At 34.2% G+C, this 72089-nt stretch overlaps 2 protein-coding genes across 2 annotated transcripts; one reads left to right on the top strand and one right to left on the bottom strand.

Annotated features, from left to right (window-relative positions):
* The first annotated feature begins 36476 nt into the window (after positions 1-36476).
* On the top strand, positions 36477-37817 carry LOC130676916 (uncharacterized protein F54H12.2-like). The gene has a single exon (XM_057483423.1). The coding sequence runs from the start codon at positions 36477-36479 to the stop codon at positions 37815-37817; it is 1341 nt and encodes a 446-aa protein (XP_057339406.1).
* Positions 37818-68696: 30879 nt separating this feature from the next.
* LOC130676915 (uncharacterized) lies at positions 68697-69212 on the bottom strand. The gene has a single exon (XM_057483422.1). The coding sequence runs from the start codon at positions 69210-69212 to the stop codon at positions 68697-68699; it is 516 nt and encodes a 171-aa protein (XP_057339405.1).
* Positions 69213-72089: the final 2877 nt, after the last annotated feature.

The raw sequence follows: 72089 nt of genomic DNA, 5'->3' as shown, positions 1-72089 counted from the left end.
TGGGGCTACCACCGGGTTTAGAGGCCGGGCCAGAGCTGATACCAACGATGCCAGTATCAAGAGTTCCTAGATAAAGGAAAAGAGAAACAAATTATTATAAAAAAATTTTTTTTTAGTTAACATACTACTTTATAACTTAGTAATCCAGCACTTACTTCTGGGGTACGACGGTTTAAAACCATCTGGAACCACGTGCTGTAACCCCGGTAATTGCGCCCAGTCATGTACATCTTCAAAATTTTTGCTTCGTTTTCAAATTTTTTTTCACTGGTTTCTGCATTGTAGTAATTCACATTCTGGAGTTTTTCGGTGAAGAAAGAAAGAATGAACACCAGACCGTGTCATTTAATCAAGGATCATATTTTCCGGTATGGAATCAGCAGAATGAATTAATAAACCAAACATCGCTAGGTGTCGGCGCAATGCAGATTTAAATAAATGCAACACGCACAGAACTATGCAGGACTCTAGCTTACTTCCCAAATTATATCATGAAGTAACAATATTATCCTATCGTATTTAAATACCCAAAGATTTACTTAAAAATATACAGGTGTGGGTAGATTTATACTTATATAAATGTTTTACATAATCTTAATACTTAATAATTAATCATGGGTCAACAATCATCTTTCATCTTTTAAACTTAAGTCACATGGGTAGCGATATAATTAAATTGGTTTTATATATATATTGTGACGTTACATTGCCGAGGAGATGGGGTTTGAGGTTGGAGTACGTGGGAGTCTGTGTACTAGAGAGAGATAACGTGAGTATGTGTGGTGAGTTGAGTGTAGTAGAGAATGAGTTGAGGATATGGGGTATAAATGTGTACGGTTAGTTAAGTGAGTGATAGAGTACGTGTACGGTATGGGGTATGTTTTGGAGTGTCTGTGTGATGGAGCGTGGATTTAACGGGGGAGGTCTAGCTGTGTCGCGGATAGTGGCCAAGATAACGTGCCTCCCGACCAGTGATGACGACTAGGTCTAGGCTTAGCCCTCGGGATTGACGTGGTGATCACGGAGGTGCTACTGAGATGTCGCCGCCCCTTCGTGGTGATACCCGGAGTTAGCTGGGGTACGTGTACGGTTATTAGGGGGTTGGCAGGCCTCGTTTGCGATGCTCGAGGAAGCCAACAATTCGCTAACTTCGGATATCACGGGAAGGCCCGTGAGTCCACGGCTTGTATGCTTGTGAAGAAAAGAATGGGTGGAGAAGCGAAAATGTGTGATTAAAAGAGATGGAGTGGAGTAAGTGAGTTAGAGTGGGAGATTATCGTGGGTCAGTTGTGTGACTACCGGTGAGTAAGTAAGTTGAGACTTGGCATCGCTCAGGTACGAGCTGACCCAGTAGTCGAGTTTGGAGTTTTAGAGTAAGCGGTAGTGAGTCGGAGAGTCGCCATAGGGGATCTCGACCGCCACCTTAGACTTTTCGTCGTTTTGGAGCCTGTAGCCCTGTGTATGGTGCTCTTGGAGCCGTCTGTCGCATTAATTAATCGTCGCAGATTACCGCATTATTGATTTATATTTTATTTTGTAGTGGATCTAGTAGTGTATTAAGTCTGTGATTCGTCGTCGTCGAGAGGTTCCCGATGTCTTGCCCAGGTATTTATTTGCGTGATATACCGAGAGTACTGGACCGCAGGTCTTTTGGACCCTCCGCGTCACTCTCGTGTTATCTTAATTGTATTTTATTTAGTTTTGTTTTGTTACCTTACGTCTTTTCTATTGGTTAATTAATCGGCTTCTTTCGCATTGAAAGAACCGCGACCCTCTCTGCACAACCTAGCATACTGAGCGCACCAGGACATGCCGCTACCACCGGTCATGTCTCTCATCGCCAAAGGGTATAGTTTCTAGGTTTTAATTTACGTGTACGTTTAGACCGGTTGCCGATACCGGGAAAATAAAAGTCGGCTGGCGCCCGTCAAGATCTAGAGGAGATGAGAGGGGTGATTAGTGGGTGAAGTGTAACGTAGCCCGATTTTGTGTAATTTAAGTCTTGAGTTTTTTTGAGTAAGAATTCTGAGTAATTATTGGGTTTTATTAAGTATAAAAAAATATTACGTTACAATATATATCATTAAAAAATTTTTTTTTTTAAGCATTATCGCGACCTTTTGAGAAAGAGGGGACATTTTTGTTTAGGAAGGAAAGAGAGTTTCGTAACCCTCTTCCTTTCGGGGGGATATGTTATGTTCAATAAATTTTTTTTTATTTAAATTAATTTATTTTGTAAACTCCTCTTTACAAAATCACGCGGAAACGCAGTGTCAGTTCTACCATCACTTATGTGTATAAAAGTAGCGCGACGTTTTTGCAATAACGATTGTCGAATAAATATACACTTGTCGTCATTTTCCAGTAATGACAACAATTTAATTACTCCCATCAAACATCAATCAAAGTTTTTAAATAGACTGAGCACCATGGCTCAGGGCCTTAGTTGTTGATCAAATTTTCAGATCTCGAGTCCTACGGTATCGTATAAACGGTGTCGTGGTTAGTGATCAGATCTTTAAATTTCGAGTCCTACGGTCCGCATAATCGGCGTCGATAGCCCGTAATCTTATTGCAAAATATCTGTCCTAGACAAGGCAATAAGTAGCCGTCCTTAATAAAAGGTACTAGGCCGATAGTTCCTATCGTGTAGCGGCATTATTTTATTAACAGCGGTTTATCTTATATTTAGATTCAGTTAAATTGTAAATTGTTTAAGGTACTTGACCGATATTTTCATATCGTGTAGTGGTATTATTTTGTTATTTATAATTATTATAAAAATCACACCGACTCGATCGCATTGTGACACAAAAATCCAGTGTAATTGAAGTCCGATCTCGGGCCGAGATAATCTGCGCAAAAAAAGCCATAAGGCTACATAAGGACACATTATTTAAAATTACGTAAAAATAATTAAAATTAATAATAACCAAATTAAATTGTTTTTATATCTTTTATAAGTGCAAATCATTGCAACAGTTACAGTGTATAAGTGCTGTAATTGAAAAAGTAAATAAAAAGACAAAAGTTCATAACTTAGTGAGTTCATTCGAAAATAGCGCATAAGATTCTATCCTACTACCCCAGCCGCATCCATTCAACCAACTCCTTCAGGAAGAGGCCGAATGAGCTGCAAAATCCTGGAGGGATACAACCTGCCGTACTAGAAGAAAGACTCATCTTAAGGTAAGTGAGAAACATTTAAAATATTTTCTCTCTATTGATCGATTTATAAATGCAACGTGACCAAGCTCGAAGGCGTTTGGGTTCGTACTCTTCGAAAAACCCACAATAAATAATAAATATAGGAACCGAAAATCTTCCTCGTATTCTTTACTGTTGTCCGCATCCTACAAATCGCTCATTAAATTTTTCTATCGCTACCAAAGGGAGAAGTCCCGGCTAATTAATTTAAATCTAAGTGGCGGACATAACACCTCAAATTAATATGGAAGTTGATCATATAGCCGATAGTGATGTAAATCAACCAAATAAAATTGGTAAGTGTTTTTATACTTTTTCGCAGTCTTAGGTAACTTTTGCATACAAATTACATAAAAAATCGTTCAATTTTAAATCATACGTTTTCTTTATTTCTCAAAAACTTCAGAGTATTTAACTGAATTATTTCTCATATAATACAAAATGATCTTTCAGAATTTTTTCTTTACAAATAGACTTTTACTTTTTATTCGTCATTCTAGCTTTTTCAATAGTATTCTATCATCCTTGAAAATCAGCAAAGAACATAAAAGTTTAAGTTCATGAACATTTTTAATTTGCATCTAAAAAATTGATAAAATGTTTTAGCGAATCTTGAAATTAGAAAGTCAAGTTTGTTATGTAATTTGTCAAGTTTTGGTCTTTATTTCCTCTTGCATTTAAAATTTTGGATGATTTTGCGAATTTTTAAGAATTTAACTGAAATTCTGATTATTTTATAGAAAAAGATAAGTCTTTTGCCAACAATACCGGTTTATTGAGTCAAAAAACGGATTCTAGTCTTAGTCGAACTTCACACTCAATTTCTGATTATGAAGATTATGGTAAATTATCACAACAGCAAAAAAAAGGACATAGTGACACCTCTACTTGCTAGTGCACTTGATCGTGCCAATGTAACTGACAGATATGCTACTTACATCATAGCTGCTACTTTGATTAATGCTGGACTTGACGTAAACGACTACGATATTAGTCATATGACGGTCCATCGAAAGCGTGAATCCGTGAGGAAAAATGTAGTGAAGAATTTACAAGACTATCAGGCACTTGATAACTGCGTTCTACACTGGGATGGAAAAATAATGCCTGATAATGAAGAACCTGGAAATGTCGATAGAGTGGCAATTGTGCTAACAGCATCGGGACAAGAAATATTTCTGGAAGCTCCCAAAATTTCTTCTGGAACTGGTAGAAACCAGACTTCAGTAATTGTTTCAAAATTGCGGGATTGGTTTGTCACTGATAAAGTTAAAGCGTTATGCTGTGATACTACAGCAACAAATACAGGTATTATTTACTTTAATTATTGTAGATCTTTCAAAAAAATTTCTTTTGACAATCGTTTTTACATTGTGAGGTGTCTTTAATTCTTGATTGTTGAATTTGCGATTTATCTATTTATAAAATTTAATTAAAAATTTATTATTTATTAGGAGTACACAATGGCGCATGCGTTTTAATAGAACAAGCATTAAAAAAAGAGCTTATTTATTTACCGTGTCGTCACGACATTCTTGAACTGGTTTTAAGATCCATATTTGAATCATATTGGCCCACATCATCTGGACCTAATGTCCTAATTTTCACCAGATTCAAAGATAATTGGAGCAAAATAGATCAACAAAAGTATGTTACGGGAATTCCAGACCAGGGAGTATTTGGAGTCATAAATGATACCAAAGAAGAAATACTGATTCTTCTTACGAATTATTCACAAGTAAAAATGAGTATACTTCATAATTAACCTTGATTGCGATTTAACAATAATAATGATAATAATAATGATAATAATAATGATAATAATAATAATAATAATGGCCGGCCTTCCATCTGCTAGCCTATTAATCGCACAACAACCTTTGCATTGGGCTAACTCCCCAATGTAAAGTATACTGAGTTCAAGACAATCCTAAACACAGAAGTGCTCCGCACAACCGGCCCTTCTTGGATGAGGGCTACCCACTAGCTGGGCGGAGCACCGAGATTCCGAACGATGACGACCTTAGTGAACAACAGACTGCATTCACGTGGACGGAGGAATTACGAGCCGATCTCCTGATGTGCTATAATATCAATGAACTGGAGCGGAGGGGCTATATGGCTAGGATGCATGCTCTCTGGAGCGATATTCACCCTAACCATAGCCATTTTTCACAACAACATCTGCGTGATTACGCCTCTCATCTCCGGCGAACACGACGATCACTGTTACCTAATAGACGAGTCTCTCACCGTCTGTCTTTTCCAGCACAGCGACATCAGGAGAGACGCCGTTCTTCCGAAGACGCCGACAATGATGATTTTGACACACGGCAAGTATGTATCTCTAAGCAGATACACTACCCAAAACACCTACTTGACACGGAAAACCACGACCTATCGTCTCGGATTCAGGAGGATTCTACTCTACTCAAATTCAATCAAGCTGTCTATGATGCTGCTTCCTCACTCTTACCTTCGGCAAGAAATAATATTTCTTCTCCTGAGGCCAAGATGAGAGGTTGCATTGGGCAGCTTTCATTAAAGATTGATGATCTCCGGAAACATGTCTCCCGCATTCAGTGTGTGATTGAGTACGTAAATGCTCGTAAAGCGTTTACGCCTAAAGTCCGCCGTATTGCGGCTGGACTACGATATCAGCATCACACACTGAATAAGGAGTATCTTCTTAACATCAAAGAAGGTTCCCTTAACAGGTTGCGGGCTTTGGTGACTGCTAAAAAGTCACTAGAGAAAAAACTGAAGCGGCTTACCGATAACTCTTTGTTTTGGTTAAGTCCTTCACGCTTTCTGACACCTAAGACATCTGTTTCTGGCGATCCCTCATCTATCGAGCGAGTAGAAGCTTTCTGGTCCGAGTTGTCTGGTGATCAACCGAACGTGAATCGTGACACTCCAGCTCTCAACGACTTCGAGGCATTTTGTCGACAACATCGAAACGACAATGCTGATAAAGAGAGCCCTGAAGTCAGAGTGGAAGAAGTTCGTTTGACTCTGAATAATGGTAAGAACTGAGCTGCTCTGGGTCCGGATGGCATTAACTTATTTTGGTGGAAAAAACTATCTTCTACCCATAGCCATCTGGCCCGGATATTTACAGCGTTTATCAGAAGCAACGAACCTATTCCATGCTGGCTTGTAGAAGGGTGAACCATGCTCAGCCCTAAGAAAGGTGATTTGATGGACCCGAACAACTACAGGCCGATCACCTGTTTGAATGCGGTTTATAAAATTTTCACCAAAATCTTAAATAATCGCATTCTACAGGAGATAGATACTGTATGGCAGCAGATATACAAACAATGTGGCAGTAAAAGAAGCCTGTCAGGTTGCAAAGAGAATCTGTTAGTAGATCGTTGTGTCATCCAAGACGCGATCTACTATCAGCGCAACCAGTCAATGGCCTGGATTGACTACCGTAAGGCATTTGACTCAACATCTCATGAGCTTATTCTCTTTTTGCTCAAATGCCTTAGGGTCGATCGCGATACAGTGGGATGCATACAGCGTACGATGCAACTTTGGCGAACACGGTTCCACATGTCATGTGGCAACGACAAACGTGTAACCAAAGTTGTACAGTACAAACGAGGTGTCTTCCAGGGAGATTTCCTGAGCCCTCTGCTGTTTTGCATCTCACTGCTGCCGATATCTGTTGCACTATGCCGTACCTGTGAATACTCAGTGGGCCCACCAACTGATCGGAAATATTCGATCACCCACTTACTCTACATGGATGATCTGAAGGTATATGCCCCTGATGAGAAACACCTTCAGACAGCCTTGAATATCGTAGGGGAGTATACACGGGATGTCGGCATGGCTTTTGGGCTGGACAAGTGCGCGGTCGTTAATCTGGTGAAGGGTAAGTGCTCTGATTTTCCGGAAAAAACAAAGTCTCTGCAACAAACATGCTTGCTATCCCAGTACTTTTCTACTCTTTCGGTGTCCTTAAATGGACCCGAAAACAGCTTAGAAATCTCGATATCAAGACACGCAAAGTCATGAACATCAATCGGAGCATGCACCTTAAGTCCTCAGTCACCAGATTATACCTTTCCCGGCACATCGGAGGGAGAGGTCTACAGAGCTTGGAGTGTCTACATGATCGTTTGGTTTTGGGTCTAACATACGAAGTTGTCTATTTCACAACAGATGAGAACGACTTCCTTATGCAAATTGTACATTGTCATGAGAATCGGCAGAAAGGAGCGTTCTTATATAAGGCAGCAAGGTACGTGGCAAAATCCCTCGGTCTCGGAAGAGTAAACCCTCTTATTGAACTCCCCAAAGAGGAATTCGAGAGTGTCGTCAGGAATGCTGAGCAGCAAAAACTGCTCAGTACACACATGGACAAGTCCATGCACAGCGTGTTCTTTAAGCACGTGCGTGATCATGGCTTGTCCAACCAGCTGACGTTTTCCTTCCTTAAGTCAGCTGGCCTGATGTCGGAGACCAAAGGATATATTTTTGCCTGCCAAGATGGTGTAATCAATACCCTCGAATACCGTGCAAAAATACTCCAGATGCAGCTACCCGACACTTTGTGTAGGGTGTGTAAGCAACATCCTGAGACGCTTATGCATCTCTTGTCAGCATGTCCTGTGCCGGCAAGAAATGCATACATTCAGCGTCATAATGCTGCTCTGCGAGTACTTGATTACCATCTAAGACATACGCACGGTATCGATAAAACACCAGTGCTGCCTTATTCGCCAGAAGATATTCCGCAAGTTGTTGAGAATGACCGTTGCCGTATTTATTGGAACGTGCCATTCGCAGCAACTCGGAAAATAGATCACAACAAACATGATATTGTGCTCTTCGATAAAACCACTCGTGACATTTATGTCATCGAGTTCTCAGCACCTGCTGACTATAACATCACGGTTAAAGAGGAGCACAAACATGAAATATATCAGGATCTTCTGTTCGAAATTGGCAAACTTTACCCAGGCTACCGTGTCAAGCTTGTCGTCCTCATTGTTGGCGTCCTAGGAGGGACGAAACAGTCGTTTGCGTCTGCACTGGCTAGAATACCAACTTGTTCAGCGCAAGTTGAGTTTCTGGCATCGCGGATGCAAAATGCTGTTATTCCTGGGTCCCTCCGTTTATTTAGGCAACGAAACTTGGCCTGCTGCGCATGCTGACTATCTTGTTGATAGAGCACTGCTGCAGTAACGATTTGGCGCGCAGGTGAGACCCTCGGTAGAGTCGGACTACCGGGGATAACCCCCTGAGCATTTAACAAATAAAAGAAATAATCATAATGTTATGAATTCATGCTAAATAGATATCACATCCAAGAGGTGATTACAAAGAGCTCTTTAAATTGGCTTTCATTTTTTTGGGAGCTATACCATCTAATGAAATAATGTTCAAACAACCTGGAGCGGTACATCACGCAAGGTGGATGGCAATGGCGATTTATAATTTGAAAATATTTTTATTAAGAAATCAATTTAAACTTACGAATACCGAAATGAAAGGAGTATCAGGTCTGTATTTTTGTGGTCAAATTTTATGTAATAATATGGTTTTTAGCAACATCGGCTATAACAGCACCAAAAAATGATTTGAAGCTGATGCAAGATTTGCTTTCCTATAGTTAAATAAACCCAATTGTTAAAAAAAATACATCTGAAAAAATGGCTAAGCATTTGTGGTACCTCTCAGAGGAATTAGCTGCTCTATCATTATTTGATATGAGTGTGTCGCTAGAAATAAATAAAAATTGTTACAGCTCTAAAATCAAATGAAGGCACACTTATAAATAAGAAGCGTTTTCGAATGAAAGAAAAAAATTTGAAAACATTATTAAAAAAAGATATGAGCGACTTCGTATCTAAAAAATCTTTGGTTTTATTTAAACGGTTCGGCTTGTGTACTGATTTCCTTGATGTAGACATAACTTTATGGCCAACTCATGAAAGCTTTCAAAAGAATCTTCAATTTTTGAATTTATTAAAAGTCGTGAATGACGTTACTAAAAAAAATATTGCGTTAATTTCCTAATACAATCAACGTTTAACTAAAGATAAGGAGCAATTTCAAGGTTTGTTACAAACTGTAAAAAATCGACAGAATTATCCAAATTGTAGGAAAAAAAATTTACTGTGGATTTTACAGCTAAGAAGGTCACTAAAAATGATTTAATAGATCTTGTATTTCACTGTTATTATTGTTTAATTTATTAATAAGCCAATAAATCTATTATAATTAGTTAAAATGGATTATAAATACATAATATAAATAGTTTTATTAGAAACTTGTACTATATTTTTTATAAAAGTAAATGTTTTTCGCTAAAAATAAAAAAAATTAGCATTTGTCAAATTATTAAGAATTTTGAATGTGCATTCTATTCGATATATGCATATTTTTATTCTTAAGTTAACAACAATGGGTTTTTAATACATTTAAATTAATTTTTTTGTGTTGAAGAAAAAAAACAAAGTTTAAGTTTTAACAGTCTGAAGTTTGTGCTCTATATCTTCAAACCGGTTTGACTTACGCAAAATATCAATCAGACCTTTTTTGTACAGCATTTAATTTGCTATAAAGACTAATTTCGTTTTACCTATAAAATAGCTCGTTATCACGTTACAAAATTCCAAAGTTTAAAAGACAATTTTCTTATGTTATTTGAATGGGAAGTAGAGAATTACAAAACGCCACCTTTAAATATTAAAATTAAGAGCTCATATTTTCAGAGGATCTCCTTTTAGAGATACTCTGACAATTTTTTCAAAGTTCATTGAAAAAAAAAAACATTCGATTTTTTTAAGACACTTATATATATAATAGGGTGCTTCATTTCAGAGCAACATTTTTTTTTTTAAGTGCTTGTGGAAAAAATCATAGTTCAACACAAAAAAAAAATTTCGCGCAGGAAAAAAAATTCTATGTCGGATACAGACCTAGCTCATCGGAAAATTCGATTTTCCCATTTAAATAACACGGGAAAAATTTTTTTTTTAACTTTAAGTATTGTTAACTCATTAAAGAAATCAATAGATCGAATAGACCAATACATAGTTGTAGGAAATTGAACGCTCTAGAAAAAAGGTCTCTTCTCATTTTTCGATAAACCCATCTGTTGAAAAGTTATTAGAGCTGGAAGTAAAGTTGGAGATCTTTTTACTTTTTTGGCGAAACTATCAGTCTTATCACCAGGGCCCGAGACTTTGTGCTATAAGGTTAGCTTTAAATTCTTCTCGGTAAAATGACCAATAATTGTTAAATATGTGAGCAAGTTCACTGTATTTACTAAACTATACTACATGTGTTGGAATGCGGAACGCGGAATTGGAAATTCGATTCCTGAATTTAGCCTGCTAACCATTCCGTGGTTTGTGGAATAGAAGTGTTGTTTAATAATATTAAGGGTAGAGATAGAAGATAGTATATATGCGATTAGGGCCAGTTTTTTAAACCGGGTTAATTTTTAATCTGGGTTGACATTATTATTGCTGGTATATCTATATTATCAATGTATAGAAGTATGCTAGCAATGTTAATTAAAACCTGAATTAAAATAAACTCGGTTTAAAAAACTGGCCCTTACTAAAAGACTAAATCGTACTAAGTTCACTTAGGACTCAGTTCGGCGAAACATGCCCGTAGATTGTAAAAAATATTGTTGATTTATATTTTTAGGTGGATGGATTTTTAGCCAGATGAGAATTTTTTTAAAACATAATTTCCAAAACATATTTTCCTACAATTTTTCTTTATTGTAAAAAAGTTAAAAAATCTCTAATTTTACAGCTTTATTATAGAAGGAAAAAATGGAGTATGTATAGGTTTCCAGAATTAGGTTTTCGAAATATTCTTACCTCACATAAAATTCGTCCACATAAGGTGCTAAATCCACTATATTTCTCCCTATTAAAATCCTATATGTTCAAATAATGTTCAACTTAAGGCTAATTTTTCAAACCGCATTTATTTTTAATCTGGGTTTAAATTAATATAGCTGGTATATCTTTATTCTATAAATGTATAGAAATTAGGGTGATTTGCTTGAAACGGCTATTTTATTATTTTTCACCACTTGAAAATATTATTGTAGACATTCTGATTTAATTCTCTATAAGTCAGCCGCATTTTAGGTTATCGGCTCGCCGTTTGCGGCATTTTGTAGATAATTTGATACTCTTTAATATTTCCTCGGTAATTTTACTTAGACTCGAATTGTTTTTTGTGCAATGGTTCTGAAAAGCATTTTCTTAAAGATAATATTTGTTTTTAGTTGATATTGACTAAATACCGGAATGTACAGTAAAAATGCAGACAACGATTTTTTAAAAAATTTTATCCTCCACAAAAAAGGTTTCCTTAGTTAAGTAGCTCAAGTTTTTCGTTCACGTTATACAGGAATTTAATTAATTTTGTAAATAAAATATTTTTAAAAAGTTATTTCGAAGTTTATAAAATTTAATCCTTCGTATTTTCATCGATAGATTTAATAATAAGAAAATTATTCACTCATTTAAAGTTAAAATCAAAAAGCATTTGATCGAATTTTAAAAAAAATATATTTTATTTACAAAATTAATAAAATCCCTATATCACATGAACGAATAACTTGAGCCACATAACTTAAAGAACTTTTTTTGTAGAGAATCAAATTTTCTATAAAATTGTTATCGGCGTTTTAACTGTAAATTTTGTTATTTGTGCAACACTTGCGCGATACTTATGTGACACTTGCACGACATCTATGCGGCATTTGTGCGACACTTATGCGACATTTGTGCGACACCTGTGCGACACTTGCTCGACACTTGCGTGACACTTACGTGACACTTGTGCAACACTTCTACGCGACTTGTGCGACACTTTGACGACACTTATGCGACACTTGTGCAACATTTGTACGACATCTATGCGATACTTGTGCGACACGTCCGCGACACCTGTGCGACACTTGCTCGACACTTGCGTAACACTTGCGCAACACTTGTGCGACACTTGTGCGACACTATAGCAACATTTGCACGACACTTGTTCGACACTTATGCGACACTCGTGCGACATCTATGCGACACTTGTGCTACACTTTTGCGACATTTGTTCGGCATTTATGTGACACTCGCGATACTTATGCGACACTTACTCGACATTTGTGCGACACTATAGCAACATTTGCACGACACTTGTGCGACACTTGCGCGGCACTTCTGCGACACTTGTACGACACTTATGCGACACTTGTGCGACATTTGTGCGACATCTATGCGACACTTGTGCGACATCTATGCGACACTTGTGCGACATCTATGCGACACTTGCTCGACATTTGTGCGACACTAGTGCGACACTTGCGCGGCACTTGTGCGACACTTACGCGCCACTTGTGCAACACTTCTGCGACTCTTGTGCGACAACTGTGCGACACTTCCGCGACACGTGTGCGACATTTTTGCGACATCTATGTGACTCTTGTGGGACATTTGTGCGACATCTATGTGACATTTGTGCGACACTTGTGTGACATTTGTTCGGCACTTGTGCTACACTTCTGCGACACTTGTGCGACATTTGTTTGGCATTCGACACTTTCGCGACACTTGCTCGACATTTGTGCGACACTTTGACGACACTTATGCGACACTTGCGCGACATTTGCGTGACACTTGCGCAACACTTGTGCGACACTTAGGCGACACTCGTGTGACATCTATGCGACACTTGTGCTACACTTCTGCGAAACTTGTGCGACATTTGTTCGGCATTTCTGTGACACTTTCACGACACTTTTGCGACACTTGCTCGACATTTGTGCGACACTATAACAACATTTGCACGACACTTGTGCGACATCTATGCGACACTTGTGCTACACTTCTGCGACACTTGTGTGACACTTGTGCGACATTTGTGCGACACTTGTGCGACATTTGCGCGACATCTATGCGACACTTGCGCGGCACTTGTGCAACACTTCTGCTACATCTATGCGACACTTGTGTGACATTTGCACTACACTTTTGCAACATTTGTGCGACACTTAGGTGACATTGGTGAGACATTTTTGTGACACGTGCGACATTATTGCGACTCTTGTGCGACACTTCCATTCGATTCCGTACCGCATGATATGCTCTGGGTCAAGTTAATTAAGCTTGGGTTGAGTGCTTAATTGGTGAACATCCTAAAAAGTCTGTACAAAGGATAAATTGATGAATATCCATTTCCCAGAATTCAATTCTGAATCCAATGCACCAACCGCCATATTTTTAAGAGTGTCTAAACGATTTTTCGCAGAAAACTCACTTCTCGACTAGACTATTTGTCTATCTGACATTTTTAAGGGGGATAGCCACTGTGAAATTTCAAAAAAAAAATTTTTTTTTTTTTATCAAATCAAAATGTATATGTTCAAAAATATGTATCTAGAGTTTTATATGGAAATTCCGAATATTTTCCAAGTTATAGTCATTTTTGTGACAGCGCGTAAACTGACCGTTGCATCGACTAAAAACTTTAAACGCGTTTTTCTCGAAACTGTTTTTTTTGAACTGGTGGTATCTGTAATTTGCATAAATATGAACCAATTCGCAACTTTTTTTTGCCGTATTCGTCTATTCAGTAGCTAACGTTGTACGTAGGGGATTTTGAAAATTTCGATTTTTAAGATTTTTTAGGGCTGTTTGAATCCAAAAAAATGCGAAAAAATTTTTAATATGTCGCCATTTTTTTTCAAATCCAAATTTTCAAAATCCCCTACGTGGAACGATAACCACATGCATACAGATTACAACGCCGTTTGTTTTTTTTGTTTCTGATAATCCGTTTTTGAGTTAGAGATGACACCGTGGTGAGGAAAATTTTTTTGCTGCTCCAAAAAAATGCTTATAACTTTGTTACAACATAATATTTTTTGATGAAAATTTAGGAGAATTATCTTCAATGTATACATTATAAAACAAAAAAAAAACCCGATTCCCAAATTTCTTTATTATTCCAGTCATAAAAATTCCCGAAAATCACCTATTTTTTTGATCCTCACTGTGGCTATCCCCCTTAATATTTATATTTTAACAAAGTTCAATAGCTTGTTTTTTTTAAATAAATAAATGCATGCCTTTGAACTTAATTACTTTCACAGTCATTCAATTTTTCGTGCTTAGTGAATCATTTTACTAAACAAATTTGATATCATTAAAATGATTGCAAAAGCTATAATTTCACTAGATGTTTTCCATTTACACTCTGTATTAACATAATTTTTTTTCTCTAAATTATTTTTGAGTCATATGATAATCGTATTGAAATTTTTACATTTCGGCTATCGGTAATCTAGAATTTTGGGTTAATCGGTAAAAAATATTTCCTACTCAGCCTATATCAACGTGTCGCATTGAATAGCATTGATTCGGATTGACAAGACGGCCATTCCAAAAACAGGATTGAATCGGATAGAAAACTGAATGCGATTTCGTTTGCTGGGAGAATGAAATGCTTTAAACGAAAAGTTTGAACAAAAATTTTTGTAAATTCTACTATTTTTATCACGTTTTTATTATAATGTAAGCTCTCAAAAATCAAACTGTAAATTATAAAATCGCTTAATTCTTCACATGATGAAAATTTATTCATCGTATTTAATTCATATCATTATTAATCTGAGTTTAAGTTTTTAAAAAATGATCTAAAATACTAGTCATGAACCCAGTAATTATTAATTATGTTTTTGTTCAAACTGATTTTCAATTAAAAATTGAGAAAAGGTGTGAATTTAATTAAAGACATAATTTTCATTGGATATTTATATTTGTAATTGATAATTTACATTAATTTGATAGGTCAATTCTAGTAATATCAAAAAGTAAAATGAATTTAATTGAAAAAAAAAAGATTTTAATTAAAATTGGAATGTATTTAATTATTAGTTTTTGTTTTTAACCTCAATAAATGAAAACTCAATACGTTTCCACGTAGATAAAATTTATTGTAACAAAATTTGAAAAAGTTTGACATGCCAAAGTTCTGAATAAAAAAATAAATTAAATTAATTCAACACAAATTAAAATTTTAAAGGCCAGTTTTTCAAACCGAGTTTATTTTTATCCGGATTTCAATTAATATTGGTAGAATATCTACATTAAGGGCCAGTTTTTCAAACCGAGTTTATTTTTATCTGGTTTTTGATTATCATTGCTGGTATATCTATATATTATTAATATATAGATATACTAGCAATATTAATTAAAACCCGGATAAAAATAAACTCGGTTTGAAAAACTGGCCCTAATAGCATGTAGATATACCAGCAATATCAATTTAAACTAGGATTAAAAATAAACTCGGTTTGAAAAACTGGCCCTACGTTAAACTTTGTTTTAACGTTTATGATTTTAATAGTAACAAATATAGTGGATAAAGCACTTTATGTGGAAAAATTTTATGCGAGGTGAGAACATTTTTAAAACCTTACTCTGAAAACCTATACTTACTCCAATTTTTTGCTTCTATTTTAAAGCACCTAAATTAGCGATTTCTTAACTTTTTTACAATAAGGGAAAAACGTAGGAAAATATGTTTTGGAAATTATGTTTTAAAAAAATTCTCATCTGGCTAAAAATCCATCCACCTAAAAATCTAAATCAACAATATTTTTTACAATCTACGGGCATGTTTGGCCGAACTGAGTCCTAAGTGAACTTAGTACGATTTAGTCTTTTAGTAAGGGCCAGTTTTTTAAACCGAGTTTATTTTAATTCAGGTTTTAATTAACATTGCTAGCATACTTCTATACATTGATAATATAGATATACCAGCAATAATAACGTCAACCCAGATTAAAAATTAACCCGGTTTAAAAAACTGGCCCTAATCGCATATATACTATCTTCTATCTCTACCCTTAATATTAGTAAACAACACTTCTATTCCACAAACCACGGAATGGTTAGCAGGCTAAATTCAGGAATCGAATTTCCAATTCCGCGTTCCGCATACCAACACATGTAGTATAGTTTAGTAAATACAGTGAACTTGCTCACATATTCAACAATTATTGGTCATTTTACCGAGAAGAATTTGAAGCTAACCTTATAGCACAAAGTCTCGGGCCCTGCTTATCACACAATGTTGTAGAATCTTTTTTGTTAACAATTTTACTCTCTACAAATTACTATCAGTAAAATTTTTTCAAATTCCGCATTATTTTCTATTTATTTTCATTTTAATTTTAAGCTCTAAAATAAGTGGTTCTGATCGATTTCAAGAGCTCGACATTAAAATGGAAATAACTAGAAAACGATGCAGAATTTGAAAAAACTTTACTGATAATAATTTGTAGAGAATAAATTTGTCAACACAAAAGATTCTACAACATCTTGTAATAAGTCTGATAGTTTTACCGGTAAAGTAAAAAGATCTCCAACTTTACTTCGAGCTCCAATAACTTTTGAACAGATGGATTTATCGAATAATGAGGTGAGACCTTTTTTGTAGAGCGTTCAATTTCCTACAAAAATATATATTAGTCTATTCGATCTATTGATTTGTTTAATGAGTTAACAATACTTGAAGCCAATAAAAATTTTTTTCCCGTGTTATTTAAATGGGAAAATCGAATTGTTCAATTAGCTAGGTCTGTAATCGACATAGAATTTTTTTTCTTGGCCAAAATTTTTTTTCTTGTGTTGAACTATGATTCTTTCCACATGCACTTAAAAAAAAAATATTGTTGCTCTGAAATGACGCACCCTAATATATATATTATAAAATATAAAGTTGGGCGCCATATAACGAAAACTGTTTTTAAATCCGCGACGAAGACGCGAACAAACCCAGTCAACCGTATGCGGTCACCCACGTGTGTTTAATAAAGTTGTAAATATAAATCTCAAAAATAAAAATGACAAAAATAATTTATCAGGGAAAAAACTTACGAGGAATGATCCGAGCGAGCTGCTTGCAACGAGGCGGATATACAATCGAATTTAATTTTAAAAATAGAGAATAAGTGAAAGTAAATATGTAGGAAATGAATAATAATTAATAATCAATGAGAAAATAAATTAAAAGCAGTAGGAAAAAGACCCAGGAAAATAAATATTAAATTTTCCCTAAGAACTATTGGTTTACACCTATTTAATTTTATATAAAACTATCAAAACTTTACATATAATGGCTGTGTCACAAATATAAATAACTAAGAATTGGCTGAACGTCGGCTCGTATTGGGTTCTGGGAAAACGAGAGTTCTTGATGGTAAGATAAGTTGGAGTAGCTGCGTAGTGAAACAATAGGATAATTAGCCCGGACACAGGCACGGCATAAATAAGAAGAAAGTAAACACCATGATTGAATAACAGACTCAAACCCACCGTATTTATCACCCCACCTCAGTTTTATTTATTTTTATCCAAACAACAAGGTGCGCGAATCGGCAGTACAATTACCACAGCGGGATCGCGTATTTACTACCAGTTTTGCATACAATCTATCATACTAGCCGGCGCTCCGGTCATTCAGCACACATGTCCTCACATACGATGACGTACAATCAGACCCGCGGATTACTTCGCTTGCACACAACAACTAACTTAACTTATGATACGATGGCCATTGGTCATGCGGATAATGCCTTAATATTAAGAAAGGGAAAAACAAAAAAAAATATTTAATATTGTTAATTGAAAATTAATAATTAGGAGTTACTCGCGGTGACAGCACCCCTACAAAATTAATACATCCAATAGATACGGTGCAAGCCGGTCGCGATGATAGATGTCAAAAAAAAAAGAAAATTTCCGATACTCGGACGATCGACCCTAACCGCACACCCACATACTCCAACAAATTTTATGCGGCAAAAAAAAATAACAAATTCTGAACTCTGAGACTCGCGGCAAGCAATTTATAATAATTGAATATTCTCTTGTCGACAATATCGGTACACACACGAATTCGAATACCCTTGACGAATTCCTTTGGTAATATGCCTGCAGAGAAAAGAAAAAAAAATAATAATAATCAAGGTTTCTATCCGCAGTTACGACTAAAAAAAAAAACTAGTGACTATTTTTGGTGATAATTCGTTATACATAATCCGCTCAAATCTGTTACACGCGGTAACTGTAAAGAAAAATATTCACGCTCACGTGACGGCTCACCCAAAAACTAACAAATGATTGGTTCGAATTCAGTACACAATAATCAACGTAAACATTTTACTCTCAGTAACTTGAAAGAAAATTATGCACCATCACGTGGCGATCGCGCGACACTCGTGGACTCTGGCGTGACAAGAATAATAAAAAAATATTATTGGAGTACTCATAAAAATAATACAAAACTGAAACAATAAAAATAATAATAATAATCTCGATGATCACAACCAAAAAAAATATAAACTCCACGATCACAACTACTGGGTAGTAGGTCAACCGATGAGCACAATGCAAACTTCCACTCACCCGATGCTTTTGTCGCCGCGAAGATGTTGTGGTCTTGTCCAGCTCTCGATGATCCTCGAGGTGATGATCGCACAGATCCTCCCGGCCTGCGGCAACTACCTGGCCTCAAAAGCAAATGCGAAGCACACACGGTTTGATGGATGACACACAAAAAAAATATTTGCCTTCGCGGCAGTTGAATGATAATTCAATATTTCTTGTTTTACAACAATATATTGCCTTCTCGGCACTAGAATTAATCAGTAATGATCGTTTGATTGATAAAATAAGTGCAAAAACAATCTGATGCAATTCACGGCAAACTATTACTTCCGACACACGTGTTTACAGCAACAGGCTTCCACCAAAGATATCCGCACCACCTCCGGCATCGTGGATCTCACTCTCCGCTCCCCACTCCGTTGTCCAGTTAAGCCGCTGTCTCAGAGATGGCGCCAGTGATACCATAATTTGTTCAATGCTGAACCTTCGAGTCCATAGTTCGGACTTATGGCGCGTGTGCACTCGCGTTTGAAATTTAACAGTGTATTGATGCTTGAAAGCTGGCCGTCGTCACTGGTTTGCTGCTGGTTTATAACTTGTGGCTGTTCTTGGCTGGATCGCAGCTGTCCCATTCTATGATCGCGGTCCTATTCCGGTAGAGTGAGTGGAAGTTTCTCCAGCTTCTTAATACTAATCCTTAATTACTAACTTAAATTAACAATAATTAATCTCCACCTACCAGAGCCTTCAAGATCGTTGTTGGAAGCCGGTTACCAGTCGCGTTACATTACGTTTAGCTTCACATCACTCCCGTGTGCCTCGCAGGTGCCTAATTATTATTATTATCCACCTACTAAAAAATAAGAGACAAACAAAAAAAACGATGGACTGAATTTTATGTGAACGCGTGGGATTCGCCGAGGACTGGACAATTCCAGATGTCATGATATATATATTGTGACGTTACATTGCCGAGGAGATGGGGTTTGAGGTTGGAGTACGTGGGAGTCTGTGTACTAGAGAGAGATAACGTGAGTATGTGTGGTGAGTTGAGTGTAGTAGAGAATGAGTTGAGGATATGGGGTATAAATGTGTACGGTTAGTTAAGTGAGTGATAGAGTACGTGTACGGTATGGGGTATGTTTTGGAGTGTCTGTGTGATGGAGCGTGGATTTAACGGGGGAGGTCTAGCTGTGTCGCGGATAGTGGCCAAGATAACGTGCCTCCCGACCAGTGATGACGACTAGGTCTAGGCTTAGCCCTCGGGATTGACGTGGTGATCACGGAGGTGCTACTGAGATGTCGCCGCCCCTTCGTGGTGATACCCGGAGTTAGCTGGGGTACGTGTACGGTTATTAGGGGGTTGGCAGGCCTCGTTTGCGATGCTCGAGGAAGCCAACAATTCGCTAACTTCGGATATCACGGGAAGGCCCGTGAGTCCACGGCTTGTATGCTTGTGAAGAAAAGAATGGGTGGAGAAGCGAAAATGTGTGATTAAAAGAGATGGAGTGGAGTAAGTGAGTTAGAGTGGGAGATTATCGTGGGTCAGTTGTGTGACTACCGGTGAGTAAGTAAGTTGAGACTTGGCATCGCTCAGGTACGAGCTGACCCAGTAGTCGAGTTTGGAGTTTTAGAGTAAGCGGTAGTGAGTCGGAGAGTCGCCATAGGGGATCTCGACCGCCACCTTAGACTTTTCGTCGTTTTGGAGCCTGTAGCCCTGTGTATGGTGCTCTTGGAGCCGTCTGTCGCATTAATTAATCGTCGCAGATTACCGCATTATTGATTTATATTTTATTTTGTAGTGGATCTAGTAGTGTATTAAGTCTGTGATTCGTCGTCGTCGAGAGGTTCCCGATGTCTTGCCCAGGTATTTATTTGCGTGATATACCGAGAGTACTGGACCGCAGGTCTTTTGGACCCTCCGCGTCACTCTCGTGTTATCTTAATTGTATTTTATTTAGTTTTGTTTTGTTACCTTACGTCTTTTCAATTGGTTAATTAATCGGCTTCTTTCGCATTGAAAGAACCGCAACCCTCTCTCCACAACCTAGCATACTGAGCGCACCAGGACATGCCGCTACCACCGGTCGTGTCTTTTATCTCCAGAGGGTATAGTTTTTAGGTTTTAATTTACGTGTACGTTTAGACCGGTTGCCGATACCGGGAAAATAAAATTCGGCTGGCGCCCATCAGGATCTGGAGGAGATGAAAGGGGTGATTGGTGGGCGAAGTGTAACGTAGCCCGGTTTTGTGTAATTTAAGTAGTAGTTACTAGGGTATTCTCCCCGCCGCTATTGTTCTCGAACAATAGCGTCTGGGGCCCTCGTCCCCCTCGGGTGGAGGGGGACTGGGCCAGACGCTATCGCTCGGAAAAGCGTGCGTGGGAGAATACCCCAGTGACTTTTATGTTAATTTTGTTAATTTTGTTAGTTGTTAGTTTTTTTAGTAGTTTTTTTATATTTTAATTTTTATATTTTTATTATTTTGTAGAACTTTCAAAATTGACGTTGCTATTTTAATATTTTTTTGTAGTTTATATCATAAATTTTTATATGTTACTGAATTATCGGAGTCAAAATGATAATTTTGATAGGATGATGTTTGGGCGTTGGTTGAAGTACTGAGGTTGTTCATTGAAACATACACTGGTGTCGATGGTCGTTTAGGTTGAAGATATCCGTTGGATGAGTCATTATTGGTACTATGAACGTTAGAAAGTGGCAGCAGATAACTTGTATTTGGTACACATCTTTCTTTGATGAATTTTTTAACACGAATCGTGATGTTGAATGCACAATCAAAATTTCGATGAGGATTTGTATAACGTTTAAGAGTATGAAGAAAACACATCCCACTTTTAGGTGGTAGTAGGTCTGATGAAGTACCGCCAATATCTGATTCGATATTAATAATTTCCCGATTAAGTAAACTTGTGAGAAAGTTAGTAGAGTAAAAACCCACAGTATAAATTTTATTTGATAGTTTCACTAGTTGTCTGATATTATTGTACACACACTCTCTTTCTGTATCACCATCAAACCACTCGATTCCATGTTGCGTCAATGTAAGATTATTATTTGCTGATCGCCAAGTTTTAGTTAGATCTTCATAATTTTCTGATGGCTTAATAATCCAATGAGCAATAAATGAGGCTTCTCGAATAGACACAGCACAAATTTCTTTAGGTATAAATGTACCTTTGTTACCCCAAAAACCTTGTATTGTAATGACGATATCCATGACTCACAAGTTATAAAAGATGGCAGCGGACGGTTAACAATGAAATGACACAATAGACCTACGAATGGCTGCTACTGCAGCAATGGCGACTGCGGTGACAAAAAAATTAACTATCGAAGCAATGTAAACTGATATTTGAATAATAATAATAACAATATATTGAAAAATTATTATTAAACAAGTAGTTCACATGAAAATGTAGAAATACTGAATAAAAAAACTTGTTTCAATAGATGCTATTGTATATAAAAACTTTCTCACAGTTAAAAATTTAATTTGTAATAAAATAGAAATATTTAAACTTTGATGTTAAACATATTGATCGTGGTAGTACCAACTATGATAACTTGAAGTTTTATAAATTTTTTTTATTCGAATGTTGTAAAAGTTGGAGTTCTCACTTCAAACTGTTGACTTGTGTATGAATTTTCGCTATTTGATTCTGATCCCCAGCGAAATTTCAAAGTAGGTATAATTGTCAAAGCTTCCCGTGATAATTCAAAAACGTAAAGAGTAAGAAGCTCACCAAAGAAATCATAAAAATTCAGAGTACTGATATTTTGAGTATCTAGTTTTGTGACACTTGTGGTGTATAAAGGTTTGAAATTATCCGTCATATAACAAGCTATTGTTTTAGGCTCTGGCAGCCTATCCATGTCGTGTTTCATTATATTTTTCCAGGTGCCCCCAGCAACAGCGTCCACAATAGCACTTTTATATTTATCAGTTGGTACTTTATTTAAACTGTCTATTTTTAGAGAAACCCAACTGCTTATATGTTTTAACTGTCTAATAGTAATAAACATCATATAAATTTTAGCGTTATTATTTTTACTAGATATTAGAACTGATTGAGTATCATAACTCGTGGTAAATGAAACTGTAATATTTTCACTAATTTTTAGAGGTTCAAGTTTTGGACGTTGAGAAGGCGCGATTAAACTGTTAGTATGATAAAAATAATTTAAAATAATGTCTAAACTATCACACAATGTTTTCCATTCACCGATACTTAACGTGATAACTGACCGTGGAGAGGTAGCAACTAGTTGTACAACTAGATGAAATTCTTTTGTCTGTGGTTGCCACTCGTAGCCAACGCCCAAAGTCTTGGTATAAGACTTATTCAACGGGTAAAATACTGAGAGCACAAGTTCTTTATTTAAAGTAGCCATGTTGACGCTTCAGACGGTCGATTATAACTAATTCAAATGGGGCCCGATCAGTGACTTTTATTATTTGAAGTATATTTCTGTTACAAAATGGAAGGGATGAATTAATTTAAATAATAGTGGAGGGGGTAAACGTTGTTTATAAAAAATCAATAACAGGTAAGTAAGACGAAAATTATTCTTCACTGTTAAAATAAAACATGGCGTCACACACGGCAGTAATAAAGGGCAAGTATAAATTTTTTTCAATTATTCTTGAAAACAAAAAAACGATACAAAAAATAATTTTCATGTGTTTTTATGTATAATTTTTAAGAAGAAGAAGAAGCACAAAAGATTGACACCGATTTGGTGCTATTGAAAAAGAAAAAACCATTTGATGTGGATATAACCGTTAAGCTGAGTGGTAATTATACAGAGACAAAAGAAATTAAAAGTGAAGAATTAAAAGTTAATATAATTCTTGAAAACGAAAAAAATTACGATTTGGAAAAAATTGTCAATTATCTGGTTAGTGTGTTGAAGAAGACTTTCTTAGAAGTCGAAGTACCACCACCATCAAAACGTCGCCGTAGAAACGCATTTGTATTACAATGGAATAACTAATAATAGAAGAAGTATATAAGTGGCTGATCTAGTTTTTTTAAAATTTTCATTTTCTAGTATACAAATAATAGAGCGTGGGACCATTATAGGGTGTGTGCTTCAGATGTCTTTAAAAAAAATATTAAAAAAAGACGGAGTCGAAAGATTCGACACAGTGCAGTTTTTGGTGCATCGAAGTGAACATCGACCCGTAATACACTCTGTGAAATTACAGTACTCTACTAGTATTTCATATTTACCTAATCTTAATTCTAACGAAGATATACCGTTTCCAAAAACCGAGAATACTTCATTTACGAAAACCGAGAATAATTTAGTGGCGTTTATCCGGGGTGTTGATGATTACGTTTCTCTTTATAGAAATAAGTATATAATTGAACGTGATATTGATCTTTTAGTAGAGTTAAAACACTTTTCGCTAAGATATTCTTCCCGTATTACAGAGACACCACCAAAACTCAATAGTTTAGTTTGGCAAACAATAATTAATCGTGGTTTATATAGTGGAGATAAATCAACAATAAATTTCTTGTTACGTTGCATGAAATTCGATAATCAGTCGTTGTTTTATCGCATCCCAACTACGCGTTTACCTGTGTATACACTCGAACCATTAACTTTTAGTGAATTAAATTTGTGCAAGTGGCGCTCTGACGATATAATTATTGCAGTACGTGAATTTAAAGTTTATTGGATAGATGTACGCAACCAGAGTACCAATGCAACGCCTAACCAGGATACAGAAGGCGATCATCAGTGCTGAGAAGGATATAGCACTGTCTATCGAAGAATATTTCCATTGTAACTTTGAAGGCGATTTAGTAAGGAGTAGTCAAGATGATATTACAATGGAGATTGAGGACATCAACAAGGCGTACTCGGAGTATTTTGATGATGAAATGGAAATTGCTCAAGACGTCAAAACGCTCACATGTGAGCAATATGAGAAGCGTAAGTTTTTAAAAAGTGCTTTTTAATTATTTTAAAATTATTTTTGAATTTTAGATTAAATTATTATTATTACAATTTTTCAGTATTCATCGAACCTAAAAAGTCGACGAAAGCTGTTGCAGTAGTTAAACCGCAAAGGGTTCAAACGGTGCCTTTGGTAAAAATTGACCTAGGCCAACCACCAGATATCGACAACTGGTACGAGGACGACACGGAAAGCGTTGGAACCGAATATACGCTTATGACAGAAGACGAAGAAGAGCTACCACTGATCAACAGCGATGATGATAACGGCGATGATGATGATGATGATGATGATGATGATGATAATAATTATCATGCAGATGATGATGATGATTATATACAGTTATCAGGAGTAAGACCACTGAGCCCGAGATCTCGAGAAGCATGGAGGAACGCATCGCCATCCAGCGCAAGGCAGTTTCTTCGGCTGAGAAGGAACGGCTGGGTACCTGGGACATGGGACAGTACACCTGAACTTTCTCCTGAAGTAAGGATACCACCCTCAGGCGTAGTTAGACGAGGCGAATCACAAGGCGGGTCACCTGACTTGCGTACACCGGACTCACCTGATTTGTTTGCATCTCAGGAATTTGCATTTGAATCACCGGTTTCACATCGCAGTGAATGGTTTGAAACGCCGGCTTCACATCATGATGAGTGGATCGAAACACGTCGTTCACCCAATTCTACCAGACGCTGTAAGTTTCATGAATTTACAATAAAAATATATGTATAGTTCAAAAAACTAATCAATTTTTTTTTTTGTTTTTGGTTACAGCGGGCCTTTCACGTCGCCGATTGTTCATTTCAAGCGCTACGTCGGAAAGCGAGAACGCTGATGATAATTAAATGAATGAAAATTTAAAAATTAAAAACAAATATTATGTAAATATTTTTTGTAACTTTACACAAGTATTTTTTGGATAAAAAATAAAATTACAAAATAATTCAAATTTTTATAATTATTTTTATCAATTTTTTATTTTTGCGCATGTAGTAATTTTATTGCCCTCCGATAATACAGGAACCTTCTTAACACGAAAAAAAATTTAAAAAAATTAGTATTTGAAATTATAACTCGGAACCCAGGGTGTCAATATGAGAATTATATCATTCCAAATAATAAATTTTATAATACGTGTCGTCAATTCTCTAAATATCAGTTACGATTTTTAAAGCTCAAATAGTAATTTTTTCTTGCATAAATAATAAATTTTAAGAAATCAAAAACTAATATAAAAAGATAATTAAAGATTTAAAATGGGATAGGTCGTAAAACTATAAATAAAATCAAAGTTTTTTTGTTTTGTTTTGTTTGTATTTTACATAATAATTATAATACCATTTTGTTTTTAATACATTATTATATATTAATAATTTTTTTAATAATTCTTCCGGCGCTTGGAAGACCGGCAGTCCGCTTCTTCCTCGTGTGCTCTCTTGCGCCTTTGTATGTCCATTTCCCACAGCTTACAGGACTGAAAAAAAAAAATGTAATTGTTAATAAATTAATAAATTAATAACAACTAATATATCCTTGTAACTGTGATTATAATTATGAGAATGGGTATGAATCAACGGAATAGTAAAATGATAAAGTTTAAAAATTTACCTCTTGCTCCCATTCCCATTGGCGCCGCCAATTCTCCGCAATGTGGTGTAGCATTGCTATACCGAAGATATCAAAGCCCTCCAGGGCTTTGCCTTCTGTGTCCTCCCACCGGATATACGTGTTGTATTCCCGGTCAGCTCGTCGACTGAAACGAATTTTATAGATCTGGAAAAAAATAAATAAATAAATAAATAAATAAATAAAATTTAAAAATAGAAGTATATAAAAGAATACTCACTGCTTCAAGCACTGCCTCTTTCATAGCCGATGTCATGATGTTCTGTAAAAGAAAAAAGTAAATAAAATGTAGAAAACAATAAAATTAAAAAAAAAAAAAAAAAAAAAAAAAAAAAATGAATAAAATATATCAAAAACGAATAAAAACTAATTAAAAAATGGAATTACTTACTTTCTTAATTTTTTTCTTTTTCTCAACAAAAATGCAACACAGTTCGATCCGCCAAGATTCGAAAAATTTTTCTGACTGTGATGCTGCTTGGCTCTGCCGAAATTTATATTCGCAGGTAACAATAGCAGTGGTCAGTGTGGAAGGGATACCTTAGAGCAACTTAAGGTATATTCTATTGGATGTATAATATTTTAGAAAAAATTGCAATTTTTCAACAATTTTTTCAAAAAAATTGTTAATATTTAAAAATAATTTTTAAATAAAAAAGCTGCTTTATGTTGGTTGAACTCCCACTACGTCTTTTTTATAGAAACTCCATGATGTATACGACACCATACGCATATATATATATATATATATCCACAAAAGAAATACATTTCATATGAAAATTAGATTTTTTTTTTTTTTTTTCGAATAAATATAACTTCACATAAAAGCCATTTTATATATAACTCACATGCAAGTTGAATGTCTACGCAGTTATCCGATAATATACGATGGCGTCACAACACAGTAACGATTTTCGAGAAAACAATGAAGAACACAGCAATATTACTAATAATGATGGTACAAATAATCGTGTAGTTAACAATTCAAATAATGATGACACTCAAAGTGAAAATAGTTTAAATGGAAATAGTACAAGTGAAAATACTTCGAGTGATAATATTAATACAATGAGTGATAATCAAAGTGATAATAAAAATTCAAGTAATATTATTGGTACACATAACCAAAGCTCGCAAGATCCTGTTAAATTAAAAGAAACTGGTAAATATTTAAAGTGAAATTTTTTTTTATAGCTTTCCTTTATTCTATTTGACATTTTTTTTTTTTTTTTTTTTTTTTTTTTCGAATAGAAAATATTGCAAAGGACCGAGTTTCACCAGCTCCAGGTTCAAGTGGTATAATAAATTCATCTCAACAAGAAGAGCAAAACTCACCATTGTTAATTTTGAACTCTTCTGACCACACTTCAAAATATTTTAGGCATATTGTGAAAACTATAGAGTGTAGAATAAAGCCTGTGGATGAAAGCGTAAATCCCGTCGAGTGGCTTCAAACGGCTTTCAAAGAAGTTTACAATATTATAAATAATAAACTAAATTTAAGTAGTCAAGATCGTGTAGGCCTAACTTTTAAATATAGTCAAATGCAGTTAGACGAAGCATGGCTATCGATGCGTCCTTTTGAAAATTTAACATTCAAGGATATATGGGATTTAGTTCACAAGATAGCACAAAGTAACTCTGTTGCTTCAAGCGACGATTCTTTTGTAATAAAAATAAATGTCGCTAAATCTCGTGCAGGTGCAGGTAACCAAAGTAGAAAAACAGGAAAAATAAATGGTACAGTACCCATAAATAATAACGATAATTTATGCTTCCCGCGAGCTCTTGTCGTAGCGAAAGCTCTTTTATTTGATACAGTAGAATATAAAAGAATAACACGCAATCCCCAAGGTCAAGCCCAAATTTCTTTGGCAATCGAATTAGTACAGCATGTTGGTATTAAAATTCCAAGAGAAGGTTGCGGTCTGCCTGAAATTCATATATTTCAACAATATATGAAAATGACGTATAATTTAGCTATTGTAATTTATGATTTTAGTTTAGTTAAAGATCCAAAAACTCATTTATTTTTTGATGGTAAAATATTTTTTCCGAACCATTCTTACTGTGATATTTTAAATATACTTTATCGTGAAGAACCGGTATCTAATAACTCTTTCAAAGGTCATTATGATGTGCTTAAATCACCATCTTCACTATTTTCACGGGCTTATTATTGCGAAAAATGTAACGAAAATTATAGCCAGGAAATTTATCATTCTCTTGGTGAAAATAAATGTAAATATAGATGTGATGCATGCTTTGATACAGATATATGTGATAAAACTAATCAACTAATTGTATGTAATGATTGTAATAGAAGATTTTATGGTGATGATTGTTTTAACAGCCACAAAAGTCAACCCTTAGCTGTAAACAAAATAGCTAAAAATTCTGTTTGTATGAAATACAAGTTTTGTAAATTATGTAATAAGCTTAAACTTATCAATCAAATTCATAAATGTCTCACAGATACGAATAAATGTAAAAATTGTAATGAAATTATATCAACACATATGGCGCACCGATGCTACATTACACCACTTAGAAATAATCCAAACCAGAAGTCTAAAAAAATTTCCAAGCGAGTAGTTTTTATTTATTATGACTTTGAATGCCGTCAAGAAAATAAATTAAATAACATTGATAATACTACTATTCATGTTCCTAATTTGTGTGTAGTACAAAAAACGTGTGAGTATTGTAATGATATAAATTCACAAAATAATGAGGCTGAAAAAATTGTATGTGATTTTTGTGGGGTACGTGAAATTATTTTCAATGATAGTGTGATCTCTGTACCTAGCACTTCAGCTAATTCGGTTGACCAACGTAAAGATCCTGTTGAAGATTTTATAAATTATGTTTTAGACACCGGTAAAAATGTAGGTTCTGTCATTTGTATAGCTCACAATGCAAAGGCATACGATTCTCAATTTATACTATATTCTTTCATTCATAAAAGAAATTTAAATCCTGATCTAATTTTATGTGGATCTAAAATATTATTATTAAAATTTCAAAATATAAAATTTATTGATAGTTTAAATTACTTTTTTATGCCGTTATCTTCATTACCCAAGACATTTAATTTTTCGGGTGATATAAAAAAAGGCTATTTCCCACATTTTTTTAATAAAGAAATAAATTATAATTATGTCGGTAAATTACCAGATAAAAAATATTATGGATATAGCACTATGACAAACAAAGCGCAGTACGAATTTAATGAATGGTATAATTCTGTAGAAAAAAATAATTATATATTTAATTTTAACATTGAACTTGTAAAATATTGTCAAATAGATGTAACTATATTAAGGCGTGCATGTTCGTACTTTCGTCAATTGATGTTAAAATATTGGAATATTTGTCCTTTTATGGATTATATAACAATAGCGTCTGTTTGTATGGGAGCCTTCAAGAAAAATATTTTAAAGGACCGGGAAATCGGCCTTATACCTGCAAACGGATACCGTAGATGTGTAAATCAATCGAGAGTAGCTTTAGAATGGTTATTTTGGAAAGAAAAAGAATTAGATACAGTAATTATACACACCGGTAGACAATCAGAGTATCGAACATATTCTGGTGTTTACTTAGACGGTTACCGTAAAGATCCTACAAATAACTCGGAATATGCTTATCAATTTCATGGGTGCTACTGGCATGGCTGTCCCAACTGCTTTCCACACAATAGAGATAAATTTATTCATAAACTATCAAATGAAACATTAAATACAAGATACACTAACACACTTGATATTCGAAATAGAATAAAAAACGATGGTTATATACTAGAAGAAATATGGGAATGCGAATTTTTAGCCTTAAAAAAATCAAACCCTGAAATTATGAAGTTTATAAAATCTTCAGAATTTTTGTCAAATAAGCCTTTAGATCCTCGTGATGCATTTTTTGGTGGTCGTACAGGTAATACAGCGATTTATTATGAATGTAATGAAAATGAAAAAATAAATTATGTCGATGTGTGTTCATTATATCCGTATATTTTAAAAACCGGTGTATACCCTGTGGGGCATCCTACAATATATTTTGGCGAAGAATGTAATCAGTTCATTCAAAATAATGATATAAATCATGTAGAAGGTCTGATAAAATGTTCTATTTTACCACCAGGCCAATTGTATCATCCTGTATTACCTGTAAAATCTCATGGTAAACTTATGTTTCCACTGTGCCGCACGTGCTGTGACACTATGAATCAAGATGATTGTGAACATACAGACGAGGAACGCAAGTTAATAGGTACATGGGTTACGTGTGAATTAAAAGAAGCATTGAAACATGGTTATAAAATTAATAAAATAGATGAAATATGGCATTATTCATGCACAAAATATGATCCTATAACTAATGAAGGGGGTATTTTTACAGAATACATAAATCCTAGTTATAAGCAAAAAACAGAAGCATCGGGCTATCCTTCAGAATGCGTTACTGAAGAACAAAAACAAAAATTTCTCGATGACTTTTACGCAGTAGAACGTATACGATTAGAGCCACAAAATATAGAAAATAACCCCGGTTTGAGAGCTTTAGCAAAAATAATGTTAAATTCATTGTGGGGTAAGTTTGGGCAACGTGAAAATATGAATCAATGTGAAATAGTACGAGAAAAAAGTAGATATGACGAATTAATGTTCAACCCACGAATAGAAGTTACATCGGTCTTTGATGTGTCTGAAACAATAATGATTATTAACTGGCGGTATCGAAATGACGATTTCGAGTCGTCACCTAACGTCAATGTTGTTATTGCTGCATATACAACAGCTCAAGCGCGTCTCGAGCTATTCAAATACCTCAGTATACTCGGTGAGCGTGTACTGTATTACGATACAGACTCGGTCATCTATAGAAGTACTTTAAATTCAAATGAATACGAGCCACCTACAGGTAATTTCTTAGGAAATTTGACAAATGAGTTAACTAGTTATGGTACAGGTAGTTTCATAAAATCTTTTGTGTCAGGAGGCCCTAAATTTTATGGATATCGTGTGAAAAACCCTCAAACTGGACAAATTTCTGAATGTTGCAAAATAAAAGGTATACGTTTGAATTCTAGTACAAATAATAAAATAAATTTTGATTCAATATGCCAACTTATACGAAAAGAAATAGATAATATAAAAATTAATACACGTTCTATAAGACGTACAAAAGACCACCAGGTAATATCCCGTGATGAAATAAAAACTGTATCTGTAACTTCAACTAAACGGCGATGGTTTAGCGATAGTATATCATATCCTTATGGTTATAAGAGACAGCGAAATTCATAGTTGTAATATATATATATATATATATATATATATATAAATTAATAAAAAGAAAAATAAATAAAAATGTATAGAATTATTTAAAGCTCATGTTAAAATTGCTGTAGCATGAATATTTTCAAATAAAAAATATACTCTTGAAAATGGTTTATTTATTTAAAAAATCAATAAGTGCTCAAGGCCCTGCAAGTCCCCTTTGTTTCCCCTAATCCTATAAATAGATATAATGTAGTTTTTTTTCATCATTCTATAATAAGTTATTGTGCAGTCAATATCATCATGTCGCGTAATTCAGCTTCTGAAAATTTACGTAAATTTGGTGAAAAGTATTCATCATCATCATCATCGTCGTCGTCGTCCTCAAGTAGTAACAAGTATACACCAGGAAGTTTAAATGGTGAAAAGTACAGCGGTTCCGGGAATGGTGGTAAATACGGTGCCATAGGTAGTGAACGTAAAAAAAAATAATATGGATGTACGTTGGAAACATCCATTTACAGCGATTGTGTGTGGCCCGACGGGGTGCGGGAAAACTGTTTTTGTTAAAAGATTTCTCAAAGAACTCGATCAAATTGTAGATATTAAGTTCAATAAAATAATTTTTTACTATGCAGAGTGGCAGTCAGGATACACTGATTACATCAACATAGAATTTCGTGAAGGTTTACCAAACTCTAGTGACTTTGCTAATGACAATTTACCAAAATTAGTGATTCTTGATGATTTAATGCGCGAAGCAGCAAACAGTGGTGGCGCTGCTGTGGTTGATCTTTTTACTAAAGGTAGTCATCATAGAAATTTAAGTGTTATATTTATTTCACAAAATTTATTTCATCAAGGAAAAGGTCAACGGGACATTTCATTAAATACAAATTATATCATAATTTTTAAAAATCCACGTGACAGAGCCCAAATATTACATTTTGCACGTCAAATTTATCCGGAAAATTCTAAATTTCTACAAGAAGCATATTTTGATGCTACATCGAAACCGCATGGCTATTTAATGATAGACTTGAAGCAATCAACACCTGAAAATTGTCGTATACGTACATGTATTTTTCCCACCGATCCTTATAATTACGTTTATGTACCAAAAGATATAAAAACAGGTCATACTGACGATTTAGTCCCAGTTGTACGAATGTAATGGCGCGAATAAGACATAAATCACCTAAAAAATCTCTCGGTAAAAAAAATATTGCTCTACTACACGCTATTTGTTTTGCATCACCGAAGCAACGGCAAGCATTATTACGTCACGCTGATCGTGATCTTATTAGATCTATTTGTGAATGTGCGCTAAATATTTGTCGTGGCAACGTTACTTTAAAACCCGAGGAAAAAAAAAAATTAAAAAAACATAAAACTGTTATTCGTAAATTAAGTCAAAATTTAAATCCTGTATCACAAAAACGAAAAATTATCAACCAAAAAGGCGGAGCATTTTTGCCTTTATTATTAGCACCAGTTATTAGTGCACTTATTTCGAAAATAATTTAATGGAACATGCGAAGAAAATGGTACTTGTACCCCAAGAAAACTTGGAGAAGGTACAAAAACAAAAAAATGATTCTACTGAAGCCAACAATACTGAAGCTGCTAATCAAATTCTTTCTCAATTGGTTCGTCAAATGTTACCGTCTTCTCAAACACCAGGTACGCCTATAACACGTTCAGACGCTGAATTGACAAATATTTTAAATTCACCTTACAATAATGACTCTGATAAAAAATGGAAAGCCTACAATGAAGCATTAAGAAGATTTTTATTTTTTATTGTAAATCCCCATGCTACAGAAACGTCGTTCGAGAAAAAAAAAGACGAATATTCTACGAATACTGACTATACTACTACTGATGATTCTCATAATGCTTTTGAACCAAATACATTATATTCAAAGGAAGCTATTTTAGATAAAGTACCTAAAAAACATCGTCAAAATGCTAATGCATTGATAGACTACCTAAATATAAGTGGTAATAAACGTATTAAATGGGACAACCGCGGTGCTGTTACTATTGATGGTAAAGAAGTACAAGGTGCTAACATTGTGGATTTAGTCAATGACGCCCTCAGGTTCAGAAAAACATTCAAAGCAGTAGGAAGACCCGAGTTTAGTCAGCTACTTCAAGATATAAATACACCACAAACATTGGTTGGTAACAAATTTTTTTTAAATAGAACACCTACAGCGACGCCTACAACAACACCAAGTGTTCCAAGAACGCCGCATACATTATTAAATAATAGCGATCTTATAACCGAAGATGAGGATGACGATACACCATTCAATACTTCAGTGACAAAGCAACAGCATGAAACACCACAGCAACCAACGCGTTATTCAACAAGAAGTCAAACGAAAAAAAAAACGGGATGGCTGAGCATGCGTTAAATTTTGAACAATCGTATTATGATGTAGAGCAGCCTACAGGTTATACAGGTGGGACGAATCTTTTGAAAAAATTTAAAAATAAAATACCACAAGAAGATATTAAAAATTGGTTACAGGCCCAAGATACTTATACACTTCATAAACCAATTCGCTATAAATTTCCACGGTTACATTATGATGTGTCAAATATTGATGATGTTTGGGAAGCCGATCTTGTTGATTTACGTTCATTAAAAACTTATAATGATAATTATTCTTATATACTTGTAGTTATCGATGTATTAAGTAAATATGTATGGGCTGAACCATTAAAAGACAAAACTTCATTATATGTAGAAAATGCATTTAAAAAAATTTTTTCAGACAGTAACCGCCAACCTGTAGTTTTACAAACAGATCGTGGAAAAGAATTTGTAGCTAAAAATGTACAAGATTTTTTGGCACAACGTAATATTAAATTTCGAGTCGCGCGTAATCCTGATGTTAAAGCTGCTGTTGTTGAACGTGTAAATCATACAATAAAAGAACGTATGTGGCGATATTTTACTCATAAAAAAACTAATCGTTACATAGACATACTACCATTACTTATAAAAGCTTACAATAATACACGTCACTCATCGACGAAAATGACACCTGCATCAGTAACGCTGAAAAATGTAACTGAAGCGCGTAATAATATAATGTCAACTTTTAAACGAAAAAATACCAATAATAAACGTAAAAAAATTCATCCATTTAAATACCGTGTAAATGATTTAGTGCGTATCAGTAAAACAAAAGCTACGTTTGAGAAAGGTTATGAAGCCAATTGGACTAAAGAAGTTTTTAAAATTAAAAAAGTTAAACGACGTCAATTATTGCCTATTTACGAGTTGTGTGATTTAGAAGGTGAAGACATTGATGGGTTTTTTTATGAACAAGAATTAACTTTAGTGAACAAAAATATTGACGAAGAAGAATTTGAAATTGAACGGGTTATCAAAAGTAAAGGTAAGGGCCGTAATAAACAAGTATTTGTCAAGTGGTTAGGTTACCCCGATAAATTTAATTCTTGGATACCTGCTACAAATGTAAAATGACGAATCCTACGGACGAATTTACAATGATTTTACCTAGTGACAGCAGTATGGAATATTTTCCATCTAATACGGCATCTACATTTACAACTTATTTACCGCATCAAATTGAATTATCTGGTAAATGGGTTATGGCATTAACTGAAATACAATATCCATGTAATTTTTTGCACATACGTGATCATAATGATTCGTATGCTGCTTTTATTGGTGGCTATGAAACAGAAGAACAATTACGTAAAACAGGCCAACATAACCTAAAATGCGGTATTTATCAGAATCCTGATGATTTTATGTGGGCACTCAATCGTATACCAACTATAAAATTTCATTTTGAATTCCATTACAATTCAAGAAACGGATACGTTACTATACGAAGATACTGTAGAAGGGACGAGTGTAAAGATAAAGTTCATTTATTAAATTTGTCGCCGAAAATATGGACAGTGTTAGGTTTCAATGGAGCGGCCATCGGTATTGAAGGCGTTCCTTTTCCAGACTTACAACCAGATGACTACGAAATAATAGGTGAGCGGCCTATAAGCTTAGCCCGAGCCCTACCTGAAAATTTTTTCATCTATTGTGATGTTTGTGCACCCTACGTCACAGGTGATATACAATCATCATTATTACGTATAGTTCCATTTAATACAGCAACTAAATATGTATATGGTAGTATACGTGCAACTAATTTTGCACCTGCAAATTATATACCCCTATTACAATCATCATTTAGAACAATTGAAATAGATATAAGAGACGGTAAAGGTAATCCTATACCATTTGAATATGGGCCATTAAACGTAACACTTCATTTTAAACGTGTTGATTAGTTATTAAAAAAAAAATGAATCATTACGTTGAATATTACCAAGTACAGGCTGGTGGGGGTTACACTGAAAAATATAATCGGTTTGGACGAGTATACGTAGGTGCACCTTACCAGCGTGGCCACGGTATTGGTGCTTTTTTGGGTGGTTTATTTCGACGTGTGTTACCATTTTTGGGTAAAGCTGCTCGGGCTGTTGGTAAAGAAGCACTTAATGCAGGGTTAAATGTTGTCAGTGATGTTTCAACACGTCGTATGCCCCTGAGAGACGCTCTAGAACATCGTTTAACGGATGCTGGTTTGAATTTAAAACGTAAGGCCCAAGAAAAAATCGATAAAATAATGACAGGCTCTGGTTATAATTATAATGGGGGCAGCGAAATTATTCAGTCTCGTTTGAAGCGCCGACGCGTACGCAAGCGTCCTATTCGTAAGAAAACGACAAAAAAACGTACTAAAAAATATCGTAAAAAGACAATCAGTAAAACAAGGAAAAAAATTAAACATAAAATTAAAAAATTAAAACAAAAAAGTGGTTCCAGAAAAAAGAAAAAACGTTCAGTGCAAGATATTTTTGACAATAATATATAATAATGGCTTTTCTACATTCTCATTCAAGCGAGTGTGCTAAGTCAGAATTGGACTTATTTACTATACCACCAACACAAACGAGCATCGAATATTCACAATGGACGCATTACAATCCAGTTTCTTCAATAACAGACGACTCACCTATTGAATTTGTTATACCGGGGCACGGTGATGAATACATCGATTTGCCTCATACAATGTTAAAGGTACGAGCACAAATTATTGCTGCTGACAATACTCACGCAGCGGCCGATAAAGTCGGTCCTGTAAATAATTTATTACACTCAATGTTTAATCAGATTGATGTATTTTTCAATCAAAAATTAATTTCACCGCCTAATAATGCTTATGCTTATAGAGCATACATTGAAACATTATTAAATTATAGTAGTGATGCTAAGAATTCACATTTAGGTTTAACATTGTGGTCTAATGATACAAGTGGCGCCTTTGATCATCCTGTAGGTGGTATAGGTGAAAATGCCAACAAAGTTACTAACGATGGCCTAGAAGAACGTGCGGGAATTACCAGAAACGGCGCGAAATTTGATTTACTTGGGCATCTACATTGTGATATTTTTAATCAAGATAAATTTTTATTAAACGGTGTAGAAATGCGCTTACGTTTAGTACATTTAAAAGATTCATTTCGTCTTATGGACAATACAAATAAAAATTACAAAATACATTTACTTGAGGCATCACTTATTGTAAGAAAAGCTAAACTAGCGCCAGGTATACTTTTGGGTCACGCCAAGGCATTGTCACAAACAACGGCAAAGTACCCCCTGACGCGTGTTGAAATAAAATCATTTGTATTGCATGCAGGTATTTTAAGTCAAACAATAGACAATGCAATATTAGGACAGCTACCTAAAAGAGTGATTATCGGTTTTGTTGATAATCGAGCATACAACGGTGACAGAACATTAAACCCATTTAACTTTAATAATCAGGGCATCAACTTTTTTTGTCTTTACGTTGATGGTAAGCAAGTACCAGGTAAAGCATTACAGCCACAATTTTCTGACAATGATTACTTAGAAGCCGAAGCATACAACACCCTTTTTACCGGTACGGGTATACATTTTTCGGACAATGGTAACAATATTACACGAAAAAATTACTCCAAAGGATATTGCTTGTTTGCATTTGACTTGACGCCTGACCTATCTGCTCATTTTGCTACTCACTGGAATCTCGTTAGAAATGGTAGCCTAAGAATTGAAGTTCATTTTGATAGAGCCACTACTACAAGTTTAAATTGTATACTCTATGCTGAGTACGATAATATACTAGAAATTGATTCTTCCCGCCAAGTTATAGTAGACTACAATGGATAAAAAGAATATGGTTAAATGAAGAGCAGCCAGTTAGCTTAGGAGTTTTGTGCGTGTGTTATCTATCTATCTATCCTTTTCTAGTTAGTGAGTGAGTGAATAAAAAAATGACTCATCATTTAAACGAGTTGATTATAGACATACAAGGTTTAGCTGGGCCTGATGGCTTATTTATACCAAAAGAATTAGCTATACTACCTGTTATAGGTAGACATATAGGACATTGGACAATAGGTCCACCATTACCAAAAAGTGTTTTAAGTACAAAAGTGTGTAGGCGTAATTTCTGGTTAACGACATTTTATCATCGATTAGACTGGTGCCAAGGGACAACGCCCTTTGAGTCACTCAAGTCTTTGTTATTTGAAGCTACAGCGAATACAGTATTGATATACGTCCGAGGTGAAGAAAAAAAAAATTTCTTACAAACAATTATTTCTAGACCTGTTATTGACTTGGAAAAATATTGCCCACAGTTTTACATGCTACCTTTAAATAATTTTTTGTGCTTTTATCACGGTGAAATAAAAAAAAATACAAAGCATGAGTACTCATGTGCGCTTCATAATGCTTTCAAATTGAAAACATGGATTGAAAATAATATTTTAACTGGAGAGTTAACATTAATAGACAAGTTTGATGATATAAAAAATGACGAAGACGAACAATGGATAAATTATTTTACTGCAGGGGAAAATAAAAAAAAAATTATTCAAGAAATTAAACCAGCGCCACCACCAAGAACAACATCTAAAAAATCTAGACCTAAATCAATTGTAATACCGATGTCGGGTAATACAGAGCAATCATCTAATACTTGTGCTAATAGCGCACCACCAACGTATTCACCGCCATCTTACCAAGAAGGAGAAGACGAGTCGGGTAGTAACAGCTTCCTAATTCGTAGAATCAAAGTGACATCACCGCCGCCATCTTACCAAAAGGGGGAAGACGTGTGTGGCAGAGGTACCACCGTAATTCGTAAAACCGTCGCGCCGCTAGTGTCGACATCACCGCCGCCATCTTACCAAAAGGGGGAAGCCGTGTGTAGTAGAAGCAGCAACGTTTAATGAACACGGCAGAGTTACTTGAAGTTTTACCGAATACGAATGTCACGGTCGGAGGTGTTTTCGCTGCAGATGAAATCCCATGGGTGTGGACAAGACCATGCGCGCTCATTTGCAACACAGACGACCATACCAGACCCGGAACTCACTGGGTCGCAATACATCTTAGTCAGGATGGGCGAGGATTCTACTTCGACAGCTATGGATTACCACCGTTTAATGAGCAAATCACACATCGCTTTACGAGAAATTGCCGAACATATACGTGGAACCGCATCCAACTTCAAGATCTATCAAGCAATGTTTGTGGGCACTACTGCATTGTTTTGTTGCATTGGCTTAGTGATGGTCACTGTTACAAGTCGTTACTTGAAAAGTTTGGAAGAAATACAAAAATAAATGATCAAATTGTTGTGAAAATGTTCCGTGCCATTATTAAGAATAAATATAAGAAAAAGTGTTCATTGACATCAACTTCAAGTATTCAAAATTGTACAGGAAAACTGCGTCAGGATTTTTTTTTTAGTATGTAAGCAAATATATAATTTTTTTTAACTATACGCACGCATTATATACATATATATATATATATATATATATATATATATATATATATATATATATATATATATATATATATATATATATATTTGATTTTTGTTTTAGAAATGTGGACTTATTATATAAATGATTTTATATTTTTTAATCTTTTATTTTTCTTTTGTTTTATTATTTCACTAGAATTAATTATCTATTTTTATCCATCAGTTTTTATGTGTCTTTAACATATATATATATATATATATATATGTCTGATCATATTTGAAAAATATTTTTTTTTTTTCTTTTTTTCTTCAAAAAGATTGTAAGCAAGGCTACGAACCCATGGAAGTCAGTGCAAACGGTCTAAATTAATGTTTGAACTGAGTCCATTGGTTCGAAGCCGCGCGTACAATCTTCATTTTCATTCTTTTAAAGTAAAGTTTTATTTCATTGAGGCACCCCTATTGACACATAAAAAAGTTATATAGCATGCGCAGCGTCCTTTGTAAGGGTCACAAGTATTAGATGCACATACTATTGTGAGAGCTACACTTCTAATCGACTTCCAAATATTTTCTAGTCTCCTGATATATGTTTGCATTGTTCTCTAACGAACACAAAAGCCGGTGACTCATAAAAACATATGTTTTAAAAAAACATATGTTTTTATAAAAGTACGATACAAGACCTATCTTTAAAAATATCAAAGATAAAAAATGTTATTCGAATATGATGGATAAAAAATATTATAAATATTACTCTAAAAAAATTATAAAAATTAAAAAAAGTAAAAAATGTTATAAAAATGTAAAAAAATATTATTAAAAAATTGTAACCATTAGACGTAAGAAATGTTTGTAAAACTATTATAAAAAATATAATAAAAAATGTAATCATTAGACATAAGTAATATTTGTAAAAATTTGTAATAAAAAAAAAAAGACACTGGGTTATTCTCCCACGCCGCTTTTCCGAGCGATAGCGTCTGGCCCAGTCCCCCCTCTACCGGAGGGGGGACGAGGGCCCCAGACGCTATTGTTCGAGAACAATAGCGGCGGGGAGAATACCCTAGTAACTACTTTAAGTTTTGAGTTTTTTTAAATAAATTTATTGAGTAAGAATTTTGAGTAATTTTTGGGTTTCATTGAGTATAAGAAAATATTACGTTACAATATATATCATTTAAAATTTTTTTTTAAGCGTTATCGCGACTTATTGAGAAAGAGGAGACATTTTTGTTTAGGAAAGCAAGAGAGTTTCGCAACCCTCTTCCTTTCGGGGGGATATGTTATGTTCAATAAATTTTTTTTTAATTAATTTATTTTATTTCATAAATAAATTTACGAAACCCCTCTTTACAAAAGCACGCGAAAACGCAGCGTCAGTTCTACTATCATTTATGTGTAAAGTAGCGCGACGATTTTTGCAATAACGATTGACGGATAAATAAAAACTTGTCGTCATTTTCCACCAATGACAACAATTTAAATACTACAATGACAACAATTTTGAGTAATTAGGTAATTTTATTGAGTAACGAATTTTCAAGTAATTATTGGGTTCAATTGAGTATAAGAAAGTATTACGTTACAATATGTATATGGGCAGATCCATTAATTCTCGACGAAAGTGTGCGCACTCAGGTCAACGATTTTGATGCCGATTTTTTTCTCAAAAGTACACCTTAACAAAAGACGATCCTGAAAATTTGGACCCGATATAATCAAATCTGGCCGCTGGAGAATTTTTTTAATTTTTAAAAAAGTCGATTTTTCACTGATTTTCGAATATTTGTATCTCAGCTTCTATATAACTTAAAGACTCCTGCCCAACGGCATTTTTCTCAGTAGACTCTTTACTTTTAAGGAAAAAATGAGTATTTGGTCTAAACTCAAATAGGGCTTAGCTGACAGCCTCTAACTATCGAACTGTTTTGGTTAAATTTTACCTATTTGTAAAACACTAGTATACGTACAATGTTCGAAGTTGAGGATCGACCAGCAGCTAATGTCTTCTATTAGGGTATACTTCAGTAAAATCTACGCAATTTTTACTTCATTGCTTCTATTAAATAAAGTTATAGCCATCTGAAACCAATCAAATTTTAAAAAATTGCAGTTTCCAGATGGCTAGAACTTTTTTCTCGGAACTTCGATTTCCTTCAAACTTTCAGGAAAGTTGCTTTATTATGTTCCTAAAAAGCCCTGAAAATCGGGGCTAGGGAATCGAGCTTGTATTCAAGTTATGAATTTTTTAATATTGCCAAAATTGCGTTGTTAAATATAATATTTGCTGATAATTTCTTACATATCTATCGAATTATTCATATCTTATAGACAAGTAAATTATTAATATTCTCTATACATAGATATAGCTGCTGTCAGTAACCATTTGAGAAACGTCTCAAGTAAACATTTTACCCTCAAAAGCGCTATCGTTCTTATATTGTTCGAATTTGTTTTAAAAGTCGCGCTCGGGCTATTCTGTTACTCAATTTATCCGCTTCGTGGCGTGACTGAGGTACCAATGTTATCATACGCTCATGAAAGCATTGCAATCTACGTTGAAGTTCTCTAGGTATGAAGGTCTACAGTATTTAGAAATTTTTATGTGTTTAATTTGGAGTGTTTAAACTATCAAAACTTGAAACAATGGATAAGTGTTATATTGGTCAGTCACGCCACGAAGCGGATAAAATGAGTAACAGAGTATCCCGAGCGCGACTTTTGAAACAAATTCAAACAATATAAGAACGATAGCGTTTTTGAGGGTAAAATGTTTACTTGAGACGTTACTCATATGGTTACTGACAGCAGCTATGTCTATGTACAGAGAATATTAATAATTCACTTGTCTATAAGATATGAATAATTCGATAGATATGTAAGAAATTATCAGCAAATATTATATTTAACAACGCAATTTTGGCAATATTAAAAAATTCATAACTTGAATACATGCTCGATTCCCTAGCCTCGATCTTCAGGGCTTTTTAGGAACATAATAAAGCAACTTTCCTGAAAGTTTGAAGGAAATCGAAGTTCCGAGAAAAAAGTTCTAGCCATCTGGAAACTGCAATTTTTTAAAATTTGATTGGTTTCAGATGGCTATAACTTTATTAAATGGAAGCAATGAAGTAAAAATTGCGTAGATTTTACTAAAGTATACCCTAATAGAAGACATTAGCTGCTGGTCGATCCTCAACTTCGAACATTGTACGTATACTAGTGTATTACAAATAGGTAAAATTTAACCAAAACAGTTCGTTAGTTAGAGGCTGTCAGCTAAGCCCTATTTGAGTTTAGACCAAATACTTATTTTTTCCTTAAAAGTAGAGAGTCTACTGAGAAAAATGCCGTTGGGCAGGAGTCTTTAAGTTATATAGAAGCTGAGATACAAATATTCGAAAATCAGTGAAAAATCGACTTTTTTAAAAATTAAAAAAATTCTCCAGCGGCCAGATTTGATTATATCGGGTCCAAATTTTCAGGATCGTCTTTTTTTAAGGTGTACTTTTGAGGAAAAAATCGGCATCAAAATCGTTGACCTGAGTGCGCACACTTTCGTCGAGAATTAATGGATCTGCCCATATATATGTATATATATATATATATATATATATATATATATATATATATATATATATATATATATATATATATATATATATATATATATTTTAATCTGTTTATTTATATAGACCGACTCAACCATAAAAAAAGTTTTACTTCTATTGTGACCTTAAGTCTGTGAGGCTCACTCGTTTTTTTTTATTTCATATTTGAAAAAAAAATCTGTCTATTGGTTTACCCTGCAGGCCAGCCCTAAAACTTCCCGCTGTTTTCGAGCTCCTTGAGCTCGTAAACATTGTAGTGAATACATTTTCGAGCTTGAAAATACGTTTGTATTCCATTGTTTTCGAATAAACCGTTTGTTACCAAATTTTTTCCCCACGATATCCTGCGAACGAAATAACCGATTGAGACGGTTGAGGTGGCAATCGAAAGCTTTTATCGAGTTCTAGAACTGATTAGATTTTGGAATTGATCGATCCAACAGTTTTCACAATATCCAAAAAGAACGAAAAAAAAAAATTGTTTTTTTTCGTACTTCTTAAATATCTCAGAGTTCATTTGACTTAATGGTTAAATTTTTTTTTTTAAATCTAAGTTCAGAAGATATCTTTCGAATGCCGCAAGAACCATTTAAATCGGTCCATTCATCAAGAAGATGTGAGAGGTTTACATACACACACACACACACACACACACACACACACACATACACACACACACACACACACACACACACACACACACACACACACACACACACATACATACATACATACATACATACAGATATCGCTCTGAAAATGTCAGAATAGCATCCTCGCACCTTCAAAGGACGACATATGATGAAAACCCGGTTTTTGAAAATCGGGGTGAAACCAATAACTTCCCGAATTTTTTGAGAATCGTCGATTTCCTCAGCGGGAAGGTAAAATATTTTTTTTTTAATTTTTAAAAGTTTCAGTTTCTTGGTGATCTTATGATTTCACCTTTTTTTGTAAAAATATTACTTTTTTTACAGCCTGAGATCATGGTTGAACGTATACTTGGCGCAACGTATTACAGAGAATCTGTTTTTGAGAGTGATTTCAATTTTTTTTTTTTTTTTAGAGGAAAATCATTTATTTCATTATTCTTTCGATAAAAGACATGTTTATAAGCTCGAAGAGCTCGAAAATGTATTCACTACAATGTTTACGAGCTCAAGGAACTCGAAAACAGCGGGAAGTTTTAGGGCTGGCCTGCAGGGTAAACCACTAGACAGATTTTTTTTTCAAATATGAAATAAAAAAAAACGAGTCAGCCTCACAGACATAAGGTCACAATAGAAGTAAAACTTTTTTTATGGTTGAGTCGGTCTATATAAATAAACAGATTAATATATATATATATATATATATATATATATATATATATATATATATATATATATATATATATATATATATATATATATATATATATAATATTGCTATTAGATCTTGTCGGGTAGTATAGCATCGGGAAAAAAGAAATCGAGCTTATTTTTAAGCTACCATGGTTCCTATTTTCAAACAACCCACTGTTTATCTCAGATGATTTCTTCGTGATTAGTTGTTTGCGAGTCTTTGAGTGTAGTTGAATACCTTAAAAACCAGCAACAAAACATTTGACAGACCACGTAATTGTCGAAAAAAATCAAGCTGGCATTTTCCTTATCATTAAGTCATTCATTACTTATCTCGGCGTATTTTTATAAGCCAATTTGATGCTGACTCCTTAAGTGTTGCTAAATACATCTTGAACCAACAACAAAATCTTCGACAGGCCGTCATTTTCGAACCGAAATCGAGCCAGCATGATTTCTATTATGAGGTAGTTCGCTATTGAACTCAGCCTGTTATTATTAGCCGATTCGATGCTAAATTTTAAAAAGTTGCTAAATACTTCTTGGGCGAACAACGGATTGTTTCACAGACTCCGTCATTGCCATTCAACAATCAAGCTAGCATGTTCACTCTCATTGGGTAACTCGCTACTTGACCCAGCCTACTTTAATTTAACAATTCGTTGCTAACTCTTCGAGTGTTGCTATAAACTTCTTAGACGAACAACAAAATTTGTGACGGGCCACGGCATTGTCAAATCTCTAATGTGTCTATTATATGACCACCTCTTTCAGTATTTCTAAGTCTATATACAAGCAGAAACGAAATCAACTACTACCTCAAGTTTTTGAAAACTGGCGGATAATATAGCAGGGCGAACAGTTTTCAGTTGCTGATCGTTAGGACCTCTTGAACCTCTATTTCTATTTGGTTGCTGTCACTTTTATTATTTATGAGACTATTTGAGAGCAGCAACAAAATAAACTTTCGCTTTTAGTTCATGAAAATCATTGGTTAAAACAGCAGGGCCATCAGTTTTTTGTTGCCGATCGTTAGGATCGCTTAATTCTTTATAAGTATTTTGTTGCTGGCTCTTTCATTATTTTCAAGTCTATTTGAGAGCAGCAACAAAATAAACCTTCGCTTTCAGTTCATAAAAATCATTGGTTAAAATAGCAGGGCCATCAGTTTTTTGTTGCCGATCGTTAGGATCGCTTAATTCTTTATTAGTATTTTGTTGCTGGCTCTTTTATTATTTTCAAGTCTATTTGAAAGCAGCAACAAAATAAACTTTTGCTTTCAGTTCATAAAAATCATTGGTTAACACAGCAGGACCATCACTTTTTTGTTGCTTATCGTTAGGACCACTTGATCTTTTGGTTCTATATTGTTGCTGGCTCTTTCATTATTTTCGAGTCGATTTATGAGCAGCAACAAAATAAACTTTCACCTTCAGTTCATAATAATCATTGATTAACGTAGCAGGGCCGTCAGTTTTCAGTTGCCGATCGTTAGGATCTCTTGATCCTCTATTTATATTTTGTTGCTGGCTCTTTCATTATTTTCGAGTCTATTTATGAGCAGCACTAAAATAAACTTTCGCTTTCAGTTCATAAAAATTGTTGGTTAACATAGCAGGGCTATCACTTTTTTGTTGTCGATCGTTAGGACCGCTTGATCCTCCATTTCTATTTTGTTGCTGACTTTTTATTATTGAACGGCAGTCTGACTTTATATTTCCTATTAGCATTTCTCTTGGTATAGTGAGAATAATGTTTTTCACAAGCCTTTTCTTCTGGTGACAGGACCGCAGCGGTGGAAAGTTCCTCAAGCTCCCAAAAACGAGTTAAATTTACGTCTGGAGGGCCTGACTGAACAGCCATATGACAAAATACACTTGTAACCTGAGGAAATTGATTGAGCTTACCGGCAACAATCCAACCCAATTGTGTTTTTTGCAATACCGCCTCAGGGTGGTTTATTAATGATATTTGCCCTACGCTGAGCAATTTATAAAATAATTTGACTCCAATCAAGGCATCCACCTTGGAAGGCTTGAAGAAATCAGGATTTGCCAGTTGTATATTTTTAGGTAAATCGAGTGCAGCCTGATTAATAGAAATAGAAGGCATAGTTTGGCTGATTTGAGGTATAATTAAAAAATCAGCAGTTTTTTCATATTTGCTGACACGAGAACGCAATGTAACACGTGCAGAGAAATTTACATTAGTAGAAGTATTATCAATGCCTGTGACAAAAATATTTGTAGGTTTTTTAACTAAATTTAAAAATTTGCAACGTCCTCAGTTATGAAATGCGCCTGAGAACCCGCATCCAAAAATACATGACAAGGTTTACTTTTACCTTGATTATTAACTAGGTCAACGACAGCAGAGGCTAATACCGCTTGTGATGATGACTGAGCATGCATGCTCGTAGTACTTGTGGCAAAATGTGACGAAACTTGATTTCCATTAGTTTGATTAGAAGGATCATTACCTTTTTCAAAGTGCAAAAGCGTATGGTGCTTTTGCTTACAATATCGGAACGGTTGAGATGTACATTTGAATGATCGGTGGTTCTTTTTTAAACAATTGGTTCACCAACCACCGTTTATTAATGCTTCGAACCGAGCGTAAGGAGTTAAGGCAGCGAACTAGCTGCAAGTGTATACTTGATGATTTTCATTACAGTATACACACCGCTGCTCATGCGTGGCAGCCATGAATGATTGCTGCCGTTTATTATTATTATTATGATGCCGAGAACTCTGCTTTTCTTGTGCAGGTTTTGAAGCTTAAGTCTGCGCTCTAACACCTTCTAATTGAGCGTGTCGCTTAAGAAACTCTATAAAATCCCGTGATAAAATATTCTGATCAGGCTTGATATGAGCTGATAAGGCCATATCAAAATTTTTTATTTATTCATATCTGGCCTGATATGATCTGATATGTCCATATTTGATTTTTGATAGGTCCTGATCTGGCCTGATATGAAAATTGGCCATATCAGGCCAGATCAAGCCTTATCAATTTGATATGTCTATATCAGACTTGATATAGCTTGATAAGCTCATATATAATGTTATATTTATTTCTAATAGGTCCTGATATGGCCTGATATAACCTTATAAAGTTATATATACTTTGATATACTTAGAAAAAAAATCCCTGATCAGGCTTGATATAACTTGATATGACTTTATATAGTCACATATATATCTATATATATATATATATATATATATATATATATATATATATATATATATATATATATATATATATATATATATATATATATATATATATATATATATATATATATATATATATATATATATAAATTGATATACCTGTGAATATAAATCCTGATCAGACTTGATATAATTTGATAAGCCTTTATAGAAGTTAAAAATATCAAGTTATCTCAAATTGTATTCGAAAAGATGTGTCATGAAAGTTGAACACGATAGATTTTTTTATACACCATAAAAATTTATTGATATTTATTCTTTGCATATTTTTTTAAAATAAATTTGGTCTTTTACAGATGTAATTTTTTACTCGTATTAGATGACTTATAGATTCTATATTATTGACGTTTATTAAGTGCATTTTCTCAGATCTTTTAATTGGTAAGATATGTTTCATTATTGATTTCGTTCCGTCATGCACAAACATTTCAGAATGTTGGATATCAAAATTCTGTAAAATAAAATATAATTGTTTTTCAATTTCAATAAAACATCTAATGGAACCATAGCTAATGGAGTTGTCATTATGTCCAATTGTTAAAGTATAGCTATTTGTTTTTGTTTCTTTATACAATTCTGACGTATATATGTTATTATTTATTTTTGCACGACAAAAAAATTTTATTTCATTTATTTTTACATGATGAGTAATTAAAAAATTTTTTTTACTCTCACAAATTTTTTCATTCGTTACATAATTACCTAGAGTACAACTTGTAGCATTAAATAACAGGGAATCATCAGAGTCATAGGTTTTATTGCGCAGAACTTGCAAGCCGTGTGCAATTGTTAAATTGTTAATCATTTCTTGATCCAGGTGTTTAGTACCATGTACAGAACTCGCTAAAAATCCATTGAAATTTTCAAATGGAAACGCAGAAGTAGCCCATAAAGGACCCCATCGTTTTCCGACCAATACTAAATGCCTAAGCTGATGCATATTGTCTGTCATTGCACGATCTCCATAATGAGTTTGAGTTTCTTTCACAAATCTTTCAAGTAATAGATCTGCTTCATCGAGGTCTTCAGATTCAATTTTATCTTGAAGTAAGAGATAAAGTGCTCGTACAAATAACATCCAATGTTGTAGAAAAACTTCCGGTAGATAGTCAATCAAAACTGGTAATGAATAAAATAATATCCAATTATAATATTCAGAAGCTTTATAAAATTTGATTAGCATGAGTTGACGTGGCATTCTACCAAAGAAATAAGGTGGTTGAATTTTTAGAATTATTTTATCTATCTCTGGAAGGTTATTTTTAATCATCCAAGGTCCTTTACCATCAATCCATAAAGATTGTGCAAATAACCGCCCGACACCTAGTAATGCACAGTGCATGTATTCTGGAAGTAAACAAGTCCCCAAGTCTAAAAGAGGAAATTTAGCAATAATCGATTTACCTTTTACACCTTTCAAATGCATCATTTTATTTGTTTTTGTAGGATCGTCACGAGCAGCTTTAACTTTTTCAGCTCGTCTTAACATTGCAGCGGTGCTTCTTAGTGAAATATTTTCGTTAGTAAAAGGATAATAACGAAAATTGCGCTTTCCTGGACTTGTTTCAGATGTTTTCATGGATATCTCACAGATATTACACCCAAATTGTCCGTTGGAATTTAAAATATTTTGAATTTCTGTTCTTGCTGGAGCATCTGCTACGATCAAAGGAGCTACAACTTTAGATGCTATTTTTTCTTTTGTGCTAGGATTAACCCAAGTAACACCTTCTTCAAAACATTTTTTTAATTTAAAATGAAAAGGTCTTAAAAATGTATTCATGGATGGTTTTTTCTCAATACTATACCACAGTCCAATTACAACTAAAAATGATTCTCGCAAATGTTGTGGAAGCTCAGCGATCATAAACATTAAAGGCCAACAATGACTCTTGGAGCTCTTCACTAAGGCAAGTCCATCAGTGTTTAGAATTAGAGTCAAGTCAAATTTTTGTCTATCCAATCTAGCATTAATTCGATAATATTCCGAACCATCTGTTATATCAGAAATAATATTTTCTTGACGAGAACGTGACTTCAATTTTTCGGCGAGATTTCGATGCTCGAACATATATTTAATTTGTTCGCAAATATCAACTTCAAAAAAATAAGAAAAATTCTTTTTATCTGCTTTACACGATAAACATTGAATAACTTGATCACTTGCACCATTATAATACATACAGTTTTTGCAATAATTATTTTTTATGATACTAAGTGGAGGTGCGCATGCTTTTACATGTTGAAATAATTTAAAAACAGAAGTGGGCATAAAGTTGTTTTCCGGGAGCATTTCTTGTAGTAATGTTAAGCAGCCACTTAAACTTGATTTCGTCCATTTGTTTTGGACATATAAATCCAATATTCGCACGACACTTTCATCAACAGTCATTGAACTGTTTTCACAAAGTAGATCACATAATAACGAATAATTCACGTTGCTAGTATCTTCATTGTTATTGCTAGTATCTTCACTGATAGTATCTCCAACTGGTTGACTAACTTCGTTTACTGATTCTTCATTACGATCATTACAATCTAATTTCTCTCTACTGCCAACGTACTCACAGTCAGTCACTGAATGCTCGTCCTCAAGGTCCTATTGGACGTACGCACTATCTTCACTTTGATAATTAAATATCTCGACATCACTGCTACAAGTCGAAAGTATATCCTCTTCAACTATCAAGTTCTCAATGTCATCATTTATAGATGTTGAAGCATGTAAAACGTGATCGTCATCGTTAGAGTCTGAGGAGTTATCATTGAACAGTTTATCTCCTTTCCTTTGAATTGTTCTCAAAGGTATCTAGAAATTTAAAAAATATTTTAATAGAAGAATGAAAGGAGTGGTTAAGCTATTTTTATGATAAAACAAGATTTTAATTCGTCACGTGCTGTTTTAAAGTGATGAAAGTATTAAAAGTAAATATTTGTAATTAGGTGACAAATTTGAAAAATAAACGCAGATGTAAAATAAAGCAAATGAGATATAAACAGAATAATGACACTGAAATTATAATTTTTTGCCAAAGTATACATTTTTTTCAAGTATTTTAAATTAATTACTGTTGAAGAATCTATTTTTTTTTATTTTTTATGAACATATTCTCATAATTTTTTATCATTTACTATTTAAAAATCTTAGAAACACGAAACTGAAGTGTTGATATCATTATTTGTTAAAAAATATTAAAAATATAATGCATGCATGTATTCATTATAGTAACTGAGTTTAATTATTCTGAATGAATTACCAGAATGTCTGGGTCATTTTTCCATAATTTGTACTTTTTCTTGGCTGGAGGCGACTCAGATTCACTAGACGTAGACATTCTTATTTAAAAATGCGAGGAATCCAAAAATGAGAAACTAAAAATAAATTCCAATCCAACGTTATAAATTTTTTTAAAACGTCAATAAATAATAACCTCAATGTTGATATATATTTATGTATTGTATGAGCATAGAGTTATACACATTCACTGCTATAATACATGTAGGTAATGAATATATATATATATATATATATTAGGGTGTTTCAGAAAAAACAAATTTTTCTTTGGTATTCAACAATTGAAAGTATACCTGCAAATAAAAATTTTGGTGCCATTCCGAGCTCTTAATAATAATATTAAGGTTTGCCTCAATCCATTTTTCTATTTTCCATTTAAATAACAGTAAACATTTTTTTTTTTAGAATTTTCTAGCTTACAGATCACTCAACGGATTTTTATGCGCAATGAAACATTGTGTAGGAAATTGAACGCTCTACAAAAAAAGTCACTTATTATTCCTTGAGAAATCCCACCGTTCAAAAGTTATTTAAGCTTCAACTCAAATTTATAGTGAATTTTGAGATCTTTTCACTTTCTGACGAAACTATTAGTCTTATTACAAAATGTCATAGTGACTTTTTTTGTAGTTAATGAAAGATAAATATTAATAAATTTATGATTTAGTACAGGCTACTTGAAAAATTTCCCAATGAAATTTTTACGGATTTAATAAAGACTTTAATTGGAATACTCCAAGAGACTCTGGCTCACTCTCTTAAAATAAATCAGTGAAAAGTAGTCCAATCAGTGAATATTCACTGCATGAATAGTCCCAAGTATATCACTAATTTCATCAGTGATATATATACTTGGGACTGATTCGCAGTGAATATTCACTGATGTGCAGAACTTTTTACTGATTCATTTTAAGAGAGCAGGATTTCATTTGATTTTCTCTGTTGGTCATCGTACATTTCTTCATTATGATGTCACTTTCCAATATATTAATAACACAAATTCTGTGAATTCATATTTAAAAAAAAAAAATTAATTGGTTTTCAACTATAGTAACAATGAGGACTTTGTCTCTTGCGAATAAGAAAAAAAGTACATCAAAAATGAATATTCTTGTTCTTGTATTTTTAACATCCTTCATAAAAGCTTGAGATAAATTACCATCTCTATTCTACATAATTGTTGTATTTTTAACTCTTCCTTATTCATTTGTTATTTCCATGCACTATCGTCTATTGTTCTTGTTGAAATTATTTATTATTGAGATATCTATCGTGATACTTTTGTGTTCATCCGAGGCTTGTCACTTACTCATTGTCAAGAATTTTATTATTTGTTTCATTAATATATTTAAAAAAAAGTTTTTGATTTTTACATCTTTTAAATCAGTTCATTAAATGACTGTAATTGGTGATATTTTTGCGAATAAATCAGTGATCACACGGGGACGAATCGTCGGCTTACTTCAGGCTCATGTTCATGCAAATGTTGTTGCCGAATTATGCAATTGCAATATTAAGACAATTTATTTATGGAAAAAGAGATTTCGAGAACATGGTGAAGCTGGATTGCTAGACCACCGTAAATTAAATCACCGTCCTCGAATTACTACAGTTGATGAAGATTTATTATTGCTGGAAACGTCATTCCACAACCCGTTTTCATCATGCGAGCAAATCATTCATTTATGCGGCTCCAATCTTTCGCCAATATCAGTCGATCGTCGCTTTAAAAAGTATGGTAATATGTCAGCTCGTCCTGCTAAAAAGCCAGAGCTCACAGACACTCATTGCATCAATCGTGTGCAGTATGCTAGAAATTATCGAAATTGGACGCCTGAACAATGGGAAGATGTCATTTTCACCGATGAAAAGGTATATAATGATATTATAGTACTTGTTTTTGGTATATCATTCCTCACAGACGAGCAAGAGCTTTTTTACTAATATATTTTTGTCAAATTTCTTTCAAAGTTAAACTAAAAAAAATAATTTTTGACATTTTCAGTCTTTTTCAACGAGTGCAGATAACAGATTGCGCGTTTGGCGACCACGAAACGAGAGGTTTAATCCAGCTTATGTGCTCCCAGATCATTGGTCTGGTCGAGTTACGTCCAACCATTGGGGTTGCATGTCTGGACGAGGATTAATTGCCTTGCAACCTTTGTCGGGAAATTTTAATGGTGAAGAATATGTCAAATTACTGAGTGAGTGTATGAAACCAGCCGTCCGTGATATTTATCCGGAGGAAGACCATTCTTTTATATATTTCCTGCAAGACAATAGCCCAATCCATACCTCACGCCTAGCTCAGGATTGGTTTATGGCCAATCCTGACTTCATCCTCATACCACATCCTCCTAAGTCACCAGATCTTAACCCAATCGAGAATGTGTGAGGTAAAACTTTATCTTTACATTTAAAATAAATAATCTATTGACATAATTCTAATTTTTTGTATTAAATATAATTTTATTTACATAATATAAACTTAATGGTTATGTGTGATGTGTTATGTGACGAAATATAAACAGCTTCCGTTTTTATAACTTTGATTATTTGTGAAATAAAAGCCATCCTCAAAAGTACAACTTGAGACGGTGCTACTCCAACGTTGAAAACATCTTGATACCCTACTCTTTCAAAAAACTTTAAAAACTCGATCGCATTGTTTCTTTCTTTATTTTTATTAATCAATTTTTTTTGCACACCTCGGAGAGGTAGTGCTCTATTGTCACCAAATCAAAAAATCACGATCCACTCATCTTAAATCATTTCCACCAACTTTATATTGCATTTATATAATAAAAAAAGTACACCAATAGCAAGAGGATATTCCAATTAATACTCCTGACGTAGTTATAAGATTATTTATTTCGATTATCATTAAAAAAAAGTTAATTGGAAAAAATTTCACTTGGACGTCAGTTGGTCTGTATGGATGTAAACAAGATATCTTACGAAAAACTCAACTTATTACTTCGATTTTATTTTTATTAACTTTAGATTATAACCCTTAGGAAGCCTATTGAATTTCAGTATCGTAAACCGTCCCGTTCATTAATATTTAAATAAAAACCCAATACTATGGTCTCAACTCATAACAAATTCGTCATTTTTTCTCTACAAATAAATATATACAGTTTTTAATAGTACATTTCGATACCACGCGTCACGAGCGCTTTTATTTGCTGATCATTTTCAATGGGCGTGTTTGCCTGAACTAAGTCCTAAGTAAACTTAATGAGGTTTATAGCCAGTTTTTTAAACCGGGTCTCATTTTATTGGGGTTAAAGTGATATTGTTAGCATATATAATATTGTTAGTATGTATAATAATATACATTAATAATATATAGATATAGTAATAATATAACAATAATAGATATACCAATAGTAATAATTTAAACTCGGATTAAAAATAAACCCCGTTTGATAAACTGGCCCTTATGGTGTATTCGAATCCTCCGCCCCAGCACATTCCCTAATAGCACAGTTAGCTCCAGTAAAAGTTTACTTGAATTTTTCGTCAAATTCCTGTCAACTTCGGACTTTTCCGTTTTTGATGACAATTTATACACAACTTGCTATACAATTTGAGGTAAATTTACTACCCGAATTGGAATACAAATTCACTTCAAAAGTTAGGTAGAAAAATTTTTCGTCAATTTTCAGGCAAAGCTTTACATCAATTTATTGTTAATTTGACTTGAAAAATTGTTAAGTATTTTTTTACCGTCAAATTGTAGACAATTTTATGTATGAATTTGCTTACCTTCTGAAATGGTAAGAAAAAACGTTACCGACGTTTTTTTTTGTAAAAAGTTACCTTCACCCTGATAGCCAGGGTTTCTCATCCAAAAGTTGGTATTCATTAGTTGCGACCAACTTGACGACAAGCTGTCGACAACTTTAGCATTTGTAACTTTTGGCTACAAGTTACCGTCAACTGTCTGAGAAATTCCACGCGAGTATGGAGCCGCAACTGGAATGCAGGTTTCCGAGAAAATGGAAGGCAACTTACCGTCAACTTATTGAATTTCCAACTTTTGCCACCAACTATCTCAGAAAGTGTCTATCAACTTTAGAAGTATCAACTTTTGCGGGCAACTTGGTGTCCAGTTGCGTCGCTGTACGTTTCACGCCAGTTTCTCGCCAACTTGACTATCAGGAATAAATTGAAGAAAAATTAACTGCCAAATTTTCTTTTCAACTTTTTGCTGTCAAATTGTCGGCGAATTCGGGTAGCAAATTTTAGGTAATTACAACATTAAATTACCATCAATTTCAAGCTAAAGTGGCTATTAGGGACAACTCAATTAATGTTCATTTGTTTGAAATTATCGCCTGTAGACAAGTGGAGACATCGTAAGGTAGCATCAACAATCATTATTTGATTACGTCAAAATAAAGCCTGTAGCCTGTAAATTTGTCTGGTGTATAATCGATAAAAAAAATCATTTAGAACAAAATAAAACTGCTGGTACTCACGTATTTTCATAAACTAAACTAATTTATTGAAAAAAGATAAAATATTTATCAAAAAAAATAAAATGACAAATTTCAGTAGGTATTAATAAGTGAACAGTAAAATCGCTGAATTATTTCTTCATTTTAAATAATCAATCTGAATTTTTTAAGAAGAATAAAAAAATGTATATACATCAAATATTCAACTAAGTATTAGTAAACAATAATGAATATTATAAATTATAAACAAATGATTTCGGTAACAAAAATTTATTTTTTTCTCTCTCTGTTCAGTTGTTAGAGGTTAGATGAATATGGAAATCGAAGACGACGAAGCATTTTTGGAAAATTTACTTGCTAATGCTGATTTAATGGGAAATCGTGTTCAGATTAATCCGCCTGAAAACCGATTAAACCCTAATGCCGAAGAATTTCATCCAGCAATTGCCGGAGGTGAAAATCCTCAAAATTTACCTGTAGCAAATGTTAGTAATCGGATTATTAATCAGATGCCTTCAAATCATGCGGGCAATCAGATTAATCCAATGCGTCCAGAAAACCATTTAAATGATCAGATTGAGCAAGAGGGAAACGCTGGAGATAATGAAAATATTGGTCAAAATAATGTCGGCCTCAGAAATGATGGCGATTTGGACAGAAATGATGATATAAGGCGTGAAAGGTTACGCAATATTATTCTTGCGTCAGAAAATCAGACTAGAAGGGCACGTGAGGCTTACCTGAATTTATTCGGTCCAGTTGAAAATTTTGATGCAAGGGAGCAAGGAAGAAGAATAATAAACCGTCAAGATCAAAATTATAATGATCAACGTGGCAACATGAGACGACCAAATAATAATGAACCAGCAAGAGATAATCAAGTTAGAAATGAACGAGATTTGATTGAAGGTGTAAACAATAATAACGGCGTTGAAAATAGATTGACTTATGCTAGAAACGAAGATGTACGTTATAATCGAGGAAATGAAAATATATACCGAGATGGAGATCTGTACTACAATCAACAAAGACGTGATTTAGACCAAGGCAATGAACTGGGTCCGATGCGAAACCGTAGAGGTGGACGAAACCAAGCTGAGCGTGATGCAAAGTAAGCCAATAAAATGTTCATCAATTTCATAAGCATTATAATTATTCAAACTTTAATTTTTTTTAGTTATTGGAGAAGTCGTTTCTTTCAACTACGAAATCAAAGTAAAAAAGTGAAAGAATTTTTCTTCCAAGATAAATATTAATACGGGTGGATGAAAATGATATTCTATGAATCGTGTGCTGCAAACTTTTCAATGTTACTGATTATATAGAGTAGTTTGGATAAGAAATTCATCATAGATTTGCGTTTGGTCATATTTTCATAATGGAAAAAAAAGTTTTTTAATTTTGATTTTTCATACGCATAGTCAAGTATTTTTATTACTAAAAGCTTTTCGATTAGGTGAAGATATGATTATTAAAAGAATGGTATTTACTTATCAGATTAAATGAATGTTTAAATGAATATAAGTATTTTGCAAAAAAGTGCCATATGTAAGTGCTATATGAGCATAGATTGTATTATTTTTGTTTTTTTCATATTTCAAGTAATTATTACAAAAACATTTTGATTAAATCTTTTTCCAATTACAAATACTCAGATAAAAAGTTTAATTCAAAAAGAATGAATCAATCTGCCATGAGCCATGATAGAGACTATTCTAAAAGAAAATTAAAGATTACCTGATTATGTGCTTTATTGATTATAATTGAATGTTCAAAACGAGAATGTGATAATATGCCAGTCATTGTTATTTTTAATTATTAATTTGATATGATAAAAATTTTATGACTCAATATTAAGTCAAATATGAAAGGGATATTTGGTATTTGGTAATATTGAAAGGAGTTCCATGTTTGATAAATGATTGTTACGTAGGGCAAACACGTGACTTAAAATTATCGATTTTACTGAATGTTTCGTTTTACATATTTTACTAAAATATTTTAATTGAGTATTTTTCTATTCTAATTCCAAATATAAGTATTTTGATTAAAAGTGTCATATCTCAGTCCTATATTAATATGATGATAGATAGGATTATTTTCTTCATATTTCAAGCAATTAGTACTAAAATATTTTGATTTAATCTTGTTTTGTTCTAATCACAAAAACTTAGATTAAAAGTTTTATTCAAAAATGACTAATTAATCTGCCTTAAGCCATGATTAAGACTGTTATAAAAATTAAAGATAGAGCACTACCTCTTTGAGGTGTGCAATTACCTGATTATGTGCTTTATTGATTTTTTTTTTTATCAAGATTCACGGTCGTGTATACTAGGACCAATTATCAATATGTCGATTAGGGTGTGCCAAAAAAATCGATAATTTTTTTTTTACTCTCACCCCAAAATATCATTGGATATGTCCAAATAAAAATTCTGTCCAAAGGACAGCTCTTAATTTCAATTTTAAGAGATCCCCCATGGAACTTAAAGATTTCCCATTCAAATAACATGGGAAAAAAGTTTTTTTTTTTTACATAGAAATAAATTTTAGCATACAATATTGGGAAAAATTATGTAATAGGTTACGACAAACATGATTAATTTGTTAAGAATCCAAAAAAATTTTATTCATTTTTATTTTAAAGATCACTTTTAATTTTTACTAAGCCCAATTTTTCTGAAAAACTGCATCACATTGAGTGAGGTAATATTGAAAAAGCATGTATTGTGCAGGCAAGTTCACCGACATTCGTTGCCTGTCTGACATGTAAAAATCAACCTGAAACATAAAAATTAGAATAATTAATAATATATGTATGTCTATCTATATATATATATATATATATATATATATATATATATATATATATATATATCTATATATATATATATATATATATATATATATATATATATATTGTGACGTTATTTTTTTGGACGAGGCTTGGATTGAGTTGACGTCACAAGCACCTACTGATTTTGGAGCATAACCGAGCATGGTAACTCAAGATTTAGAATTTAGCTACAGAAAATTGCGATTTTTATACAGTTTTTTTTGGTGATCGAGTTATAGTTAAGAATAAAATATGGAGTGACGTTTGGCTACAGAAAATTTATATGGGAAATTTATTATGGGATATGGGTGGAGATTAGAGTTGGTTAAAAGATACAGTTTGAGTTTTGGAATTTACAGGTTTTGATTAATTGAGTATGTGGAAAAGTCGGAGCAACCGTGGAATGGGGCTCAAGTAATTGCCACCCGGTTGTATCTGATGTCAGGATGCTTGCCTGACCCTATGAGACTTCCATGTGGAGTGCAGAGGTCTAGCTGAAATGCTAGCGCTCCATAATAAGAACTATGGTCTAGGTGTAAGAGATCAGTTATTGATATTATGATAGGCAGGCCTCAGCGATGGTATAGTGACCACTATCGCTGTGGAAGCCGCTATTTCAGGTCATTTTTGGAGTTTTGGGTTTTGTTGGTAGACCTCAGTGGACAGCTTTGACCAGTGTGCTGCTGAGGGTAACCATTGGTCACTTAGATTTAAGAATTTAGTCTGCAATCTCACCGAAGCCAAGTCCAGGAGAGCGCACACATTGGGATATCCATACTTAATATCGAGTTGGAGTTATGGAGTAGAGTATAGAGAGCCGGTATAAATGGCGATGATGTTTTTAGTTTGGGGAGTACAGTAGGGGATTCGACTCTGGTCGCTCGAAGCGAGCAGACGTGTCAGGAGTGATGCTTCAGAAAGCTACAGGTTGGAGTTATCGTTACAGAAGTATTGTTTAAACAGTGTGAGACGTTACTTGATATTTTATTCATCAGTAATCAAGTATGAGATAATTATTATAAATAATTAATCGAGTTTGAGTTAGAATCTTGAGGTATTGTGCTACGGTTTTAGTTAAAGAAAAGATATAAGATTTGTGAAAAGTATGAGAAAGTAGTTACAGTTTTGAGTCAGGTTCGCGATCTAATGTTAATATTATTTTTATAAAATAATTATAGGGAATATGTTAGTCAGTAAGTTAATTATTGCCTAATGAACGTAAAAAATGAGATCCAGGTACGTTAGTCGTACGCTTTTTGCTACAGCAAGTATGCTAGAGTAACAAATTTAAGATTATGGTTCCCGTTCACCGAGTACTATTTGAGTATCGGTTGGCTCCAGTTATTTATTTATTTTAATTAATTATTTTTAATTAATTTAGTTATAAGGTTTTGACGTGCATCATGTAGATGCCAAGTTGCCGTCCGGATTTACCGGATCGTTGTATTTTTCGGATTCAGTATTTTGTTATAGAGAGTAAGATTATTTGTACTATGTCCTAGTATTTGTTTTGTTTTATTGTTAAATAAAAATTGCAAATCATTTAATAATTTACACGAGTTTGGGATGATTGAACCCGGACCACTCCCTCTCTCCATAAACCTACACACTGAGCGACACCACGGCATATCGTAACTCTGTTTTTAGTGCTCCAGTCTCTGTCTTGTTTTGCTATTAAATTTTGAACATTTTAGTTTTAGTTTTGAATTTTATTTTATGCGTGGTTTTGGTGATAATTCCACAGATCAAAAATTATGAAAATTTTCGTAATTCACTGGTTTGGTGATTCCAGTGATAAAAATTACCTGGCGCCCTATTAGTATTGAGACCGGAGGCTAAGGACAGAGAACGAAGTTGTAGCGCAAAGATTAGCGTATAATTTTTGCGTTATAATATTGTAGTGGTTGGTATCTTAAATTAATATCACTTATACACTACAATGATAACACACTTATATTAGAAATAACAACACCACAATTAACAGCAGTAAAAGAAAGCAAGAGCAATATATAGTTTATTGAGATACAATGTTTGCTGTTTAACTGTCAATATAAGACTGACTGACTTTAATCGCGCATCTATAAAACAAGAGAAGAAGGCATTTGTTTTCTAGCTATTCAAATATTTAAAAGATCAGTTTTACATTCGTTACACTACCCCCTTCTCAATAAAATTATCGTCCCGATAAAATTTGTGTTGGAAGAATCGAACTTAATTGAAATTAAAACTATTTACTATCTTCGTTCGATTCCGATATGGTCCCAACACACCCTATCTATCACCCTACAGGGAAAAAAACACCATAGCCCAAAAACAACCCTGTAGGCTAACGCAAATATAATAAAAAAATAAAAAAAAATAGTCTATAGTTTAATTGAGCTAAGAATTTATAATACAAAAATAAAATATTCTGCTAAATAGTTAATCGATACGCGTGACTCTATTTTCCTATTCAGCGAATCAAATAAATAAAATTAAAAAAATGTAACCCTCCTCTTGATTGAATGGACCTTCAATGGGAATGGGAACAGGTACGGGATGGGAACAGAAACTCCTTCCTCTCCTCCTTGAAGGACTAGGAATGGACTCCTTCTCTCCTTCCCCAATAAAATTGGAAATATTATCTGCACATAATAAAGAACAAAACAAGTATCTCCAACATTTTATTAAATTTTATAGCTAAACATATTTCATCGTTACATCCTATTATTTATCAGTTGTTAATTATCAACTTTTATTATCGTGATCAATTCAATAATTTTGATCTTAAATGCTCAATGTTCTGCCGTTCGATTCATCCAGACCATTCTCCGATATGTCATCTATAGCTAACATATCAATGATACTGAATAACACACGTTGCAACGAATTTCATTTTTCTCCCTAAAAGCTCCTCGGAAACTCTCCAGGGCATCCATCTATCTCTCAGAAGTCGTGGCCATCAACAAAAGAGAAATGTCGACTGTGTCAACTCCGGATGGATCCCAAAGCTCCAGTCAGGTTGCTCTTAGCCATTGATAAGTCCTCAGAATCAAACTTTTGACCCTCTTTGAGCTCACTTAGATCAAAAGAAATATCCAGTCTCCGATCAATGACTGAGGAATCTCGGGAACCCCGCAACGATTAATCGTTCAAGGCCCACGGCCAGACTTCCCTTCAGCTAATATACTCAAACCCAGAACATTTCAGTCCTTACAGAATCCCGGGAATCCCTTGAACAACGTTACCACCGAGATCGTTCAGAGCCCTCAGCCAGACTTCGTTCAGAATCTCGGGAACTCTTCAGCAACGTCTACAGTGTGGCTCTTCAGGGTCCACTGCCAGACTTCTCCTAAGGACTATACCAGTCTTTAGCAGTCGTTCAGACATCTTCAATTCTATCAGTTTGCAAGATATCCTAGACTTACTAATTGACTACAGAATCCCGGGAACCTTTACAACGTCTACACTGAGATCGTTCAGGGCCCCAGCCGGACTTCTGTTTTATTTCCTCTTATTGATCACAATATGGTATATGACGATTAACATGCATGATTTTATATTTTCATTTGGTATTTTTCTAATTTTATAAAGTACGTTATTTAGCCTATTTTCAATTTCATAAGGACCCTCCCAATCGCATTGAAGTAAATAAATTTTTTAATTATTTCCGTTAGTATCGACTTTTCTTTTTTTTGTAAATCTAACTTATGATAATAATCTCAGCAGTTTCATAAAACTTTTCTATTTATCCGTGTAAAACTTATTCATTGACTTGATAAAATATTTGAGGTATTATATAGCCCAGATAAAAATTTTCGAATATTACTATCTATACAAAATCGGTTATCTATCGTTCTTCATCATAGAATCATCAAATGTACCCGGTTTATTAATCATGTCAATCGATTACAAAACAAAAGAGCGGTTAGATGTCACGATATTTTTAGCTAATTTGTACTTCTTTTTTTTTTTTTAATTTTATCTAGCTATAATTATAATTAAATAATGATACATCACCAAATTTATCCTTTCCCAATTGTATTTTGTCCACAAGTTCAATTTGAACTCCTCAATCAATTCTATGAAAATTTTTACCGTCTTTACTTTTTCCTGTTTTAAAAAAAAAAATAAGATTATCCGTGGTTTGGTGTTTCGATCACTTTTATTTTAAATTTTTATCACACGCGTAATTACTCAGACTCGCACTAACACAAATTGATAGAAATATTTTCACAACACTAATTCATTAATCACGAACTTTTTTTTTTTTATGTAGTATATCACACAAATAAATTCAAATATGCACTTTGACACCGATTAAGAAAAATATTTTCACAAAACTTAATTATTTAATCACTGAATTCGTTTAAATTATTACACGCACTTGAAATCTATATTATAAAATATATTCACAAATTTTAATTAATTCATCACCGTATTTATTTATATTACTACGCGAACTTTAACACTATAACACATATCCACAGAACTTTTTTTTTTTTTTTTTTTAATTTATCACCGAATTTACTTATTTTACTACACGCACTTTAATATAATAACATATATTCACAAAACTTATTCAATCCATCACTAAATTTATTTAAATTCACACGCACACTTTATCACAAATTAAAAAAAATATGTTTTCACTAAACTCGTTTAATTGATCACTGAATTTACGTCTTTTTTTTTTTTTTTTAATATCAAAAACACGATCGTTTCAAACTTTTGCCTTTCCCGTCGCGTCGCAATATTTTGACAGCTATTTTTATTTTATATTTGTAAATACACACGAAGGTTACGCGCACTTCTGACACCAAATTGTAGTGGTTGGTATCTTAAATTAATATCACATATACACTACAATGATAACACACTTATATTAGAAATAACAACACCACAATTAACAGCAGTAAAAGAAAGCAAGAGCAATATATAGTTTATTGAGATACAATGTTTGCTGTTTAACTGTCAATATAAGACTGACTGACTTTAATCGCGCATCTATAAAACAAGAGAAGAAGGCATTTGTTTTCTAGCTATTCAAATATTTAAAAGATCAGTTTTACATTCGTTACAATATATATATATATAGTGACTGGGATGAGGTTCGTGAAACTTAATCACGACGTTAAATAACTTTATCTGACTCCAATTATTAGTGTTAACGAAATAATAAATAATTAGTTTTATTTAATGAATGATATAATACAAGGTAATGCGGTTGCATTAAATACGTGTTAGCTAGTTGCCGTGTAACTCTCTATTGTACGTGTGTACTGTACTGTTGCTACTGAATATCTTGTCCGCGCGGGGGAAATATTCGGCGATCGATGGCGATCGATGATTGACGGACTTATCCGAAATTATGAATATTAGAAGTATCCGTAGTGACGTAGTCGCTACAGTACATCCCCTCTTAGAAAAAAAATATGATGCTTATTTACAAATGAAAAATAATAAGAAATATTTACAATGCAAAACAAAAAACATTAAAAAAAATTAATTATTAAGTTAATAACAAACTTCGAGCAAGTGTGCTACGTTGTGAGGACAGTATTAGCTAAAGAGAATACAATTAATAGTAAACAAAAAAAAATGAATTTAATAATTATGTGTCGTCGGTCACGAAATAGACAGGTTTAAGTCTATCAATGGAAATTGCAGTATTCGTGCGTGTAATATATTAACTTAAAAACTACATTAAATATTTATTTGCTGGATCGGGATGGTGAAAGAAATAATAAGTCACTAATTTGGTGGATTGTCCATATTTAATAAAAATAAATCACAGATAATAGCATAGAGTACAAGAGTCGATCACGAATTTTATTAGAGCACTGATTGAATATTATTCGATTGCATTTGAGTTTAATTGAGTTAATATAAATTGCATGGCACCGTACACATGAAATATTATATACATTATATATAGAGCGCAGTTGAATTGAAGATTGAGTTTTTCGAGTTTAGTAGAATATGAGTTTTCTATAATTTTACACGGCACCATACACGTGATTTAACATATTATAGGATATAGCGCAGTAATGAAATTATTAACAATTAATAAATCACAAATATCACAAATAGTTCGAGTATAATTTTGGTCACAAATAATTATGATACGCGACATAGAGTACGAGTATGAACCGAGTTATAATTAAGATGCGTAGCGAGCCGAGTCTGAACGTATAATAATAACTTTGCAGTCACAAATAAAATTTGATATTGATTTTAGAGATTAAAGATTACTGGATGACTGAATGATGACATCAGGCACACCAGTTGACATCATGTACGAGTAAATAATTAATCGATGAGTAATGAAAGTAAATGTAAATTAAGAATAATTATTTGTGGCTGCAAAGTCACGTGAGGCGAGTATGTGTTTATATATATATATATATATAGCCGGCAGGTTATTTTGACACGCGGTCAACACAAAAATGATCACAGATTTTATTAATTAAGTTAAGAGTAAGAATGACAAATATAGATGAATAATAATACCTGATGATTTTGCGAGTAGTAATCAAATTAATGTAATTAACGAAGCACGATAATTAGCACGATGTAATTGGAAATTATAATACTGATTGCACGTGGTGTTCTATACCAGGTGTTGTAGAATAATGCCAGTTGCCGCGTAGCTGGCTATTGAGTTGCAATTCCGAGTATCAGAGGGCCCGTCGATAGCAGCACCTCTGGTATAGTAGAGCGTCGAGTTATCAAGTGTTCTGGCGCGAACATTTGATATTTACGCAACAGTGCGTTTATAGTTGACGATATAATATTTATCGTGTCGCGCAACGACTTCGTACGGACCCTTATGCGGAGCTGAGTATGATGGTCCAATTTGTCCAACTCGCACCAGTACGTGGGAACAAGTGTTGAGGTCTCTGAAACAGAAAACAGAACGCTCTCCATGACGCGAGGTTTCGGCCGGTGCCAAGTTATTGAAAAATGATTTTAAATCACGTAAAACACTTTCAGCATTTACGTGTTTATTTGACGGAACTAGTAGTTCACCTATTGAACGAATCGGCTCACCGTATACAAGCTCGGCTGGAGTAGCTTGTATGTCCTCTTTTCAGGCTGATCGTAGACCAAGTAAGACGACGGGTAGCGCGTCATACCAAGTGTCGTCGTGACACAACAGTGCGGCCTTGAGTTGCCGGTGTAGACGTTCCACCAGTCCATTGGATTGAGGATGATACGGCGTCGTTAATAAATGTGTTATGCCAAATACTTTGCTCAAAGATTGGAACAACGATGATCTGAATTGTCCTCCTTGGTCGGACGTTATTCTAGTGGGCACACCGTATTTTGAGATCCGTTCTCTAAACAGCGCAAGTGCGACAGTATCTGCGTCACCGTTTTTAAGTGCCACGGCTTCTGGAAACCGGGTAAATCTGTCGACGATGGTCAAGCACTTGTTGTAGCCGCGAGATACTGGTAAAGAGACTAAATCGATGTGAATATGCTCAAAACGTTGCGTCGGCAATTCAAAACGTGCGAAAGGTGATGACACGTGACGATGAATCGTGTTTCGTTGACAATTTATGCAAGCTTTGGCCCACTCTCGACAATCTTTCTGGATTGATGGCCAAACATAGCGCTTGCTCACTAGTTTTTGAGATGCTCTGGTACCAGGGTGTGCCAGAGAGTGCAACGCGTCGAAAACTTTCTTTCGAAGTTGACCAGGAACGTATGGGCGTGGTTTACCTGATAAAACATCACAATAAACTGCAGCCGGGTGGTCGTTGTAGACAATATGTTGCCACTGTAGTGACGTTGCTGCGTTGTTAAGAAGATCTCGAAGTTCAGGATCGTTCTTTTGAGCATTTACTAGCTCGTGCGTGGTAATCGGCGTCGAAATGGCTTCAACGCGTGATAGCGTGTCTGCAACGATGTTCTCATGTCCAGAAATGTGTCTAAAATCACTTGTGAATTGGCCAATAAAGTCGAGGCTACGAAATTGCCATGGTGATGCTATCTCAGTGCACGGAAAAAAATTAATCGTGAATGCAACATGATGCAGTCTTGGTAAATAAACATGATGAAATCATGTTGCATTCACATGATTTGTCATGTTTCGGCTACATGATAGTCATGTTGCGGTAACATGAGAAAATCATGTGGCATTCACATGATTTGTCATGTTGCATTCACATGATAATCATGTTGCATTCACATGATAATCATGTTGCATTCACATGATAATCATGTTGCGGTAACATGAGAAAAATCATGTTGCATTCACATGATTTGTCATGTTGCATTCACATGATAATCATGTTGCGGTAACATGAGATAATCATGTGAATGCAACATGATCTTCTCATGTTACCGCAACATGATTATCATGTGAATGCAACATGACAAATCATGTGAATGCCACATGATTTTCTCATGTTACCGCAACATGATTATCATGTAGCCGAAACATGACAAATCATGTGAATGCAACATGATTTCATCATGTTTATTTACCAAGACTGCATCATGTTGCATTCACGATTAATTTTTTTCCGTGTGCGTTGCTAAAAAGCAAGGGTTTATGATCGGTGTAAATTGCAACTTGTTTACCTTCAAAAATACGACGAAAGTGTCTGACAGCTTCGTAGATGGCGTGAAGTTCACGATCGTACGTCGATAATTTTTGAATGGAAGGTTGGAGTTTTCTGCTGAATAAAGCGAGCGGTTGCCATTCTCCATCAACTAGTTGTTGCAGAACTGCACCAATGGCAGCGTTTGATGCGTCCGAGAAAATAACCTAAGATGCGTCGTCGTTTGGATGCACAAGCATTGCAGCGTTGGCTAATGCCTGCTTTGCGTTGTCATAGGCCTGCCGGAGTTCTGGTGTCTCGACGATCAGCGTTGATCCTTTAATTTTTGGCCCCTCGAGCAATTTATTCAGCGGTGCAAGGGTTTCTGCAGCATTTCTGATAAATTTCCTGTAGAAATTTATGGTACCTAGAAAACCACGTAATACAGAGATCGTACTAGGAAATTTTAAGTTAATAATTGCGTCTACCCTGTCAGGCAACGGCTTGACACCTTTGACGCTGATGTGGTGACCTAAAAATTTTACCTCATGCTGGCTCAACACCGATTTGGCTGTGTTGATGACAAGTCCGCAGTCTTGTAAGCGTTGAGATAAAATTTTTAGGTGCTCGAGATGTTGCTCCTCGTTCTCTGAAGCTACCAGCACGTCGTCGATGTACGGGAAGACAAACGGTAGGTCTCGTGTGGCCTTATCGATAAAACTTTGGAAAGTTTGCGCGGCATTTCGAAGTCCAAACGTCATGTATGGGAATTCGAACAAGCCAAAAGGTGTGATGATGGCTGTCTTCTTGATTGTCTTCTTCGGCGACGGGAATTTGGTTGAAGGCTCTAACCAAATCTAGAACTGAAAATATTTTTTTATCGTATAACGTTGCGGTGAAATCGTCGAGTCGTCGGACCGGATAATTATTGTGTATCGTGCGGGCGTTGAGTGGTCGATAGTCGCCACATGGTCGCCAATCTCCAGATTTCTTCGGTACAAGATGGAGTGGAGATGCCCAAGGACTGGTCGATGGACGTGCGATACCAAGTTGAACCATCTTGCGAAATTCTTCTTGCGCGATTTTTAATTTATTGGGTGCAAGACGTCGCGCTTTGCACGATACTGGAGGTCCAGGTGTCGTTTTGATATGATGCACTGTAGAATGCTTCTTGGCTGAAGTTATTCCTTCAGGTCGAGTTACGGCCGGGTAGTTTGATAACAGTTTATGGTAAGCTGTATCACCACCAATTAATTCGATGCATTTTGCATCCGAGCATATTGAATTCACGCGTGTTTGGAGACCAGTGGAGCCGTCACGTAATTGTTTGTGTTTGAGGTCGATTAACAAGTTAAAATGACTTAGAAAATCGGCTTCAATTATTGGTTTCGTGACGTCAGCGATGATAAATCTCCACGTAAATTCTCGACGTAAACCGAAGTTTAGTGACAGAGTAATGCACCCGTATGTTTCAATCAGCGAGCCGTTTGCCGCATAAAGTTGGTATCCTACTGGTGTAGGCTTGCATTTCATCCGCCCGTAAGGGTAAACAGAGAGATCTGAACCAGAATCCACGAGGTATTGTGTATTCGTGGTTAAATCGACGACGAATAGTCGGTTAGAAGATGCGAGAGAGTCGCTTTCCGCCGCTAGTGACTCTCGTTCACGTTTCCCGCGAACTTGCAGCCTGGCGTACATTTGTACGCGGTTTTACCAAACTTGGTGTGGTAATAACAAATACCCGTTTTCTCAAGCTTGCGTGGCTTCGATTTGCTTCGGGAGCGTTGGTTTTGTCCTTACCTTGGTGATTTGCCGCGGTTCTGGTTAAACTCTGACTTCAGTGCTGCTACCTGACGAGATAGTTCGCTCATTTGTTTCTGCAGTGCAATCGTCTCCTGCGAAGACGATGATGAAGCTAAAGCAGCGGTGTGAGTAACCGGAAACATTTAGTGTAGCTTGTCAGCTGTTTTTGCTAATTGGTCGATGGTAGCTGTGGTTGAAGAGATGACTAGAAGCTCTTGTGTCTTCTTGGGCAAGTTTGCCAGCCATCTTGCCTTCAAGACTGCGTCATCAATGGTCGGGGCAAGGGACTTGAGATGGCGGAGAAACTGTGATGGTGATCGGTCACCGATCGCTTCGCCATCTAGAAGCTGACGCAGTTTAGTTTCTTCAGACTTTGAGTAACACGTGATGAGCGTGGCTTTCAACTCGGCGTATGGCGTGGTCGTTGGCGGGTTGATGATGAGGGTCTCAACCTCACATGCATACTCGGAGTCGATGAAAAAAACCGCGTGGTTGAATTTCTCTCTCTCAGTTGCTATGCCGTAGATCGCAAACTGAGCTTTGAGCTGCGCAAACCATAAACTCACTCGCTTCGGGTTGAAGTGAGGTATCTTGAGCGAGTTGACAATTATTGGTTTAGCGTCAACAAACTCGTCGCCTGCCGGCCTTGTATCGGTCATAGTTAGTATATAAGAGACACTAACACAATAAAACTAACACAAAATTTTAATACCACTGTAAGCGGATTAGTGTCCGTCGAAGCTGACTCATCGTTGAGGAATGTTCGAGACGCTTCGAGTCGCACGAAAATTATCACTGGGCGAAAATTGAACGCGAACGATAATTTTCTTCACTGAATTATGCACAGGAATTCACTGATCACTTGTATCACAATTTAATTTGCACCCCGATGGTGTCTCTTAAATTAGAAACTAGTGCGTCATATGTCCAAAATGCCCCGCAATGCACCAGCAGTGATAAAAGGCTTGTGCAACACGTAATTTACGCACTTCACTGTTGTAAAGAACTCGCGGGATTAATATGTCGCGATCAGCGGAGACGCAATATTGTACTCTCCACGTGCTATTTGCCACGCGGAACGTGTGCGCGAAATGGCGTCCTCTTGAGAATCACGTCGGGCAGTCACCAATGTAGTGACTGGGATGAGGTTCGTGGAACTTAATCACGACGTTAAATAATTTTATCTGACTCCAATTATTAGTGTTAACGAAATAATAAATAATTAGTTTTATCTAATGAATGATATAATACAAGGTAATGCGGTTGCATTAGATACGTGTTAGCTAGTTGCCGTGTAACTCTCTATTGTACGTGTGTACTGTACTGTTGCTACTGAATATCTTGTCCGCGCGGGGGAAATATTCGGCGGTCGATGGCGATCGATGATTGACGGACTTATCCGAAATTATGAATATTAGAAGTATCCGTAGTGACGTAGTCGCTACATATATATATATATATATATATATATATATATATATATATATATATATATATATATATATATATATATATATATACTTATATATGGGGCATTCCACGCCAAATCAACCACTTTTGAATTCGACCTCTTTAATTTGGCTGAAAACTTTTTCTCTTTTTCTACCCTATCAAAAACGTTTCTCATAATTTTTTCAAATTTTTTCACCCAACCGAAAAAAAGTTATGAATTTTTGAAAAAAATGGCTTTTTTTATTTTAAATAGCTATAACTTTTTCAAAATTCGACTGATTGGAACGTTTTTTTTTTCAAAATTTTTGTTTTTGAATGTACTTTTTGAAAAAAAATACAAAATAATTATTGCAACCTATTTTCATTGTTTTTTTGTAGATTTTTAGAAAAAATCAAAAATTTTTCGATGTTTACCATTTTTGATTTTTGATTTTTTTGTTTTATATAAAACTTTGACATTTTCTGCAGATCCTCAAATTTTTTCAGAGTGATGTTTTTTCAATTTATATTTTTTTTTCCAATTGAAAAAAAAAATTATTTACAACTAGCCTTATTTCTCAAAACACCATGCTTAAAATTTTTGAGAGTGCTCAGAAAATTTTCAAATTTGAAAAAAAAAATGAAAACAATAAATTTAAATGGTAATGTTCGAAATAATTTGAATTTTGTTCGAAAAATCAAGTTTAAAAATAGAAGGACCTTCTGAATAATTTTTTTGTATTTTTTTCTGAAAACTACATTTAAATACGAAGAAAATGAAAAAACAAAGTTTTCGTTTGGGCCATTTTTGGACAGATGCTGGCAATTCAAAAAAATTCCTTCTACACTCATTGTTTTATGGTTAAAAGAATTTTTTGTTGAATTGCCAGCATCTGTCCAAAAATGGCCCAAACGAAAACTTTTTTTTTTCATTTTCTTCGTTTTTAAATGTAGTTTTCAGAAAAAAATACAAAAAAATTATTCAGAAGGTCCTTCTATTTTTAAACTTGATTTTTCGAACAAAATTCAAATTATTTCGAACATTACCATTTAAATTTATTGTTTTCATTTTTTTTTTCAAATTTGAAAATTTTCTGAGCACTCTCAAAAATTTTAAGCATGGTGTTTTGAGAAATAAGGCTAGTTGTAAATAATTTTTTTTTTCAATTGGAAAAAAAAAATATAAATTGAAAAAACATCACTCTGAAAAAATTTGAGGATCTGCAGAAAATGTCAAAGTTTTATATAAAACAAAAAAATCAAAAATCAAAAATGGTAAACATCGAAAAATTTTTGATTTTTTCTAAAAATCTACAAAAAAACAATGAAAATAGGTTGCAATAATTTTTTTGTATTTTTTTTCAAAAAGTACATTTAAAAACAAAAAATTTGAAAAAAAAAACGTTCCAATCAGTCGAATTTTGAAAAAGTTATAGCTATTTAAAATAAAAAAAGCCATTTTTTTCAAAAATTTATAACTTTTTTTCGGTTGGGTGAAAAAATTTGAAAAAATTATGAGAAACGTTTTTGATAGGGTAGAAAAAGAGAAAAAATTTTCAGCCAAATTAAAGGGGTCGAATTCAAAAGTGGTTGATTTGGCGTGGAATGCCCCATGTATATATATATATACATATTTATATATATATATGTATATATATATATATATGTATATATATATATATGTGTATGTACTTAAATACGGAACGTGTGTGAATGTACATGAATAGGTATTGGATATATTTTAATTATGTGCGTATACTCCCTGATGGCGTCGCTGAAGTCGATGCCGGTGTTCATGTACTATACACATAAGATTTCTGCGTTGTAAATCATTATTTTAATCTGTATCTTAGTAACATGGCGTCTAATTCAGTTTAGTACAAGGAAATAGTGATTCGATTTGTAGTGACGATTAGAGTGTTGAAAGTTTGATTCAAAATATCAAGAAATTCGTGAACATAACATAAAAATAAGTGCAATTATGTTTTTACTTGAATGTACAGAAGACAATTCGTTGTTAATAAAGAGGAATGAATCTGTCATATGCGACCACAAAACTGTCGCATGTGGCAACAGAGTTGTCTTTTATCACAGGAAAACAAAAT

The sequence above is a fragment of the Microplitis mediator genome, chromosome 11, assembly GCF_029852145.1.
Source record: "Microplitis mediator isolate UGA2020A chromosome 11, iyMicMedi2.1, whole genome shotgun sequence".
NCBI lineage: Eukaryota > Metazoa > Arthropoda > Insecta > Hymenoptera > Braconidae > Microplitis > Microplitis mediator.
The sequence above is the reverse complement of the archived record's forward strand: the minus strand, read 5'-3'. Positions and strand labels throughout refer to the sequence as shown.

What these genes read in the sequence shown, in the direction of transcription:
- LOC130676915 (XM_057483422.1), bottom strand. Translation starts at nt 69,212, where the DNA reads ATGACCGATACAAGGCCGGCAGGCGACGAGTTTGTTGACGCTAAACCA.
- LOC130676916 (XM_057483423.1), top strand. Translation starts at nt 36,477, where the DNA reads ATGGCTTTTCTACATTCTCATTCAAGCGAGTGTGCTAAGTCAGAATTG.